This window comes from Grampus griseus (genome assembly GCF_964374135.1).
Source record: "Grampus griseus genome assembly, chromosome: 17".
Taxonomy (NCBI): Eukaryota; Metazoa; Chordata; class Mammalia; order Artiodactyla; family Delphinidae; genus Grampus; species Grampus griseus.
In genome coordinates this window covers 966,765-1,033,329 of record NC_139011.1, presented here as the reverse complement: position 1 = coordinate 1,033,329, position 66,565 = coordinate 966,765, and the positions used below count along the sequence as shown (strand labels likewise).

At 58.6% G+C, this 66,565-nt stretch overlaps 4 protein-coding genes across 9 annotated transcripts; 1 reads left to right on the top strand and 3 right to left on the bottom strand.

Moving 5' to 3' along the window:
- Nucleotides 1–336: 336 nt before the first annotated feature.
- EEF1D (eukaryotic translation elongation factor 1 delta) lies at nt 337–14,824 on the bottom strand (the record flags this gene model as incomplete). Of its 3 annotated transcripts, XM_082674691.1 has the most annotated exons (9): nt 337–432; nt 557–751; nt 894–1,112; nt 1,267–1,367; nt 1,446–1,545; nt 5,085–5,156; nt 5,558–5,678; nt 11,056–11,349; nt 14,734–14,797. In XM_082674691.1, 7 exons carry the CDS (start codon nt 5,672–5,674, stop codon nt 394–396), a joined length of 843 nt encoding a protein of 280 aa, XP_082530817.1. In that variant the 3' UTR covers nt 337–393. The 3 variants fall into 3 exon arrangements, with proteins under 3 accessions (XP_082530817.1, XP_082530816.1, XP_082530818.1); XM_082674690.1 differs by lacking the exon at nt 11,056–11,349 and having other exon boundaries at nt 14,734–14,824; XM_082674692.1 differs by lacking the exons at nt 11,056–11,349; nt 14,734–14,797 and adding an exon at nt 7,562–8,643 and having other exon boundaries at nt 5,558–5,699.
- Nucleotides 14,825–20,415: 5,591 nt separating this feature from the next.
- PYCR3 (pyrroline-5-carboxylate reductase 3) lies at nt 20,416–25,271 on the bottom strand. Its single transcript, XM_082674803.1, has 6 exons — nt 25,148–25,271; nt 23,557–23,621; nt 22,929–23,108; nt 22,392–22,604; nt 21,971–22,063; nt 20,416–21,777 (listed from the first exon to the last, which is right to left on the bottom strand). Exons 1-6 carry the CDS (start codon nt 25,245–25,247, stop codon nt 21,595–21,597), a joined length of 834 nt encoding a protein of 277 aa, XP_082530929.1. The 5' UTR covers nt 25,248–25,271; the 3' UTR covers nt 20,416–21,594.
- A 2,201-nt stretch (nt 25,272–27,472) lies between these two features.
- On the bottom strand, nt 27,473–32,519 carry GFUS (GDP-L-fucose synthase). 4 transcript variants are annotated; one of them, XM_082674753.1, is made up of 11 exons: nt 32,413–32,519; nt 31,239–31,395; nt 30,809–30,923; nt 29,595–29,723; nt 29,448–29,521; nt 29,118–29,251; nt 28,960–29,024; nt 28,531–28,597; nt 28,293–28,372; nt 27,982–28,081; nt 27,473–27,807 (listed from the first exon to the last, which is right to left on the bottom strand). In XM_082674753.1, the coding sequence occupies exons 2-11, from the start codon at nt 31,382–31,384 to the stop codon at nt 27,752–27,754; spliced, it is 966 nt and encodes a 321-aa protein (XP_082530879.1). In that variant the 5' UTR covers nt 31,385–31,395; nt 32,413–32,519; the 3' UTR covers nt 27,473–27,751. The 4 variants fall into 4 exon arrangements, with proteins under 4 accessions (XP_082530879.1, XP_082530881.1, XP_082530880.1 ...); XM_082674755.1 differs by having other exon boundaries at nt 29,676–29,723; XM_082674754.1 differs by having other exon boundaries at nt 32,424–32,497.
- A 15,670-nt stretch (nt 32,520–48,189) lies between these two features.
- On the top strand, nt 48,190–59,844 carry ZNF623 (zinc finger protein 623). Its single transcript, XM_082675119.1, has 2 exons — nt 48,190–48,304; nt 55,723–59,844. Exon 2 carries the CDS (start codon nt 55,809–55,811, stop codon nt 57,291–57,293), a length of 1,485 nt encoding a protein of 494 aa, XP_082531245.1. The 5' UTR covers nt 48,190–48,304; nt 55,723–55,808; the 3' UTR covers nt 57,294–59,844.
- Nucleotides 59,845–66,565: the final 6,721 nt, after the last annotated feature.

Here is a 66,565-nt window from a genome sequence, read left to right as displayed (position 1 = left end):
CATGGGGACGGCTCAGCGAAAGAAGCAGAATGGAGACGGCAGAAGGCTGGGACGCCTCCCACAGTGAGGGAAACAATGTACACTGTTAGAGGTAGACCTGGACGTCCCACTTGCAACTGAGACGTGAGTGAGTCAGGGAACAGGAGGGGCAGAGGGGTGGGCCACACGGCCACAGGAGGGCTGTGGAGAGACCCGGAATGGGGAGAAGGGCAGTGGCCACTGGTGCAGGAGCAGAGCGTGAGATGCCCGCCCAGTGTGAGGCTGGGGGCCTGGCAGAGTGCGGCTCACTGAATGCGCCCCCCCGCAGGGCCCAAACCAGGACAGGAGCCAGAGGGCTGGAATCTCAGTCTTTATTGGCTGCAAGGCTTCCCACGCTCAGGCCAGTGCCGGGGCTCAGATCTTGTTGAAAGCAGCAATGTCAACGCTCTGCACCTGTGGAGAGGGAGGCTGGTGGTCACACGGGGCCCTGCTTCCCAAAGGCCCAAGCGCCCATGTGCCTGGCCAGAGGCTCATTTGGACACCCCAGGCCCCTACCCTGTGTGGGCCCCTCACTCACATGCTCCTCGAACTTGGTGATCTCCTCTTCCAGGAGGTCCGTGCCCACCTTGTCGTCCTCCACCACACACTGGATCTGTAGCTTGTGGATGCCGTAGCCCACGGGCACCAGCTTGGAGCCCCCCCAGGTCAGCCCATCCAGCTGGATGGAGCGCACGCAGGCCTCCAGCTGGGCCATGTCCGTCTCGTCATCCCACTGGGGAGGAGAGGGGAGGAGGGCTGGGTCAGAGCCCGCTCCCGCCGTCAACACAATCTGAGTCTACTCCTGCCCTGCCCGGCACTGATCCCTCCAGGACCACAGGGCACCGCGAGGGGAGGGTCAGAGGCGAGCCACTCACAGGCTTGACGTCCAGGAGGATGGAGGACTTGGCCACCAGGGCAGGCTTTGCGGCCTTCTTCTCGGCGTACTGCCGCAGCCTCTCCTCCCGCAGCCGGGCCGCCTCCCGGTCCTCCTCCTCGTCGCTGCCGAACAGGTCAATGTCGTCGTCCTCGTCGTCCTCTGTGGCGGTGGCCACCTTCCTGGCGGGGGGCTCCACTTGGCGCATGGGAGACACGTGCTGCCACACAGGAGGGGAGACTGGGGCCCGTGCAGCCAGGACACCAGGCCTCCAGCCCTCCACCGCTGCCTGGGCCACAGCCCACATGGGGGCCGCCCGCGGCCTCCCGCTCCTCAGCGCCAGGTGTGGGTCCCTGGCGGGGAAGGGCCCTCACCTGGGTCTGCGGAGCTGTGGCCCGGTGGGCGGGCGAGCTCTTCTCTAGCGCGCTCAGCCGGGCCTCCAGCTGGGAGACAGCCTGCTGCAGATCCTGCACCACTGCGGGGGCAAAGGGGATGCTGGTCAGGCAGCAAGTGCTGGGGTGGGGCCCCCCGCCCGTCAGGCCCAGGGCCTCACCCCCTCGCAGGCTCTGGTTCTCCACTTCCAGGCTGGCAATCCGGATGACCAGCTCACTGTGGTCTCCGCTGGGCCCGCTGGGGGCCCCAGGGCCTGAGCTCTGCAAGGCAGGGGGAGAGGAAGGGCTCATACCCTAGCCTGCTCCTTGGGGTTCCCCCCATTCACAGCCATACTGAAGCAGAGCCCTAAGCTGGATGAGAAGCCCATCAAGCCCCATGGGGTCCGCTGGCCATGCTCCACCCAGGCAAGGGGAGAGGAAGCCCTGCAAGCTGAGGCCACAGTGGCATCCTCAGCCCAGCACGTGACACGAAGCAGGACCCCAGGGTGGCCCTAACGTGGGGGCGGCGCAGAGCTGAGCCATGGCTGCCACTGCCTGGTGGGTGGGAGGAAGCAAAGGACTCAGCTCCAGGGGCAGCCAGACCCAGCAGCTCGGGAGGACCGGGCAACACAGCCTTGAGCTGGACACAGGAGGGGACAGCACTGGGGGCAGCCACCCCGCAGCAGCCAGGGCCACACACCTGCCTGCCTTTGAAAGCTCTGGGTGACCCAGGGACCCTGGCCTGGCCACCAGCCTCCTCTGGCTCCTCCCTGACCGGGAGCCCCCGTCATCTGACCCAGGCGGCACTGCCCAGGGAGCTCAGGCCCGAGTTACACCCCAGGAGCCTGCACGCAGGCCGTTCAGCACTCCTACCCCCCACTGCAGTGGCTCCAAGGGTGGGGTTCAGTGCACCTTGCCCTTGCCAGAGGGCTGCTGGCCCCCTCCAACGTCCAGTCAAGATAAAGGCCTGGGGCCCACCCACCAAGCAGCCACAGGGAAGCCACAGGGGTGGCCTCCTCCCCTGGTCTGCACACCCCCAGGGCACTACCAAGGTGAAGGTCTCCAGAGAGGACAGGCTGACACATGCCTGGCTCCCTGCCCTGGGACCCATGGGCAGTGCTAAGCTGACACCGTCTCCTAGACCCACCAGCTCCCACTACACAGAACTCCCAGCAGAGCTGGCCAAGTGGCACTGCGTGGCTGCAGAAGGAGCACTGACCAGCCCCCAGGACCAGATGGGCTCTGCGCACGCCACCGCCCTCCTCAGACCAACCCAAGTGTCCGCCCCACCTCCTACTCCGGCTAGTAAGTGGCAGCCCTCCGCCCACAGCTGGCCACCCCGCCGAGTCCCAGCCACCACCACCGGCACGCGACCTCCTCTCCAGCCTACTTCCCACGGCTCAGCTCCCGGACCATTCCCACCAAGAAGGTCCCACGGCTTCCGTGGCACAGGGATGAAATCCAGGACCAGCTGTTCCCCACGAAGCCCCGCCAGCCCCCGCCAACCTGCACTCTCAGGCCCCACCCCCTCTCAGCAGGCTTCCCCAAGGCCGTCTCTCCCCGTTGATCTGTGCCCGCTAAGCAAATGAACCAGGTCCCGGTGGCTCAAGGCAGGCTGGAACCTCAAGCCTTTGCCCTGCTGTGCCTGCTGCCTGGCCCCGGGGACCTCCCGACACAGGCCCGGCACCACCACCAAGTGAGGACCAACTGTGGACGGGTCCCGAGGCTGCAGGCTCCGGGCGGGCAAGGCCCCACCTGCTGCAAGGCCAAGACAAAGTGGCAGGGGAGAGACCAGGCTGTTAGGGGCCATGGGGTCACCACCGCTCGGCCCAGAAAGCACCAGGCCACTCCACGGTGTCTAGGCCCTGGGCCCACCCTGCCCACCCGGACTGAGAAGGAAGCCAGGGCGCTCAGTGAGGCAGGCCCAGGCTACCCAGTCCAGTCTGAGCTCCCAACAGCAGGCCGCAGGCAGCCACCTGGTGGCCTCGGGGGCGGTGCCGTACCAAGGTTCCGAATCCAGAAGCCTCCATCCCGGCCTCCAGCCCTGTGCCTGGCACCACGTGCAGTCCCCAGGAACCTCTGGAACCCCAGTGTCTGCTGAGCCCCACTCTACCCAAACCCAAGCATGGGGCTGGGCCACAGCACCCTTCCCGGGGCCGCCGGCAGCTGAATGATGTTCCTCTGAAGTTCACGTGGAAGCCCCTGCCGCCAGGGCCCCAGAGTGGGAGATTATTTGAAAATGGGGTCTTCACACTGGTAATCAGTCACAATGACATTATTAGGGTGGCCCTAATCCAATGACTGGTGTCCTCGTGTGAAAAAATTTGGACAGAGAAAACACAGGAAGAAAACAGCCATCTACCAAAGAGAAACCAACCCCACCCACACCCTGATCCTGGACTTTGAACCTCCTGATCATCAGAAGATAAATTTCTGTTGTTTCGGTCACCTGGTCTGTGCTGCTCCATCATTACAGCAACCTAGGCAGACCAGTCCCCAAGCCCTAACAGCTGCTCAGGTGAATTCCCTGAAGACCGGGACCCCAAAGCTGACCCCAACAGCCAGGGCCCTGAGGCCCGGTGGGGGAAGAGTTCTCACAGCCTAAGAATCTCCAGGGCCGCAGCCCCAGAGCTGCTGAGCCCCTGGCTGCAGCCTTCTGAGCACTGGAGCCCGACGTGCCCGGCCTGGGTGCGAAGACCTTGCGCCACCTCAATCCCGCGGCTGCCTGGCCTGAACTTGCTCCGGCAAGCAGAGGGTGGCAGGTGGGATTTGGGGCTAATGGGCAGAAGGCAAGGCAGGAGCATGTGGGGGCCAAGTATAAAGCAGGGCCTGCTGGGCAGACAGTGGTGGCAACGCTTCCTGGGGGACACCCACCCAGGGCCGCCCAGCTGATGGCCAGGAGCCAGTATATCCGAGCCGGCTGTGGCAGGCAGAAAGTTCCCAAATATGACCCCAACCCTGTAAAAAGATGACCTCACGTGGCCAAAGGGACTTTGCAGATGTGACGAGGCTGAGGATCTGGACGTGGGGAGGTTACCCTGGATGACCCAGGTGGGCCCAGTGTCATTGCAAAGGTCCACATAAGAGAGAAGCAGGAGAGAGAAAGAAACGTGACAGAAATAGATGTCAAAGCTCGTGACGCTGCTGGCTAGAAGCCATAGGCCGAGGGATGTGGGCAGCTTTCTGAAAGGTAGAAAAAGCAAGAAAATGGATTCTCTCCTGGAGTCTCCAGAAGGAACACAGCTCTGCTGACACTTGGCCCTCGAGGCTGGGACACCACTCTGTAGCCCAGACAATCCTCTGAGAAGGAAGGTGGAGCAGCAGGGCTGCCACTCCGAGGGACACACTCCCCGGCCAGGCCAGGGACACACTGGACATGACCGTTTCCCTCTCCTGATCTCACGTGGGACCTTGAGCCCGAGCTGGGCTGCAGGGCCCCTCCTGGGCCTCAAATTCAAGATGGTGGTGACTCTATGCCTTGGGACTCGGCACACCCTGTGAACCCATCTCACAGAGGAGGGCCACGCCTAAGAGGGAAGGGAGGAAGCGCAGCACGCGCCAGCCCCTCACACTCTCGGAGCAGGGAGCGAGCAGGAAGGAGAAGGCCTCAGGCCTGGTACCACAGGAGCAGCCGTGGCAAGGCGCGGAGTCCCGGGTGACCGCCAGCAATCCCAGCAAGGAGCGAGAGGAAGGACGTCTCCTCTGGCCGTGTGGGAACACGGCGCTGCACGCCGCACCCTGACTTTGCTCCAAGGGGCGACGTCATCAGCAGCACCGGGGGAAGCGCCGGGCACGCCGTTTGCCACGAGGGCGGTACTCACCCCGGCCAGGGACTTCTGGATGTTTTCTCTGGCTCTCGCGATGTCACGGAGGATCACGCTGGCGCCGTTCTCCTGCAGATGGTGCAGAAAGAACAACGCTTTCATTTAAAAAAAAAAAAAAAATTAAAAAGGCAGCCTCCTGTGGAGAGAGCAGGAAAGCCCTGCACAAAACAAAAGCTCACGGGCCTGAGGACGGAAGAGGATGGAGTCCTGTGGCCCTGACGACAGGGCCTGAGGCGCACGTGGCCTGCAAGCCCAGCCGGGCCACGTGTCGCAGGTCCTGATGGGCACCTAGAGACGCTGTGAGCGCCCTGCCCACATGTGACACGAGAGCAGCTCCAGCTCCTCGGGAGCCGGCCAGCCGCCCTCCGAAGAACCAACCCCAGCACCTGCAGCAGCGCCACCTGGGCCAACGTGCGTGTCCCGCTGTGCTGGCACAGACACCCCGAGACCCCAAGCGCAGCAGCCCCTACCTGGCGTGAGGAGCCGGCCACGGGCCCGTTCATCTGCTCGTAGAATTTCCTTTCTGCATCGTCATATTTGAACTTGTCAAACCAGATCTTCTCGTGCACTAGAAAGTTTGTGGCCATTTTCCTGTTGAGAGGGGAGGAGAGACTAAGACAGCCTGGCCGGGAGGAGGGGGCACCTCCTCGCAGACCCCAGGGCTGGCTTGCACAAGCGCCCCTTCCAACAGCCCGGACCCCGAGGGTACAGGGCAGGCCGTCCCGGTCCTTGGGTAACAAGGGCTCCAGGGCCCAGGGCAGAGCACCAGAGGGTCTCAGCACGGACCACAGCAAGCCTGCGAGCCCCTCCCCCACACCACGTGGGCTTCCTTCAGTGCTAAGGCGGGTGGCCCCCAGGCCAGTCCCCAAGACCAGTGGCTCTCAAAGCATGGCCAGGAACCTCTGGGGGTCCCCAAGGTCCTCCCCTTTCCAATCACACAACTGTTCAAGGCTGGATTTGTCGGACAATATACACCAACAGATAATGCACAAGCAGGTTTAAGAATCCAGCTGCCTCCTATTAAGCCAGACACAAGACTCGCAAAAATGTAAAACAAGGCCACTTAGTTCACTGACCTTTTTTGTTACAGAAAAGTTATTTCTTGCGTAAACGTCATTAACGTGTAACAAGCTTGTTATTATTTTTCAACAAATAAGTGCTTCTGCATTTAATTACTAATATACGAAAAATTAATAAACAAAACAAAAGCTCTCTTAGCATCACAAGACCAGCAAGTTTGAGAACTGCTGCTGCAGACCAGGGCCTGGCAAACGCCGGCCTGTGAGCCAGATCCCGCCACTGTCCGTTTTTGCAAATCGCTGTATTGGCACGTCTGCAGTCTGCTGCTTTCCCACTACTCGGCAAGGCGGGGGAGCTGCCACGGACCTGGGCCCAGAGCCCGAATTCTCACAGATGACAAAGTCTGCTGACTCAGAACCGCCCTGTCCCTCACCAAGTGCAACAGAAAAGGACCCAACCTCACCAATTCTCTTTGCTGAGGATCCCAGGCCATCACTGGACCTCACCAAGTGTACCCCCGTGACAAGGGAGGTTGAGCCCTGTAACTCTCCTCCACCCCAGCTCGAAGAGGCATCACTGAACAGTTTCAGTTCCACGCCACCCCGCACGCACACGTACTGCCTGATGGGGAACGCCCCCCTCCCCCCGGCGGTGGGCCCCACACCCTGCCCCTCGCACCAAGGCCAGGATCCCGTCAAAGCAGCACATCCAACCCCACCGAGGAGCCGAGGGGCTCCTGCCGGGAGTCTGGGGTCCAGGGAGGCCCCTCCACGCCCCCTCTGGCCTGGCCTGCGGCCCAGGGCCTCTCCCCACTGGGGGGCCCCCAGTCTGCCCTGAGTCCAACGGTCTCTGCCCTCCTGCCTGAGCCCAGTGGGCTAAGGGATCCCTTCCATGGCCAGGCTCTGGCCTCCAGCGACCAGCTGGCACTGCATAAACCGCTCTGGGGGCCAGACCCCTGGGTCCACAGGCTGAAGGCAAGTTGGCCTCATCCAGTGGGTGTCTTCCAGACTCAGGCCGCTGGACCGGCCGCGTGCTAGAGCACCTGAGACGCCCACCTCACCTCAGGTGGTTCTGGACAAGGAGATGGGGGAGACAGCAGGATGGGTCGGCAAGCGGCCCAGTGGGGCTTGGGGGCCGGGAGCCTTCATCGCTCCCCTGTCCCATGAGTCAGGGGAGAAGCTGGAAGTTGCCTGGCCAAAGGGGAAACTTTGCGCAAGACCGATTCAGGCCCAAGTGGACCCCTTCCCTCCACCAACTTGGTGGGGGTGACCCCAGAGGCTGCAATGCCCCAGGGGCAGATAGCTATCCCAGCCCGACCCGAGCCAGCTTCCAACTCAGCCGGTCCAGGAGTCTTGGGAGGAGCCCCGCCAGGGGTGGGGGCAGGGAAGGGAGCACGCCGGCCACCCAGCCCGGCCCGAGGAAGCCCAGGCACCCGCCCGGCACGTTTTCCCTACTTGGGTCTCAGGCTGGACATGGAAGGGCCAGACCGGGCGCTGGGTCGGTGAACCAGGGACGGAGCTTCAAGGCGCCAGGCCATGCGCAGGGCCTCGGCGGCGTGGTGGCGGCACTCTGCGCTGTCGTAGGCCGGCTTGCTGAGCCAGGGGGCCTCGGCATCCTTGTGCAGGAAGTACCGGTAGGGCAGGGCAGAGGAGGCCTCCCCGTCCACCCGCCGCGGCCCGAGCCGCCGGCTTCCCACGGCGTCGCGGCCCCGCCGGTCTCTGCGGCCGCGCCGGGCGCCCTCAGCCTGACCGGCTCGCTCCTGCAAGCGCACCTTCCCAGGGGGGTGGCCGTCAAACAGGGCCTCGTAGAAGACCCTCTCGGCCGCGTCGTAGCGGGGCTTCTCCAGCCACACCTCCCGCACCAGCGCCTGCAGGCTGCCCAGTGGGGGCTGGCCGTTGGCTGGCGGGCTGGGCTGGCGGATGAGGTGCAGGTCGGGGGCGGCCGCCCACTGGCCCGTGTCGGGAGCCCCCTGCCCGCCGCTCCCCTCCGCAGCCAGCAGCAAGGCCTGAGACCACTCCACGAACGCCCGCTCAGCCTGGTCAAAGGAAGACTTGTTGACCCAGACGCCCCAGGTCACGTGGTGGCAGGCCACCTGGCTTCCGAGGGCGCAGAGGGCCCCAGGGGCCAGGGCGGGAGGCCGGGCTGCCTGGGCGGCCGCATCTGCCAGCCTCTGGTGGTACGAGCTCTCCGCCTGGTCGAACAGCGGCTTGTCCAGCCAGACGTGGCCGGCTGAGAGGCCCACGAGGGCCAGGTGCCCCTGGCTGAGCCAGCCCCTCGGGGAGCGCTTCCTCGGCTTCTGCAACGGCGTCCTCCCATTGTGGCTCTTGCCGGGCTCGCTGCTGCCGCTGCCGTTGGGGGCGCCCGCCTCCTCGGCCTCATCCTCCCGGCCCGGCCCGTTCACTGCCAGTGCCTCGGCCGGGAGCTGCTGGGCGGCGGCTCTCATGGCCTCGTGCTCGTAGAAGCGCCGCTCAGCTTCCCCGTACTTCTGCTTGTCTTCCCAGACCGTCTCCAGGGCACAGGAGGCCTTCCCGCTCATCTTCCACGCAGCGTTAAAAAGCAAGCACAAAGGGCAGTTGCAACACCGTGGGCCGTGGGCAGACGGCACCCCCGCCCCTCCCTGCTCGGCCGCCCGGATGGGGTGCCCCAGGGCAGCATGCACGGGGAGCTGGGGAAGCAGTAAACACGCACGAGCACGTAATGCGTGGTGTGGTTGCACGTGTGTATCCTCCTAACCGCAAAACTTGCCTTTTCTCATCCAACATGCACCCAGGCTCTCCAAGGGGGCCCAGAGAACACTTTCCAAACCTCTTTGGCTACAGAAACCTCTTCGGTGAACCCCAAGAACAGCGGCCAAATAAACACAGGACGCGCTCAGCTAATTCAACTTTTACGTCAACAGCAAATGAGTTTTAGAACAAGTGTGTCCCGTGAAACATTAGAGCCTCACTTATTCTGAAAAGTTAGCCGCTGTTCATCTGAAACTTTAACTGGACGTCCTGCGTTTTTGCTAAGCCTGGCCACCTCCCTGAGGCACTCGGGCTTCTGTTTTATAGAAATGCACTTGGTGGTCTCAGAGGACGGCCCCGCTCCTGGCACATTCTGCCTGATCTGAGTCCCCCACCTGCACGGCCACACCGCCATCCTGAGCAGTGCATGTTCCAAGGGAAGCTAGAAGATCTTAGCTAAGGGGCACCTGGGAACAGAGGGTGGAGCACCCACCCCTGCGAGGCCACATCAGGGGAGATGCCAGGGAGTGAGTGTCTAAAAGGGAAGGAAGGCAGTGGCTCTGGCAGTTAAGAATCAGGTTCCTTGGTCAGCGGCCGATGCCTCCTGACCAGGAGACAATCAACTCACACCTGTGGGTGCACCTAAACTAAAGGAACCATGTGGGAACCTCCGAGTCCTGTCCTAGGACGCGAGATCCTCCCTGCACTCCAGCGCCTTTTGGTGTAAGGGGCTCCGCACACCTGCCACTGTGGCTACTGGATAAGCCTCTGTCCAGAAGCCTGAGCTCAGAGTAGCCCTCGTCACCTGCTGCCCCCGTGCAAGACTGAGGGCTGCTGGGCCACAGGGCGTGCGCAAACAGCCTCGAGGTGATGGCCTCGGCCCTGCCGCTGGCACAGGGCCCCCCATTCTGCTCCCGGGCATGGTGCCCCGTAAAGGCTAGCCCCATTGCTGGGCAGCCCAGAATTCTACAGCAGACCCTATTCAGCAGAACCAAGGGGCCTGGGCCACCGCAGCCTCCGGCTAGAAGCAGCTCAAGCCCAGAAGGCCCTGGAGGCCAGTCTGCTCTTAGGGTGCACCTAGGGGTCCCCGAGCTCACACCTGGCTGGCCTGTTCTAGAGGATGGCCTTGACTAGCACAGGGACTCCTCCCCTGAGACCCTACTCTGGACCCTGTGCCCGCCCAGAAGCAGAAGCACCAGGCCGACTGCCTGGGGCTAAGCAGCTTGCTCTCAGGATGGCCCCAGTGTCTCCTGCTGCTGCGAGGTCACCTGGTGAAGCCTAAGTGAGGGCAGACCTGCTGGGCCCTCACCCCAGGGAGGAGGCCCCCTGAGGGGGCAGACTTTCACCCCGGGACAGCAAACCCTTCCTGCCACTCACCGCAGGGTCTACAGCCCCCCGACCAAAACCAAAACCCAATTCCAATCACCCCGGGACGTGTGGGCCAAGTCCCGACCGACCTGGGACTTCAGGGAGACTGCCCTTTGTGCTCTGAGGGGCTCGCCGGGGTCTCTCACAGCACCCGATGCAGGGGCGGAGGCCCAGGCTCAGAGAGGTCCCTGGCCACCCCCTCGAGCCTCCCTCCCCGGGGCCAGCAGCACTTACCAAGGCCAGGCTGACTGCAGAGGCAGTGCTGGGGGGCGGGAGCCCATGCCCAGGAGGCGGGGCACTGTGACATCACTCACTGTAACCGAGGGCTGCAGGCCTACCAGGCTGGGCTTGTCTGCCCTCTGACCTCTCTGGCGGACCCTCACCAAAGCAGCGCAGCGCGGGTCAGGGCTGGTCTGGCCCCTTCAGCCCTGCCCACCAGGCTGACCCCCCAGTGCGGAAGCCCTACGTGAACCTAGTGGCCTAAACGCTGTCCTCGGCTCCTGACATCAAACCAGGCTCTGCTCAGAGCTCTAAGGGTCACAGTTCGGGGGAGGGGAAGCCCCCTCTCAAGATGCCCGTGAGCAAGGGACAGGGCCTGAGACCAGGGGCTGGCTGGGGCGGCGGCACCCTGCCCTGCCCAGAGGTGTGGAAGCTGCCCACCCTACTGCCGGGGCAGGAACTGGCTCAGCCCAGGAAGGTGCTGAGGCCACACCCAACAGGTCCAGACAAGGAAACCGAGGCCGGCAGCCTGGCCCCAGAGGTGTCAGGACTCGCCGGGCGTGGTGAGGGCTGGGCTGGGGGTCCCCTGGCTCGGGTGAAGGGGACACAGGAGCCTGGGACGGGCGAGTACTTACTTCGCTTTGATCTCCTAGGACAGCATGAAGAGAAAGCAGCAGAGTTAGAGGCAGTCAGACAGGGCGGCCCGAGCAGGCTGGGGGGCCTTCTCAGAAGCTGCTCGGTGAGGCGGCGTGGAGGCGAGTTTGCTGGGGAACAAAGGCGAGCACCGGAGCCAAGACCCACCACCAAAATCCCAGGGGGCGGCCGCTGCTCCTTCATCACTCGAAATGCGCAGATGCTGGGCTTCCTGTTAGCCGGAGCCAGGCAGCCCTGGGAGGCCCCATCTGAGCTCCTCGCTGAGCTGAGCCAACCTGGGGAGGCGAGCCAGCACCTCGAGTGCCCCGCTGCCCACGTGGCTCGCCCCAGCCCCGCACCGCCACTGGGTCCAGACCGCTGGACCACGTGTAGGACGACAAGGACCTGGCAGAAGGTCTTGGCGGCCACCCAGCCCCAGTGCCCACGCCGGACAGGCCTCTCCCTCAGCAGGGCCACTATGGGGGCGAGAGGCCAGGTGGGCAGGGTGTGCCGTCCCCGCAGGCCGGCACCGGAGGGTGCACGAGAGGACAGACGGGGTGCCCGGCCCTGAATCCACAAGAGGTGCCACCAAGGGGCTGAGGACCCAGTCAGCCCTGCCACCCAGGCCCCTGGCCTCCCGTCTCCCCCACACCGCGGCCAGCGTGCCAGCATCAAGTCACCCCGGGACAGGGTGCGCGAGGCGTCCTGCGGGGTGAACAGAGAGGCTAGCAGGCAGGAGGCAGGCGTGCACGGAGGTCCCAGGCAGGCTCTCCGCAGACACCCACCATAGGGGCTTCGTGTGGCAAGGCTCTGGCGGGAGGAGGACTCCCCAGAGACACCACACAGGAGCGCTGTCACCTGGGGAGGCGACCACAGACAGCTGAGGGCTGCCTGGTAAAGCCAGTGCCAGGATGGGGCCAAGAGCACCCCCAGGGCTGCTGGAGGATGAGGCCCCAGGACAGCCGGCACAGCCCCCGACGTCAGAGGCAGGGGCCCACCTCTCCCACTAGAAGAACCACTCTGAGCCTGAACACTTTCCCGCGAGAACGCCACCAGGGAAGCACAGAACTCCCGGCTAGGGGCCGGGCGTCCTACAGGAGCAGTCGGGCCTCCACCCCCCCCCCGCCCCCCGCAACACTGGAGCACACAGGGGGCAGAGCCAGGACGCAGAGGAAGCAGTCCCACCCTGTACTCCTCACCTGCAGGGCCAAGAGCAAGCCGCCTGCCACTAAGGACCAGCCCTGGGGCATAAAGCATGTCAAGACCACTCCCATGAGAGGGGGCACTGAGGCGTGGGAGGCCCTGGAGGGATCACGGCCCACCCAGCCACCAGGATCTGGGGCGAAGGCAGCGAGCAGCTCTTCCTCTGCAACTCCCCCAGCCCAGCGTCAGTGCGAATCAGCACTCCTGGCTGTGCTGAGGGACTCTGGGGGCTGCGGAGTCCTTCTCAGCCTCTGCCCAGCTGGGAGGGCAGTTCTTGCAGTGCCAGTACAGGGAACCTGGCAGCACTCCCTGGCCAGGATACTCCTGGCTGGAGGCTCCTGAAGGTGAGGACGTGGCCTGGCAGAGCGGTGCCCACCAATCTGCCAAGAGGTCCCCGTGAGGCTGGGTGAACGGGGAAGGTTTCTGGGAGGGGTGAGGGTTGCCCCCTCCCCCGGCTCCATCCTCCACACCTCGTTCTCATCCTCCAAACGGTCTCAGGTAACCAGGTGCCCATGTGACCCCATCGCAGTCACACACAGGCAGGGGCTCCCAGGTCATCCACCCAGAGGTCACAGCTCTCTGCCCCCCTTCCACAGGAAGTGGGAATCGGTGTGCGGTGTGGGGAGATGGGGCCCCTGGCTGGCGCGGCCTGGACCAGTGCTGCACAACAGAGCTTCCACGCGTGCAGTGTCCAAGAGAACGCGGCGAGCACTCAGCACGCTTCAGCCGATGAGAACGAGCCAGCAGTGGGGCAACTGCACGAGAGGGCTGCCCTCTGATTTTCTTTAGAGGCGAACTCCACAGCCCCCAGTTCCTACTCAGAAGCTTCCCCACCTCTGACTCCTGGACAGTCCGGCCCCACTCAAAAATGCCAACCTGTCCTGCTGGCGTGGAGGGGGGCCCCTGCACCCCAAGACTCAGCACTCACACTGCGGCTGCCCAAGTCACCCCACCTGAGGCCCAGCCAGCTGCATGACATTTGTGCTACAATGCCATGGCCGTCGGTTCTATTTCTATCCCAGTCTGTGGTGCCCTGGTCTATCTACCCTGACCGCCAGGTGCCTGCGCCCCCTTCCCTCGGGCGGCTCCAGCACTGCACGCGCCTCCTCAACCATTCTGAATACACCTGACACCTCACACAGCTGGGAGACGGGAGTGGGGTAAACTGAGGCTCCGGGTCGGCGAGGTGAGAATCTGGGACTCCGTGTCTCATTCTGACGCCTGTCCTTCACACAAATGTCACACTGCCCCCCACTTCAAAGTCACACGTGCCATCTTCAAACAAGGCCACAGGGCCAGGGCTCGTGCCGCCATTTCCTGCCTGCAGCCCTTGAAAAGCTGACACCAGAGCGCGACGCACCGAGGACGTTCTTTGTGGCCGCCTATTTAGGATCACCTTCAAGAAACCTTCATCCACAAAAACACTGGTCAAGCGTGTTTGCCCCCCAGGCTCCTCTAGGGGAAGGCACAGCAGCCGCGCTCCAAGGTGAGGAGATGGAGAGCTGCAGGGCACCCCAGCACTGGCACAGGGCCCAGGCCCGACTGCCCCGCAGAGGCGGCACAGGGCACCTGCTCCTCGGAGTCTGTGCCGAGCTTTCTCAGGGAACCCCTACGTCTGGAGCTAAGCACGGCGGTGGGGCTCAACCCACTTATGGTTGAGGGCTCCCTAGGAGCTAGGGGTGTCAGAGCTGCTTCTGAGGCAACACCGGGTCCTTCCCCGACCCAGGCCAGACCTACTCCCTCACCAGTTACTTGCCAGAGTCAATCTGCTCTCGCGACAAGCAGGGACCACCCCAAAGTCCAGCCACACAAACAGCTCTCTTGCTCCAGGGTGGCCCTTCACTCTGAAAACCCTGTCGTGCTGGTCCCCGCCCCATGCCACCCCCCTGGCTCCAGGACAAGGCTTTCCCTTCTTCGTTCCACTGAAAGTGCCCACTTTTCAGGAAGGTATCCTCCTCCCCTTCAGAGAGTGGCTTCGACATCGCCTCCTGCCCGGATCACCTTATCCAAATCCAGACCCTCCATCCCTCTCAGAGAACGCTGTATTTCAGTCACCCAGCAATCACATCCTTATTCTTCCCCGAGTTCATGAGCTCTCCAGGTTCCACGAAGACTGGGTCCGTGCCTGTCCCTCAAGCCCAGAGCCGACATGAAGGAGGTGCTCCACAAACGTCGACAAAGAAACGGGGGGACTACAGGCCCGGGTCACAGGTGGGCAAACATCCTTGTCACCCACCGGGGCGGAGACCAGCGCGGCCCCGACATTCCCGCAGCCGCCCTCCCGCCGGGGCAGCCGCAGGGGTCCGGCCGGCACGTGGCCCGCGGGCTCCGCCCCTCTGCGCGGCCGCGAGCCCGCATCCGGCCCCGCGCCCCGGAGCCGGCCTGCCGGCGGCTCTCCAACCAAGTCCCTGCCGGCGCAGCGCGGGCCGTCCCTTCCCCGGGCCCCAGGGCCTGGCGGCGCAACCCTAGGTACTCACACGCCAGCCAAGGACGCGGCGACCAACGTTGAGGGATCGGCGGCGCGCGACGGCAAAGAAAAGGGAGGGCCGCGCTGGCCGCGCACGGGAAGTGAAGCAGCGGGCTCTACCACGCGCCGGGACGCGGGGGACGCGGCCCGCGCGCACGGCCCGCTGCGCTGCCTGGGCCTTCCGCGCGACTTTCCCCGCGGGTGGACAGAAGACAGTGGGAGACCCCCGCGAGGCTCGCCCTTTCCCGGAGGAGCTGGAGCAACCCGCCGGGCACAGCGCCGCCGGCTCCCGCCCCCCTCCGCTGCAGCTCCGGTGGACTCGGCGGGCCCGGGCGGAGCAGACCGGCCGGCACGTGCCGGGTGACGTGCAGCGCGGGGTGGGGCCGCGCGGGGCCAACGCGCCTGCGCGCGCCGAGCGGGCGAGACAAAGGGGAGGGCCCGGCCGGTCCCGCCCCCAGCGCCCGCCCAGCGCGGCCGGCCGGGCGGGCGTATGGCCCCGGTTCCCGCGCCCCCGCTGCCGCTGCCGCCGCAGCCGCAGCAGCAACCATGTACCCCGCGGGACTCCCGGCCGGCCCGGCCCCGCGCCGCGGCCGCCGCCCCCCGCCCGGGCGCCCCGCGCAGTCGCCGCGGCCCCCCGCGCCCGCCCCGGTCGCCGCCGCGCGGCCGCCGCCCCCCGCGCCCGGGCCGCGGCCCCGCGTGGCTGTGAAGATGGCCTTCCGCAAGGCCTACTCCATCAAGGACAAGCTGCAGGCCATCGAGCGCGTCAAGGGCGGCGAGCGGCAGGCCAGCGTGTGCCGCGACTTCGGCGTGCCCGGCGGCACGCTGCGCGGCTGGCTCAAGGACGAGCCCAAGCTGCGCTGGTTCCTGGAGCAGCTGGGCGGCGAGGTGGGCACGCAGCGCAAGAAGATGCGGCTAGCCAACGAGGAGGAGATCGACCGCGCCGTCTACTCGTGGTTCCTGGCGCTGCGCCAGCACGGCGTGCCGCTGTCGGGGCCGCTCATCCAAGCGCAGGCCGAGGCCTTCGCGCGCCAGATCTACGGGCCCGAGTGCACCTTCAAGGCCAGCCACGGCTGGTTCTGGCGCTGGCAGAAGCGCCACGGCATCTCCAGCCAGCGCATCTACGGCGAGGCCGAGCCCCCAGCCGCCGGCCCCGCGCCCGGCCTGCCGGTCAAGCAGGAGCCCGCGCAGCTCACCCGCACCGGCCCCCTGCCCGACCGCGCCCTGAATTCCCCTGCCCCCGCCGAGGGCGGCTACGGCGACGAGCAGATCTACAACGCCAACGTCACCGGCCTCTACTGGAAGCTGCTTCCGGAGCAGGCCGCGCCCCTTGGCGCGGGGGGCTGTGGCCGTCGCTGGCGGGGCGACCGGGTGACGGTGCTGCTGGCCGCCAACCTGACCGGCAGCCACAAGCTGAAGCCGCTGGTCATCGGGCAGTTGCCGGACCCACCCAGCCTGCGCCACCACAACCAGGACAAGTTCCCCGCCTCCTACCGCTACAGCCCCGACGCCTGGCTCAGCCGCCCGCTGCTGCGCGGCTGGTTCTTCGAGGAGTTCGTCCCGGGCGTCAGGCGCTACCTGCGCCGCAGCTGCCTGCAGCAGAAGGCTGTGCTGCTGGTCGCCCACCCGCCCTGCCCCAGCCCTGCGGCCAGGATGCCCACGCTGGAGGAGAGCGAGGAGACCCCCAGGAGGTGCCGGCCTGAGCCCCTGGGCCCTCCGGAGGAGCTGCAGACCCCCGACGGGGCGGTGCGGGTGCTGTTCCTGTCCAAGGGCAGCAGCCGGGCACACATCCCGGCCCCACTGGAGCAGGGGGTGGTGGCCGCCTTCAAGCAGCTGTACAAGCGGGAGCTGCTGCGGCTGGCCGTGTCCTGCGCCGGGGGGTCCCCGCTGGACTTCATGCGCAGCTTCATGCTCAAGGACATGCTCTACCTGGCCGGCCTCTCCTGGGACCTGGTGCAGGCAGGCAGCATCGAGCGCTGCTGGCTTTTGGGCTTGCGGGCTGCCTTCGAGCCCCGGCCGGCGGAGGAGTGCGCTGGGCAGCCAGCTGGCCAGGCCGAGGAGGCCGCGGAGCGCAGCAGGGTGCTTAGCGACCTCACGCACCTGGCAGCCCTGGCCTACAAGCGGCTGGCGCCCGAGGAGGTGGCCGAGTGGCTGCACCTGGACGATGACGGGGGGCTGCCCGACGGCTGCAGAGAGGACCCAGGCCCCAGCCGGCCTCCCGTGCTGGTCCCTGGGGCCCCTCCGCCCCCAGCCAGCTTGCCCTCTGTCGCGGCGGGAGGAGAGGAGGAGGAGGAGGCCGCCGTGCCCTCCGCTGGGGAGGCCGTGCGGGGCCTGGAGACAGCTCTGCGATGGCTGGAGAGCCGGGACCCCCGGGAGGTAGGGCCGCTGAAGCTGGTGCAGCTTCGCTCCCTGATCAGCATGGCCCGGAGGCTGGGGGGCATCGGGCCCTCTCCTGCAGTCCCTGATGATGGGGTGTGACCAGGCCAGTCCGAGCAGCCCCCAGTGGCCTTTCTCCTGCGGCACTTGGAGGGGATACACACAGCCTCCCCATCTCTCCTCCCCTCCCCTGGGGTGGCCTCCCCCCCTCGCTCGGGGTTGCAGGGATCCCAGCCCAGCCTGGCTCAGAGGAGCTCTGTTGGTGAAGGGCCGTCCCCTCCACTGGTGCCCGCGTTTCATGTGGGGACAGAACAGAGGCCGCGGGCGCCTGCTTCCCCTCCCTGGGCAGGCGCGCACGTGGGGTCTGCGGTCTTAGCCAGGTGCCCTCTCGTGCAGGCCTGGCACACACACCACAGCACTTATCAGAGAGCAGGTGGCTGTGCTCCCACCCTGGCCCCTGTGGGGCTGAGGCCTCCAGCCATGTTCCTGTCCACACCGCCCAGCACTTGTACCGGACGAGGGCCCGGCGCTCCCATCCCTCCCGACCGCAGCCATGCGGTCGGTCGTCTCAATGGGAAGCACACCACTCGTTTTGTTTTTAGCGCGTTAAGTCTGTCTTTAACAGATACGCTTCAGGGACCCGGGGTGGAGGGCTCCGTGGGCTGGAAGGGAGGATGGTGCCCGGCACGCGGGGCCTCCCAAGGTTCTGGGTGCAGCGAGGGCTGTAGGTTTCTGTTCCACTCAGATTTTTAACTTTCCTTAAGAAAACATTCTGAACAGCTCTCTTGTTCCGTGGGGTTGGCGAGCACTAGACCTGGGCCCTGGTGACAGACCAGTGGCCGGGCCAGCGCCCTGTGCCCCCACCAGCCACAGGCCACTTTGTCCAGCCCCAGAGCCCAGAGCCATCCCGTTTCCCCGGAGCAGCCCTGGGGCACTGACGGCCATGCCAGGACCACCCTCAGTGCCTTAGCTCCCCTCCAAGGCTCCCCTGCCCAGCCTGCCCTCAGGTTTCTCTCCCGTGCCTGGCGCTGCCCAAGGCGTGGCTGAGGGGCTGCTTCCCATGGCCCCATCAACTGGGCTCCTAGATGGCACCGTTTGTAAGGAGAAGGTAAGGGCTCTGTAACTGTCCAGCTCTGGATTCAGGATCCTGCTGGTGGCCTGAGGCCGAGAGATACCCACCCGGCCTCCCAGAGGCTGCCCTGCACAGATACCCAGAGCTCTTGTGAGGGGCAGTGGGGCCGGATTTGAGGTGCTGCCTGCCTCAGCGCTCTGCCCTCATCCTCACCTGCCCCATCCTCCTGGTGGTCTGAGACTGCAGAGGCCCCAGACAGGTGCTGTGTTTGTGGGACGGGAGGGCTGTGCACGGTGGTAGGACGGCTGGGCACCCCCAGAGCAAGGACATAAACTGTTCCTTGGAACCCCCCCCCCAAAAAAAAACCACATATGTATGTGTATGTCAAATCTGAAAGCTGAGGGACAGTATGTAGGATTTGGAAACAAGAGAAGGGAGGCTTGGCTAGCCAGGCCCAGGCAGCAGCCTCCAGCCGCAACTGCTGGGGCCCACCTGGCACCTCCACTTCCATCTGTGTCAAGCCTGCACACCTGCAGGAGCCTCTGGCGGTCTACGCTGGCCCTGGGTCTAACCAAGCAGCTGCACGGGGCTTCAGGATGTCTCGCATGTTACACCACCTGCCTCTCCAGCTGGTGGCGACCCGGGGACCCAGGCCGGGAGCTCCTGGTCACGATGGCCAGCAGGTCCTCTGCCCTGCCCGCCTATAGGGTCCTGTGGAGAGACAGACCTCAGAGCCCAGGTGGGCACCGGGCGAGGGTGGCCTCTGGTAGCATCAGCAGCACTGCCCCTCTTGCCAAGTTTCCTGTCTCAGCCTTTAATCCTCTTGTACCCCGGAGCCTGGGCAGGGAGACTGCAGTTGGCATTGAGAACCGGCTAGCAGGACAGGACCTCCCACCTCCTCTCATGTGGCTCCAGCCTCGTCCCCTCTGGAGAACCAAGGCTGCACCCCAGGAGGTGGCTCTGCCCGGTCTCCAAGGCCGGAGATGGGCAGAGCCCATGGGATGGGCTGGATGGGCAGCGTGGAAACGAGGCCCAGCGCGGGCTGGCCCGGGGCCTTGAGGAGTTAGGGGCCCATCAAGGGTGGGTGTGGGAGCCGCTTCGCTTTGCTGGGCTGGGGACTACCTCGCCCAAGGACCTCCGAAGGTGTCCTCTCTAGAACGGGGGCACTGGTGCCACCGGGCCCTGCACACGAAGAGGGTGGCTCTGGCCCCAAACGCAGCCCCAGCAATGATCCTTGTGACCCCGGGCCCCATCGCAGCTCTGGCACGAGGTCACCCACCTCCCTGGGCTCACCTCACTGTGAACCACAGGGCAGAGTCTTCCTGTGGGAGACGCCAGCTTTTCTCTGCAGAATGGGTGAAATGGCCTCACTGCCGACACCTGCTGGGCCCGGGGCATCTAAGCCGCTCCCCGGTTTGTGCTGAGGGTAAGGCGGTTGATGGCAGAGGGAGGGGTCTTAGTTGCTGCCTGAACTCCTTCAGCAGCCCTACCTGCAGAGTGCTGGGCACCATGCTGGAGACTGGGTTTCTTGCCCTCAAGGATTACACGTCTCTTGTGAGGGTGTGGGACCCCTGTGGCCTGGGAGGTGCTCAGGGACACAGCCACCATGCTCTCCCCATCCTGTTCACAGCCCTCTGACAAATCCTCAAGGCGGTAAAGATCACTGATTCCAAAAAGCAGCCCCTGGTCAGTCACTGTCAGGGCTGGCCCCGTGGGCTTGGTGGTAGGCACAGCGGGAAAGCACTGCGGGTGGAAAGGGGAGCTTGTGGCTTCTGCTGAAGCCAGCCCAGCTGGGGGCTGGGAGGGCAAGACCAGGCTGCAGCATCAGAGGGAACCCGCGTGAGGCCAAGCTTGCCCGAGGGGCCTCACGCTTGGGAATGAGCCCCCAGGTGACAGCTGGACCGAAGCTGGAGCACGGGAGCGCGGGGTGAGAGGAATGGGGCACCCTCCAGCAGGGGCTCGGGCCTCCTGGGACCCCCAGCCTGCTGGCCCAAGAGCCCCGGGGGCAAGGGTGCTTGCCCTGTCGAGGGACCCTTTCACAGCCAACCTCACTGACAGCAGAGGTCGCCGGCCAGATAGGCCCAGCACGCTTTCTAATAAAGGCTGGATGCGCCAGCGTCACATGATCCCTGTTCTAGTCTTATTTGTGTAACTGTCTAGTGCTTGGATCCAGAACACCTGATTTGAAAAAGTGGGGAGGGTACAGGAAAGGGACAACGTTGATGAAAAAAGTTCACATCCAGCAGCTTCTGAGAAAAGTAATTTTAGCTTCGCAGTATAAGGTGAAGGGACTTGGCCGGCCAGTGACTGGGCTGCAACCCTGCCCGCCCCCGCCCCAAGCTGCCGTTCTTGGGTCAGGCCCTCTTCAACTGGCATTTCCTGTCACGGGCCATCACCAGCTGGGCTCACCGGGCACCTCACATTCAGGAGGTGACCGCCTAAGGGCAGGGCTGGGCAGAGGTGCATCTTCCACTCCCCAAGCCGAGCCCTGCCTGGTCCTCAGGGATTCTGTTGGAAGATACGTGGCAGGGACCCATGGACGTACAGCTGAGGGTGAGGTTGGAGGGCTGGGCGGGGGCAGGGGGAGCCTACCCTTGCAGAGCTCTCGCGTGATGGGAAGCCCTGTGCCCAGACCACCTACACCCACAGCTCCGAGTCTGGGCCAGTATCCTGGGCCTTGCCTGAGACGCGCTTCCAGGCACTTGGCATTGGGTTTGACCAGCCTCCAGTTAAATATTGCTTGCTCTGTGCTAGAGGACAGCCACGGTTCAAAAGTGAAAGAAAAGGCGCCGAAATGGACTCAGGCTGAGCCTTCTAGCAGGTGGAAGGGCCAGGGTCAGACGGACAGTCGCTGGCTGAGGGCCAGCCGCCCATGAAGGCTGGAGTGGTGGGGGCTCAGCGCTGTGCGGGCAGTGAGGGGCAGGCTGCCGTGTAAGCCCTGTTCACAGCCCGGGGATCACTCTGCCGCGAGCCTCACAGCTGGCGGGTGGAAGGAAGGGGCTCCAGCACTAGGGCCCATGTGGGGTGGGGAGGCCCCTGTGAGCCTTGGGCTGCAGGTAGTCTGCCCCGCACCCAGAGGCGCCTCGTCCTTGCTTAGGGCCCTAAGTTGCTGGCTTTCCTGGCCTGTTGGTCCTTTCACAGACATGCTAAGAACCAAATCCTGCAGTCAGAGGCCAGGCCGTGGGACCCTCCAGGACCCTTGACCCAAGGAAGGGTCATCAGGACCAGCTCCACCTGCCGCTGGCCGCGAGCTCAGGGTCTGGAGAGGGGCCCACAGCCCGCTGTGATCCCCGCTGGCCAGGACCTGTTCTCCACCCAGCCTCCCACACCTCAAGCAGCTCCCCCACTGGCCTGCAGGCTGGAGAGAACCCGAGTCCTCGGGAAGGGGCTGGGGGGTGGCCACGGCCTGCACCCAGTGCCTGCGCCCTACTTCCTGCTGAGTTCCCGGGCCCGGCAGGTGGCAGCCTCCACAGCGCTCATGGCCGCCGCCCGCAGCGCGCCCTGCTCCAGCGCGTGGAGCCCATAGATAGTTGTGCCGCCGGGCGTGCACACGTCAGTCCGCAGCTGAGCCGGGTGCTGCCCCTTCTGCAGAAGCATCTTGGCCGTGCCCTGGGGAAAGTGGCATTGGGGTGACTCGGGGGAGGCCAGCAGCCCCTCCTCGGCTCAGCCCCACCCCCACCCCCGCCGCCCCGTCTCAGCCCAGGCTGCTCAGGCCTGCCCTCTCCCTTCCCACAGCTCCCAGGAGGCGTGCTGCCCCCTCCCCTTCCACACGCTCCCCCAGGACCGGGCAGCAGGGTCTCACCAGCAGGGTCTGGGCGGCAATGCGGTGGGCCAGGCCACTGGGCATGCCCATCTTGATGGCTCCTTCGGCCAAGGCCTCCGAGAAGGCACACACCTGTAGCAGCGGGGGGCGGGGACAAAGCCAGCACTCCCTTGGACACAGAACCCAGCCTGGAAAAGGCTGGGGACCCTCAGGAACAAGGTCCTGCACACCAGCCACCAGAGCCGAGGCCAGAGCCCAGGGGTCTGCCAAGGGGCCGGCCTCAAAGGCCCAGGAAGGCACAGATAACAGGGATTGGGTGGCGCACACGGGGAGCTGCGGACCCAGCCGGGGAGCCATGGGGCCAGGGGCTGTCGGGGGGGCTCCACAAGGCCCCACTTTGCCGAGGGAGGGCCGGCCTGTGAGGGCAGGGGTTGGGGTGCGGGGACCAGACGACACTCACAAAGGCCACACCGCTGCCGCTGAGGCCAGTGTGGACGTCCACCTGGGCCTCGGGCACCTCCTCGCACTGCCCGCAGGCCTCCAGCAGGGTCCGCAGGAGCCTGGCCTCGCCACTGCCAGCATGGCGGCCCCGTGCCATCACCATGGCCCCCTCCTGGACCACGCAGGGCAGGTTGGGCGAGACCCGCAGCACTCGCGCCATCGGGGGCAGCAGCTGGCAGGAGAGAGGCTACGATCAGGGCGGCTGTGGGATCAGGCTGCCGGGCAGGCACACGCCGGGCCAGAGCAGGCTCCCCGCTACTTCCCGGGCGTGGTGCCCTAACCCCAGGTGGGAGGAGCCCTAACCCCAGCCCCCTAGCCACCTGGCCGCCTGTGCAGGCCGGCTGAGAGGCTGTCTGCCCCCCAACCCACCCATCCTGGTTTCTGGAAGGGCTGGACCCAGGCTGCAGCCGGGCTGGGATGGCAGGGGTGGGAGGCCAGCAGAGCCCACCCTGGGGTCAGAGCCTCAGCCCCCACTGCACCCCGACAGGCCACTCACCTCCTCCAGGGTGCTCAGGGAGACCCCAGCAGCCACAGACACCAAGATGTGCTCAGCGGTGACCACAGGAGCCACCTCCACCAGGACAGCTGGCAGGATGTGGGGCTTGGTGGCAAAGAAGACGAGTGAGCAGCTCTGCAGCACCTCCCGGTTGGAGTGGCTGGTCTGGCAGCCCAGGGCCTGCAGCAGGGTTGCCGGGACCAGGCCCACGTCAGCGGGCATCCTCCCAGACCACGGCCCTCCCTGCCGGAGCCCACCCTGCAATCCCACGGGCCCCCCATTGCAAACGGCCCTAAACTAATGCCCATGACGCGCCCAGACCACCCGTTCTCGCTCAGGATCCAACCTCAGATGGCCCTGGTGTCAGCACCTCCTCGAGCTCTCTGATGCCAGTGAGTGCCCGTGACATTCCCGCCCGTCCAGCATGCACACGCACACGCACACCCCTTTACCCCACCCGGGCCCCCCACAACCTTGACTTTCCTTCTGGCCTTTGACCTCCCCTTCCCCAGCCCAGCCCGGCCCGTCTCAAAACTTTAGCTAAGTAAGCAGCACTTCCCTGGCCCCAAGGAGCCAAGAGCCATCTGAGCCCTGGGAAGCCTCCACTCAGAGGAGCTGCCCGGCTCACCCGGAAGCGGCAGAGGTTCCTGTCCGTCGGTGCGCTGGCCAGCACGTGCTGAGCTTCCACTTTTCCTGGAAGGAAAGGCAAAGGCGGGTAGGGGGTGTCAGTGAGGATGTGGCGCGGGGAGAAGCCAGCCTGGCAGGCCCCTTACAGCAGGTCTCAGCCACACCTGGGCCACGCGGAGCCTCTCCAAGAAGCCAGGTGCTTGGCGGGGCCGCTCCACTCGGCTGGGACCAGGCAACCAGCTTCACTTGATTCTACTCAGCAGTCATCGCCGCCCACCTGCTGCTGCTGCTGAGGCCAGACGCCCTGCCGGACACAGGGGCCGGGAGCTTGCCTTGTCTCGTGAGGACACAGATCCCAGGGACCCCTGCCTCCGGGAACGGTTAGGCTGGGGAGGGGGCATGGTGGGCAGGGAGGCTGGGGTGGGGGATGAGCCTCCTCCGGAGGGGGGGGTGCATCTGTACGGGGACATCCAAGCAGAGGCTCAGTGCCCGTTCGGTAGAAATCGTCTACAGATGAGATTTCTGTAAAGTCCAGCAGGAAGGCAGAAGTGCACCCCACGGCCTCCAGAGACGGTGGCAGCACTGTGGGACTCCGTGCAGCAGGGGAGGCAGGTGATACTCCAGGTTTTACAGGTTTAAAACACCTGAGACTTGCAGTAAACTGTTTTCTGATGATTTTGACCTTTCTAGACCTTGACATATGGCTGAAGGCAGAAAACCAGTCCATATCTACATATAAAGGTTTCTAAATACTGCGGCACCTCCATCCCTGCTATAAGTGGTGCTCGACCGAGGATGATTTTGCCCCCCCCCCGGGGACATTGACAGTGTCTGCAGACATTTTGGCTGTCACAACTGGGGGTGTCACTAACACCTAGTGGGGAGAAGCCAGGCAAGGGGCTGAAGAGCCTATGTGAAGAATGGAGAATGATGTGGCCCCAAATGCGCACAGTGCCGGACACCAGGGGTGCAGCCGGCGAGCAAACAGAAAGAAGAGTCGGAGGCTCAGAGCGGTCAGGCAGCTCGACCGAGGCACGAGGTTAGGACGTCGGCAGGTCCCGCGCTCTAAGCTAGGGCTGTCCAAGAGAAGCATCGCTCGAGCCACACACGTAACTACACATTTTCCAGTAGTCTGATTAAACAAGTAGGAGGAAACGGGTGAATTGCAGTACATTTTATTTAACTCAAGGTAGCCAAAATGTCACTCTTCCAACACCTAATCAATATTAAAAGTTACTAAGATACGTTACTTTTTGTTTGGATGATAAATCTTCCAAATTCGGCGTATATTTTATTCTGTGCACTCACAGCACATCTCAACTCGGACGTGGGGACGGCCGGCGCTGAGCCTCTCCACCACATCCCCTCCAGCCGCGCTCCCAGAGGAAGCAGAGACCGGAGGCACAGGGTCCGCGCGCGGCCCTGGCCCACGCCCGCCGGCCAGCCCCACCCTGGGGCCCCTGCGCGGAGGGCCCCGTGCCGCCCGGGGCTCCGCGGGGCAGGTGAGCTACGGAGAGGTAAGCCCGTCCCTCCCACACAGGCCGGTGTCGGACGCCCTCTAGCCCGCGGGCCCGGGACCCCACGCGCCCCACCTGCTTGGATGAGGCCCTGCGCGATGGCCTCCGCCATGCGGCCGGCGCCCACGAAGCCCACGCGCCTCGAGCCAGACTCCGCCGCAACCGCCGCCGCCATCTCGCCACCGCCCCGCGCCGCGCCCCGCCCGCGCCCTCAGCGCCGCCAATGGGCTACACCGCCCAGCACCTGCCCTCGTCCATTGGCTGCCGAGACCTCACGCTCCGCCCCCTCCCGCGGGCTCCACGCTCTATCGCTCGCTAGCAATTGGGCTCACCCCTTCGCAGCTCATTGGCCGGAGAGATGTAGGGCGAGGAGGGGTGGGCCGCGGCGCGGCGGCCACGATACTGTGTTGGCTTCTGTCCCGATGTGTGAAATTTCCCAAAGGGCAACTTGAGCTGGTCACTTAAAGGCGAAGGGCAGGAAAGGGTGGGGGCTCCCCTGGTCTTGTCCCAGAGGTGGGCGCCTCAGGCCGCTCGGAGCCTGCCAGTGGACCTGGGTGTGGCGGACAGGGTGGCCTGGTCAGGGCCTGTGGTCAGCTCTTCCCCAAGCCGCAGTGGGTCTGGGTGACAGCATAAAATTGGCACAGCCAGTGAAACGTGGGAGCAGGGGTCTGCTTTTCTGTTAAAGGAGGTCCTCAGGCCAGCCTGGATTCTGGTTTCTGAGGGCCTCTCAGGGAGCTGCAGGGGAGACCTTCATGAGGCCTAGGTCCCCAGCGGAGACCTGGCCCCTCTTGCTGGTTCTGTGGGAGATGGAGTGCTTCGCCAGGGCCAGGGCCCACCTTAGAGACTGAGAGGGGGAGGGTGGGTGTGGGTGTGGGCTGTGCTTGTAATTTTTGATTGACATGGGAAAAACAAGGTTGAAGAACTAAGATTGCAGTTTTTAAGACTGAATTTTAAAGATGTTATTTTCTTTAAACTCTACTTTGACACGTTCAGAGCTCTTCAACAATGAGATCCCTTCATTCCTTCAACGCTGCCCCTTCAGCGTGGGGGCCCTGCTCTGGGCTGGGAACGAAGGGCACACAGCAGTGGAGTGCACAAACCCGCACCCCGCAGACTTGCATTCTGGCTGGAGAGACAGCCCCTCTACGATAGACACACACCCCATAACCCAAGGGACAAGTCAGGACACACAACCACTACTTGAGGCCAGGCACGTCCAGACCTCTCTGCCCCGCGCAGGGCCTCCTTCCCCCCATTCTCACTTGGCTGATCCGAGCTCCCACTCAGGGACCACCCCTCCCCCTCTCCCTGAACGCCCACAGGGGCAGACCCTTCAGATTCACAAAGGGCTGGCACCCAGGGGATACAGCATGAAGGGCCGACCAGGTCCTGGAGCTCCAAGCCCTGGGGGGTGGGGGAGGGGAGGTGTTTCCAGAGAAGCAAGCAGGTGGGGTGGGCCTCAGTCAGCAGAGACCTAAGAGGTGGGGAGGCACTGATGTGACAGGGGCAGGACTGGCCCCTGGAGAGGCCCGTGGGCCGGGGTGGTGGTAACAAACGCAGTGAGGGATCAGCTGGACACGGGACGGAGGGTGGGGCTTGCGTGGCTGGCACAGGGAAGGCAGCCCATAGCGCCTGAATGAACAAAGCAAGTAAGGAACGTGGCAGGCACACCTGGGGCCAGAAGAGAGCTGGGAGTCACTGGTGTGAAGACAGCAAAGGGTACCCCAGGGGAGGTGGGCCCCGGAGCCAGGGAAGGTGCCTGGGTCCTGGGGGAAGCACACCCGGCACTGACTGGCTAGGCGGGGGCCAGTGGGTCAACCGGTCCAGACTTTCCTGTTGAGGATGGGAGGCCCGTGCCGCTCACCGCCGTGCCCGCCAGGCCCACTCTTGCGTGACACCTATTGCTGCCCATGGGAGAAGGGCAGGCCAAGCCCCAGCACCCAAGCTGCTACCTGAGGGCTAGGGAGATGAGGGGCCAGGCCTGACCTGGCCAATCGCCACTGCTCTCCTCAGATCCATCTGTGTGCCTGCTCAGCCTGTCCAAATCCAGACCCAGCCTCTTTCCCCAAAGTCCTGGGGATGGGGGGGGGTAAGCCCGGGGAGTGCAGGTTACCCAGGCCTGCACCTGGCTGTGCGTGGAGAGGCTCGGCTCTCCCCGCAGCCGGTGGGGACTGCCGCAGGTGCCTGCCCTTTGTCCCCGCCGGCTGACAGTCCAGCCTCTCCTGCCACCTGCCCACACACCGACCTCTCCGTGTCTCCGGCCACTGCTGCCCTTCTACCCCAGGGACAGTTGGCCACCGTGGCCCAGCAGCTCTTGGGGGCTGGCCAGGCTCAGGAGGCAGTGCTGGGGCGGGGGAGATGGGGGGCTGATACAGAGCTGCCGGGGCCAGGCCTGTGGAAACGCACTTTATTGGCTCCCAGGGATCAGAAGTGTACATGCTCTGCGACTGGCGTCGGGGAGCAGGGTGCTGGGCCTGGCCAGGCCTTGGCTTCCCTGAGGACGGTGTGAACGGTGGCCTCACCGGAGAGTCAGCCAGGTCTGCCCCGGCAGAGGGCGTGGGGCAGGGGCCGGCCGCCACGAGGGCAGTGCCCTCAGCCCCGGCAGGTTCTGAGTGGCTGCCGCTGGGCTCTGCTGGCTGAGCGCCGGGGAGAGGGCGGCACCCGCTCCCGCCGCACACTTCACTTCCGGGCCTGCTCGTAGTTGTCAGTGAACCAGGCACAGGTCTCCTGCACGGCTGCAGAGGCGGGCGGGTGAGGCCCAGGGACGTAGGGCAGTCACCCCGTGTCCTGCCTCCACGGTGAGGGTGTGGAGGCCAAAGCTGCAGGGCGTCCACCCCCAACTGGCAGTAGGGAAGCTGAGGCCTGGGGAGGGGCCGGGCGGTCCTGAGGGATGGGGTGGGAGGGCTCACCCTGCTTGAAGGGCGTGAACCGGAAGTCGGGCAGGTAGGCCCGCAGCTTGCCATTACTCGCCGTCTTCTTAAACTGCCCATCCGACTTGGTTGTATCAAACTAGGCACCTGGTCAAGGGCACAGCAGAAGGGGCAGCCCACCCTTCCACCAGCCTGCCCTTGAAGCTTGTCTAGCCTTCCCAGGGGGAGCCTCCAGGAGAAAGCAGCAGACACCCGCCCCCCCCGGCTGCCAGGGTGAGTGCCATGGGTGCGTCACACCCACGGCCTCCTGCAGGGAGGCCCACGGTCTCCCGCCTAGAACCAAAGGATACGGTGACCTCCCCATGGAAGTCCATGGCCTCCACCACGGCCTCAGCCACCTCCTGGATGGACACCTCATCCTCCTCACCCACTGTGGGGACCGAGGGGCCAGTGGCCAGGTCAGGCCTCCTCTGCCTGGACCCGCTGCCGCCCAGCCCCACAGACGTTCCCGCTGCCCTGCTCAGCGGCTCTCAGGACAGATGGGTGTCCTGCCCCACTGCAATGGGGGTGGGACTGCAGGGCACCCACCTGACAGGATGATGGGCTCCACCTCATCGTACTCCCGCAGGACCCAGATAAAGAGCCGGGCCAGGTCCTGGAGATCAGACAGCCAGGGTCAAAGGCCACGAATTACGGCCAAACGGGCCCAGGTCACCTCTCCCAAGTGCTCCTGCTTGGCGGGGTGCAGCCCAGGCTTGGCTGGGGCCCGGGGTACCCGCTTTGGGCAGTGCTTGGCCAGCTCAGCCCCAAGTCCTTTCTCCTGATGAGCTCAGAGCTGTGCCCAGCAACGTCCCTGGGGAATGGAACGCACACGGACCCGGCAAGAACCAGTGACTGCTCCCCTGGGGGCTCAGCCGGGACACCGGCCCTTCCTAGGCTCCCCCATGCCTCCCCACAGCCAGCACGGCAGCTCCAGGAGACGTGCTGGGTAACAGCTGTGCCCCTCGCGGCACCAACCAGTGAGTACATGAACTGCCTCCGAGGCCTCCCTGTGCCCCACACTGTCAAGGCTGAGCCGCGACCTGCAGGGTGGGAAGGGCAGGGGTCAGAGGGGACGTGCCAGCACCGCCCCATCAAGCAAGCACACAGCTGTGCCATGGGTGGCGGCCACTCACTCTTGGCCAGATGCACCTTGTGGATGAGGCCAGGCAGCACGTGGCCGTCCTCGATGCTGAAGTTGTCATGGGGCCCGAAGACATTGGTGGGGATGACAGCGGTGAAGGTGCAGCCGTGCTGCTGGAAGTAGGCCCTGCGGGGCACAGCATCCCCTCTGGCCCTCATCCTCGGATCACGGGCGAGCCCCACCCCAGCCGAGGCTAGCAAGGAGGGGAGCCGAGATCTGAGCGCCCTGCCAGGCGGCCCCCTGGGCCCACCCACCACAGGGCGTCTGGGGCCCCCTTCCCCGTTCTTGGCTGGCTTCAGCCTGGCACGCGCGGGAAGAGGACCTGTTCTGCACGTCGATCATCCTCTTGGCGTAAGAGTAGCCAAAATTGCTGCTGTGCGGGGGTCCGTTGTGAATCTGGGGGAGCAGAGGAGCCGCTGCTTCTCAGCCCTGCCCCCAGGCCAGGCACCGCCCCAGCCCCGCCCCTCACCATGGTCTCATCGATAGGGTAGCTGGTCTTGTCGGGGAAGATGCAGGTAGACAGGCAGGAGACCACCTTTCGCGCCCCCACCTCGAAGGCCGAGTGCAGCACGTTGTCGTTGATGTGTATGTTTTTCCGCTGAGGGGGCAGGGGCAGGGCAGGGTTCAGGCCCCAGGCAGGATGCCAGCCCTTACCTGCCCCTCCAGGGACAGAAGTGCGGACACACCTGGCAGGCAGTACCTGGGCCAGCGGTTCTACCAGCTCCCAGGACCCACTGTCCAGAAACCATGGCCCCCTCCCAGCCTGTTAGTCCCACCCCCAGGGCTGTAGGAGGGTCCAGGCCTGCCTACTCTGAGGCTGGGGGAGGGCCCTGAGGAGAGGGCCACACCCCTAAGCTCAGGGCTGAGCCTGCCCACAGGGGCTGCTGCAGGCTAGGCAGGTGAGGTGCGAGCCAGGAGCCCAGGGGGCTCCACTCCCACACCCCCAGGAGCTCACCCTGCTCTACTGCTCAGTAGCAGTGAAGCCTTGGCTGGCCACACCCCTCCTCCAGCCCCTTCCGGGGACTTCAGCTGGCTAGGGCATTTGGGTGGTCTGGGGAGAGGTGGTGGCCGGGCAGCCTGCTGCGAAGGCTGTCACTGAGACGAGGAGGGCCCTGTGGCGACAGGGGCCCCCAGGGAAAATCTGGTCTAAGCTTCTGCCATCCCAGGCCCGATGCAGGGCCAAACCAGGCCAAGGCCAATTTTAGAGATGATGGGCCAGCCCTCAGAGGCCCAGCCAGGCAGGGGCAGGGCTGTGGGCGAGCCCAGCTCTCCTCCTGCCCCTGCCCCACACGTGCAACCCCTCAGGGCACATGCTGCAGGCCCAGAGCCCAGCTCACGCACCTCTGCACCCCTGAGCGCACTGTGGGCCTGGCTCAGTGCAGCTGGACCTCCTGGAACCAGGAGGGTCTGAAGGCCCAGGGGGCAGGAACCAGCCGGGGGTCACAAGGCAAACACTGGCTTGTCTCAGCTCCTCCAACCCCCAGGTTAGCTCTGAGGCTTTTCCTATTCGGCCAAATGCCCCCAGGCCCACCTGCGTGCCCCTCTACCTACAAATCAAGTGTGGGTCACTGGGGGCCCCTCAGGGACTTCCCTGGGCCGGAACAGGAGCTTGGGAAGTTGGCCAGGAAGTTCCCAGAATCTGGGGTCCTGGCTCCCAGTGCTCACTGGGGCCCCCTCACTTACCCAGAAGTCCAAATTGTATTTGATGTTCCGGAACAGGCCCCCCACCATTGCAGCAAGATGGATGACATGTGTGGGCCGGACTTTTTCAAACAGCGCTCGGGTCTGTGCAGCATCCCTGAGGGGGAGCCGGGCCATCAGGGGCTGCTTGGAGGCCCAAGGGAACTAGCACCCTGGCTGAAAGCACTGGGGGCAGGAGGCAGGCGGGGCCGAAGGTGGGAGGGTCAGGCCCTGGCTGGCATGAGGGTGTGGGCTTCCAGGAAGAGATGGGAGGAAGTTTGCCCAGAAGCAAAACTGCACACACCCAGGCCAGGCCAGCCACCTGGCAGGGACGGGCCTGACCTGAGGCTACCAGGCCCAGGAACAGGCCTGGCCCGGAGCTCTCAGTCTGGAGAGGGCATGGTGGGGCTGCTCCAGGGATGAGCCCACTCACGTAAGATCAGCATCCTTGGAAGAAACAAACACCCAGTCCTCTCCGGGCAGCCTGGCCCCATCTGCTACCACCTTCTGGATGGCTCTGCCCACCAGCCCAGAGCCCCCAGTCACTAGGATCCGCATGGAATCCTGGGGCTCACCCATGTTGGCTGCACCTGCAGGGCCAAATGGTGTGAGGCTGAGGCCATCCCGCTCCCCCGCAACAGAACCCCACTCCCCTGAGATGCCCCAGCCTAGGGTCACTGCCCTTAGCACTGGGCCCCACTGTGATTTCCAAGGGCTGGCCTGGGGCAACGGGCACAGTATAAGGTCAGCAGCGCAGGGAGACTGCCCACTGGGGACCAGACAGACCCATCTAGCCTGAGTCATCCCCTCCTCTCAGCCCTGCTCCCCAGGAAGTCCTCTGTCTAGAGCTGCACAGGGGCCCTAGGACTACCACCCAGCTGGGAGAGCCAGGCTCTGCCCGGCAGGCCCAACCCTGACCCCCACTGGGCCAAGAAAGGGAACATTCAGCTCCCCTCTGTCTGACAAGAGGGGAGGCAGCCAACCTTGGGGCTGGGGGCTCCTGGCCCAGGTCGTTTGGGCTGCTCCCAGCCAAAGTCCATATGCTACAGACGGGGAAGGGGCGGCGCCTGTGTATGCAACCCGGTGCCCACCAGCGGCCAGCTGGTCCCAGCTAGCCTTCGAGAGCCTGGCTCCTTCTGGGCAGGTTGCGCTTCTGGCTAAGAAATGGACAGGCCTCGGGGCGCCACCACCTCTGAGGACCCTTCCTGGGGGCTGGAAATCTGCTCGGGCCGCTACAGGACGACTCTGACCCCGCTGCAGGGCCCCACGGGCAGCCCGGACAGGAGGGGACGCTGCCCAGAAATTCCGCTGCTCTCGAGAGCGCGCGCAGCGCGGCAGCAGGCCTTGGGGTAGACCCCACCACGGCCGGGCCCCTCCACGTCCCTCAGGCGCTTCCCACGCCCCCGGGTCCCCTTCCTGGCCCCACCTCCGAACCCACCGCATCTTGCAGCTGGGCCCCCTCCCACGCTTCCAGGCCCCTCCTACGCCCCCAGTTCCTGGTACCCCTCAGGCCCCTCTGGCTGTCACGGGGCACCCACGGCCCAGGCCCCGGCTCGCCACACCACGCCCCCCGTCCCAGGGTCCCCTCGTGCCCCGCGCTGTCTCACCTGCGTCTTACCTGACCTGCCCGGAGAGCGGCTTCAGGCGCCGGCTGAGAGTCCTGCCACGCGTTGGGGTTAGGTGGAGGGAGCGGGATCAGGTCGGGCCCTCCCGCGGAACTCTGGGAAATGGAGTCCTGGCGGGGCGCCCCGGGCGTTGCTGGGAAATGGAGTCCGGAACCGCGCAGCAGCCTGGGAAATGTAGTTCTTCCGGCTCCTCCTCCCCTGGGCGGACCCCGACCCGCCCTTAACCCAGCCTGGCGCTGGGCGCGAGCCCTTGCTGGAGAGCGTGGGGGCGTGGGAGAGGAGGAGAGGCAGCGCGTCTCCGAAAGCCCGCAAGCTGTGGACCGAGGAGAGGCGGCAGAACCAAACACCGTTCTAAAAATGGAGAAGCTGCAACTCCTCAGTGCTTTCCTAGGGCAAACACTGCATTTGTGAGAAACAACTGCAACTCTGTTACTATATTCGGGACACTGAGGGGGCAGTATATAAAATATACTTTAATAAATACATTAAAAAGACAAATACGTTTCAGGAGATTATTAAAAGCAGGAGACCACTTAGCGGCCACTGCTGTAGTTCAGGTAATGAGGACTCAAAAGAAGTTTACTGCCTTAAGCAACATCGAGGTGGTAGGATTAACGGGACTCATGCTTCACCAGCCACGCAAGTCATGGGAGCAAGTTAGGAACGATGCCTGGTGTGACGGCTGGTGTTAGGTGTCAACTTGGCCAGGCTGTAGCACCCAGTGATTCAATCAAACACAAATCTAGGTGTTGCCAGTGAAGAGATTTTGTAGATGGTAACATCTTCAATCAGGTGACTTTAAGAAAACGAGACTTTCAGGCTTCCCTGGTGGCGCAGTGGTTGACAATCTTCCTGCTAATGCAGGGAACACGGGTTCGAGCCCTGGTCTGGGAGGATCCCACGTGCCGCGGAGCAGCTAGGCCCGTGAGCCACAACTACTGAGCCTGCACTCTAGAGCCCATGAGCCACAACTGCTGAGCCCACGTGCCACAACTACTGAAGCCCGTGCACCTAGAGCCCATGCTCTGCAAGAGGAGAAGCCACCGCAATGAGAAGCCCGCGCACCACAACGAAGAGTAGTCCCCGCTCGCCGCAACCAGAGAAAAGCCCGCGTGCAGCAACAAAGGCCCAATGCAGCCAAAAAATTTTAAAATAAATAATAATAAAAAAATAAAATAAAACGCCTGTAATTGTTTTAAAAAAAGACAAAGAAAAAAACTACATGATCATCTCAGCTGATGTAGATAAAGCATTTGACAAAATCACACCCTTTCATGATAAGATCACGCAACAAACCAGGAACAGAAGAGGACTTCCTCAACTTAATAAAGGGCATTTATGAAAAACCCACAGCTAACATCATACTCTATGAATGAAAGACTGAAAGCTTTCCCTCTAAGGTAAGAAATTAGACAAGGATATCCATTTTTGCCACTCCTGTTAAACATTGTACTGGAATTTCTCGCCAGAGTAACTGGGCAAGAAAAAGAAAAGGCATCCAAATTGGAAAGAAGTAAATCTATCACTATTCACAGATGACATGAGATATATACACACCTTTTCCTTCAGTGATGGACTGGAGGGGAGGGTCTGATTGCCTTAGCTTCCTCCTGGGTTGACCAGTGGCCACAGGAGGAGGTGCACCCAGACTGAGACCACCACTGTGACTTCCTACAACAGATCCTAGGAAGTGCTGCAAACCAAAGGTGAGGTGCTCTTACAAAAAGAAAGAAGGAGGGGATAGATGTGGGATGGGCTGAAACAAGAGCTGTTCATTACAATCCACTCCTTGAAAACCTGATATCCACATAAGCACATTTTCTCAAAAAGCAATTTCAAAACTTCCTCTCAAACCATTCCAACATAATGCAATTATTACATAGCTCTAAAACTAGGATTTCAAAGGCGTTTAGAACCCACCTATGATGCAAATGGAGACAAAGACCTACGTTTTAAGTTTCAAAAATAAAATCTGGATGCACTTGAAAATAGCGACTTTCAAACCATCAACTTGCCCAAGAAGTACCACAGCCACGCGGAATCCAGCTGCCGGGCGGCGCCCGCCGGGGCGGGCAGGCCTGGGCCACCCCCGTCGTGGGAAGGACCCGAAATGCACAGGCTGATCGCGGGTGGAGAACAATCCGGTCCCTCGTGCTGCTCTCGCTCTGGCACTGCTCCACGTGCCCGGGGACATCCTTCCGGGGCGCTCCTTGGAGTAGCAGCGAGTCCCAAGCTCTCCCCTCCAGCGGCTGCTTCCAGAGCTTAGCTTACAGAGGTCCACGCTGCCTCGGTGTGATTTCTGGTGGTTCCGAAAGCTGGACTTCCAGATGAAGCTCTTCCCGCACCTCGCGCACCGGAACGGCCTCTCTCGGGTGTGGATCCGCTGGTGCTGGGCGAGGAGGGTGCTGTAACTGAAGGGCTTCCCGCACCACTGGCACCCGAAGGGCTTCTCGCCGCTGTGGACACGTGGCCGCACTGTCCGCAGGTGTGCGGCTTCTGGCCCGCGTGCGCGCTGCGGCGCTGCGCCAGGTGCGAGCGCTGGCTGAACGCGCGGCCGCACTCCCGCACGCGTGCGACTTCTCGCCGCTGTGCGTGGCCCGGTGTCTCACAGGCGCGAGAGGTACCGGAAGCTCTTGGCGCACGTTTCACACGTGCGGGCTCGCTGCCGTTTCATGTTTCTCTCACGGGCCGCAGGGCGCGGGCTGCGGAGAAGTTCGGGTCCCCATTTACCGCCTTTCTGGGCACCTTCTGCTTTGGAGATGGTCCAGTAGGTTCTGTGTGGTTGTCTCTCCCGGAAAAGGAAGTTCTCAAGGCTCCCTAGCCTGCCCTCGTGCCCGGCGGCTTCTCTGCAGACCAGTGTTGGAGGCCCACCCCCTGAGAACCTTCCAGATGCTTCTGGAGGCTCTGAGGCTTGAGTCATTTTCACCCTCGCCATCACCTGCTTACGCAAAGACCCCCGGCTGGAATCTGCAACGAAGAGAAAGGGCCTGTGTGTTACTCTGTTTGAGAAGGTCCACCTGGGGCCCCCTCCGTGCCCGGGAGCACGGACTCCACACGCCAGCCCTCTCCGTGGGGTGTCTCACAGGTGACACCAGGTTCACTGGCTGTGCTCATGTGCTCACCTCCTCCACGGACCTTCCCCTCCTATGTCCCGTTTCCTCCCCACCTTTTTTTTTTTTTTTGCGGTACGCGGGCCTCTCACTGCTGTGGCCTCTCCCTTTGCGGAGCACAGGCTCCAGACGCGCAGGCTCAGCGGCCATGGCTCACGGGCCCAGCCGCTCCGCAGCATGTGGGATCTTCTCGGACCGGGGCACGAACCCGTGTCCCCCGCATCGGCAGGCGGACTCTCAACCACCGCGCCACCAGGGAAGCCCTCCCCACATTTTCTGAGTGGAAGCTCATAGCTGACGCTGCCAGCACACTATGCCAGGCCCCCTGCCTCTCTCGGATTCCGGCCTGCTTGCTGCAGCAGACAGCTCTGCAGAGCTCTGACTGCCCGCATCCTCTGGGGTACAGGTGCACCTCAACCCCTCCAGAGCTCCATGCTGCCAGCCCATGCTGCGTGACAGGTACCACCCCGGGGTTGGGAATAGAGGACAAGTATCGCATCTCCCTCGCTCTGATGGACAATCCCAGACGCCTCCTGCAGCCTCTCAGCGGTCACGGTCCTGGAGCTGTCGTGCCCCGCACACTTGCAGTGGCAACTCTATACTGACTTTGCTCTCCTGTCTCCCTGCTCCCTCTCGCCTGCTTCCAAAATTGCTGCCTTCCAGATACACCGTCTGTACCCCAAACTCTCAGCCTCTGTGCTCAGGGGGGCCCAAACTGCGGTGACTGGTACTGGACGGGGGGACTGCGACCAGGCCCACAAGCCTCTAGTGCAGGGCTGGGGTGAGAGAACTGGCGCAGCATCAGGAGGCAGGGCCTTTGCGGCGGTAGCTGGAGACGGGGCAGCAGGAGGGGAGCCAGGGTTACGTGGTCGTTCTTGCCCTCTAGCCATGTGGGGCAGTGGTCTTCGGGAGGCCCGTGGGGTCGCCTGTCCTTTGTAAATGTCCTGGACGGCACTGAGGAGAAGGACAGGCTCAGGGCAGCCACCCCCAGGGGAGGCCAAGAGCCAGAGGCCTCCGTAGCTGTTCTAGAGCTTCAGCTCCCCACTGTGGCTGTGCTGACTGTGGGGCACACGCTTAGCCATAAAGCCAAACACCAAGGCTTCTGAAGACACAGGCTGGCCCATCGCCTTGGTGGAGATTAAGGCCCGGAGAGGGGAGGAGCAGGGGGCCCTGGGGCACGGGGTGGGGATGCTTGGCGATGGGTAATCGATCTCGGTGCGCCAGACAGTGAGCAGCTGGCCAGGCTGCTGCTTGACTTGTAGAACCAGGAAAGGCCAAGAGATGGGGAGGGGAAGGCTAAGATGAGCCGCCATGCTGGAGAGCCCAATCCCTCACCCAGATCTGGGCAGTTCTCAGACTGGGGCCCGCTGACGAAGGGGAGGCTGGGTCCCCTTGAGACAAACCTCCTGCAAGTTAGCACAGCAGATACTCTCCTTCCCACAGAGCTGACCACTGGGAAAAGAGGGATGCCCACACCTGGCAGGCTGCTGGATGCAGCATTTGAGCCGACACTGAAAATAGGGCCCCAAAATGCCGTTAGAGTTGGGCATATGGAGGCTGGGTGACAAAAGGGCTGGGGAACCAAGTCACGGACCCACTTGCAGGGCCTCGTCGGGATGGATGCACTTGGCAGCGGGGGGAACCCTCTCATCAGTCTCCGGACCTGAGGGGTAAGAGCCATTACGTTGGGAAGGGCCAAGTGGAAGCCCCAGTGTAGTGGAGTAACTGAGGACATGGAAAGGAGACGTGACCCATGAGACCACCACCCCGCCCCCCAGCAAACTGGGGGCTGGCGAATAAGCCAGAACTGCAAACAGTCCTGGTTGCTTTGAGCCCCCCCCCGCTCCCCCCCCCCCCCCCCCGGCAAACCAGGGGCCTGCGAATAAGCACTGAGTGCTTTGGGCACTGATCCATGAGATGTCCTCAGTGTAATCAGAATGGTGGGAACGCAAGGCAACGTCCTTGTGCTGCTTTTGCGCTCAGGGACGAAGCACGGCATGTCTTCAGGGAAGCCCCTTGTTGCCTGTATAATCAATAAAAGCATATGTTGCTGCTCTGGCATTTCTGGAACGTTAAGAAAACAAGTCTTAACATGTAAACCTAGATAATGCTTTAATAAAGCCACCACGGCAGGACAGACGGCGCCGTTCTGCCCGAGCGGGCGGCAGCCCTCTGCTGCTGCGCTTCGGCACAGTTCATCTCGTGGGACGACCTTGCTTTCGGCCCTGTCGTAAGATAAGCTGCAACACCCCAGAAACTGCCCCCAGCCCCGGCCAAGGTCCTCGACCAGCAGCGGTGCTGTGCGCACACGGCCACCTCAGAGCAGAGGGATGCAGGGACGGCGGCTCCACCACAGCCCCGTTCGGTCCACCTGTGTGGCCCACGAACCACCGGATGGCTCACGCCTGCGGCTGGGAACCACTGGGAGCTTGCCCAAGCGTAGGCTTGGCTTCAGCTGCTGGGCCAGACGCGGCGCCTGTGATGGGCAGAGCAGCAGCCCCTTGCACTCGGGAAGGGACGCTCAATTTGGCAAATGTGTTCATCCACAGCGGGCCGGCGGGCACTGTGTTGATGACCTCATGCCAACTGGATGCAGTGAACGAACTGAAGTGTTACATGCTCCAGATACCCTAGAGAGACGCCTGCACGGCAGAGGGCGGGGCAGAACCTACAAAGGGCCAGGGCCACGTCGAGTCTATGGCGAGAGGCCCAGGTGACCTCGCCCTCCTCGCTCCGGGAGACATGCCACACGGGGGAGACTGCTCCCACCTGTCGCTGAGTGACCCAGAGGCTGCCAGTGTCGAGCAGGGCCTGGAAGAAAGCCAGGGCTCTGCCTCAGGTCCCGGCTGCGAGGGGACAGGAGCCACGGGACCCTGCGTGGAGTCCCTGGCCAGCTGTGCCACGCAGAGCCCTTAGATGCTGGGCAAGGACACACTTGCCATTTCAAAAGTGGTGTGTGATGTGCCGCTGGCCTCTGCAGAGACCGGACAAGGGACAGAAAATGACCACGTGGTCAGAGCGGCCACCAGCAGACAGGTTACAGGCACATGCATCTAAACAGGCCTGGCAGGTCCAGAAGACATGATTAGTCATGGGAGTGAGGGCCCAGGTCCTCACGTCACTCATCTCTTTGACACTAGCAGCTGTCTCAGCTTGTCCCCGGGGCCTCCCTGGGACCCCAACAACCAGGTGGTCCAGGGCCCACTACCTGCCTGGGTGGGCTCCAAACCTGGCCAGGGATGGGGCCACCTCCCAGGGGCAGAGCTCGGGGCAGGGTGCCTGCTCGCCAGCTCCGAGGTGAGGATGCAGGTGAATCCCAGGGCAAGGTCACACCTGGGGAGAGGCGTGCGATGGACGGTGTACAGATCCATTGTGGGGAAGGCACTCAGGGACCAGGGGACAGGACGGCCTGTCCTGTGCATATCAGCTAGCCTCTGTCCTTGGTCACCAGAGCTTGAACAGGTGAGCCCATGGGAAGAGGAACCCCAGTGCAGGGAGGGGACATACATAGCTCCCTCTTGTGGAAACCCCTCTAGCTGCTGTCCCCACTGAACGGGTGGCCTGTCAGCAAAGGCTGACTCCTCAGTGTGAAGCCTGCAGGAGACTGACCGGTGCTTGTGGGCAAGTTACTCACACAGGACCTTCCATCCTGGAGGAGACAGTGGCTGGTCCCGACCAACACTGACACCTACTCCAGACACAGGTCTGCCGGAAGCACCTTTGCCAGCACCCTGCTTCTAGGGCCCACCCCGGGTTTCTGAACGTCGAAGCCACAGGTCACAGCTTTAGATCAAGGGATCCATTTTGTGGCAAAGGAGATAAAACAGGAGGTACAGGGCCTCCAGAAACACTGGTCCTCCCATACATGCATCAGTAGAGGCAGCAGCCTGACGCAACCTGGCAAGGTTCTGCTGAGGAACGAGCTGTGGCCCTCCCTGGGGTGCACAGGCACTCAACCAACGGCAGGTGTACGAGGAGCCGGGGCCATCCGCCCTGGGACACACATGCAGCATTTTTGCTTCCGCTTACTAGAACCTTTGGCTCTGCGACAGAGACTGCGTGGCCTGCAAAACCTGAAACACTTTCTGTCCTAGCCCCAGACCTCCAAGGAGGGGAGAAGGGCTAGTGACCGGGTTCAGTCCCCAGTGGCCAATGATTTGATCAATCACACACATGCAGTGGAGCCTCCACAACCACGCAAAGGGGTTCGGAGAGCTTCTGGCTTGGTGACCACGTGGAGGTGCTGGGGAGTGAGCGCGCCTCGAGAGGGTGTGGGAGCTCTGCACCCCTTCCCCAGACCTTGCCCTGTGCCGCTCTTCCACTGGGCTGTTCCTGAGTTGTGTCCTTTATAATAAACCGGTAACTCACCAGTAACTGTTAAGTACAGTGTTTCCTTGAGTTCTGAGCTGTTCTAGCGTATTACTCAAGCCCAAGGGTGGGGTCGTGGGAACCTCCAATCCACAGCTGGTCGAGCAGCACAGGTGCCAGCCTGGCCTTGTGATTGGCACCTGAGGTGGGGGCGGTCTCGTGGGACTGAGCCCTTCACGGGCAGGGTCTGCGCTAACTCCGGGTGGTCAGTGTCAGAACTAAATTGTAGGACACCCAGTTGATGTGCAGAGAGGTGGAGACTGGTTGGTGTGAGGAACCGCCCTACATTTGGTGTTGGAAGCGTTGCTGTGAGAAATAGAGAACAGAAGTTTCTGTTTAACAGCAGGTGGACAGACATGTCCTGATGGTGCGATGGTCACCAGCGGGCCACTACCACACATGGCCAGCAGCCGTTCTTGGAGGCTGGATGTCTGACCCAACCAACGTTAAATATTCTGGCTTTCACCCCTGTGCCAACGGCATCATTCGGAGCCTGAGACCCACAGTGCAGAGAACCAACCCCACCCCCAACTTTCAGGACTTGAGCCAAGAGCCTCCCCACAACTTTGGCCGGTTGGGTTGGGTTTTCGGTTCCTTGCAATTGAGGGTTCTGACTGATAGCTCGTCCCACGGGGACGACCGTGTGACTGTCCTGTCTGACCGTTCATGACACTGGCTGTGTGTACTAAGCATATATACTGAACAATCTGAGGCCCGCGGCACCCCTCATTCACCTGTGCTGGGGTCTCCCACGGTCTCTCCTTCCTGGGCCCCCAGCAGGTCCGAGCCCCAGGGCTCCTTTCCTTGCTCCAGCTGGGAGATCAGATCTGGTTTGGATCCTGGAACTCCTGCCCGAGGGGAAATGGGTGAACTGAAGCGCTACGGCACCCTTGGCTTCCCGCCCCAGGGGTAGCGTGGGACTGGGGTTTAGCTGGACCCAGGATGCAGGCTTAGAAACAGGGGGTCTCCCCAGGAGGCTGAGGGGGACAGCAAGCAGGGAAGGGATGTGGGTGCAGCCGAGGTCCACAGCTGTGGGAGAAGTGGGCACTCTAGTCACCCAGCAGCAAAGTGCTGGGAAAGGCCCTGCCCCGGGGATGGGTCCAGAAACCCCACCTGTCCCCTGGGCCTGGGAGCAGAATGTCCTGGCTCTGGTCCTGGAGTCACAGCCAGCCTGACCCCTCTGGGATCCCACCTGTGCTCTGAGTGTGGGCTGGGAGTGGGGAAGAGGGAAGGCGTGGGGCTGAGACACCTCACCCAGGGAGGCCAGGTTCCTCTAAGTCTCCAGCATCACGTCTCTATACAGGGCCCTCTGCCCCGGGTCCAGACGTGCCCCTCCTTCCTGTGTGAAGTGCACAGCCATGTCCCTAAAGGTCAGCAGGCGCTGAAACAACACTGGTGCTGCCCGTGGGGTCACCACCTCAGGACGGGGTGGGGGAATTCAAGGTGGGGGAGGCAGAAGGCTCACTAGCAGGCGTGTGGGACCCCTGGATCCCGTCCCAGGTACCCTGCCTGCCAGGGGACCCCTAATGACAACCCTCAACCCAACATGTCCAGCTGGCCCTACTTCTCTCCACCCTCCATCCCCCAACCTGCTCCCTACAGTCTTCCTTGGTGAGTGTCCCTCCCCAGCCGCAGGGAGGCCCCGGGAGAAAAAAGGGGAGGGACGAGGGACGCCCCAGTGAGTTCCCTCCTCCTGGAGAGGACCTGGGACTCAGGTTCCCAGGTGCGGCGGGCTCCGCGGAAAGATCTTCCGGGTCGCAAGGAGCCCAGGTCCGGGGGGCAGGCGCCCTCACCTGGGGCCCGGCGGCCGGGGAGCTGCCCACCAAGCCGGCTTCCGGTCCCTCCGAGGCGAGGGCAGAGGGCTGCGGAGAGGAGAGCCGGCAGGGGAGGGCGGCGGGCCCGGGGGGTCCGGACCGAGCCCCGGCCCTTCCGCGGCGTCAGCTACGAGGCCGGCCGGGACAGGTGCCTCCCGGGGACGCCGACGCTCTGCGTTGACGTGAGGACCCGGGCGCGCGGGTCAATCCATAATAAAGCAGGGAGCTGGATGGGCGCCGCGCGGGCAAGCGGGATAAGCCCACCCACCACCACTCCACCCGGCCTGCCTGGGGCGAGGCTACAGCTCCCGGGCTCCGCGGTTCAGCGGGGTCGGAGCGGCGCCGCGCCGGACTCACCGCCGAAGCCCAAAGCCCGAATCGGGCCGCCCCAGCCCGCGCACGGTGAGCGGGCCGGCTCCCGCCCGGCTCCTCCCCCTCTTTGTCTCTGCAGGCCCGCCCCGCCCCGCCCTCGGACGGGTTCTCAGGCCCCGCCTCCTCCAGGCCCCTTTCCTCCTCCCGGGTTGCTCCACAGGCACCATTCCCTGCAGCCCCTCCGCGCGTGCGCGCCCAGGCCCCGCCTCCTTCGGTTACTTGCTCTGGCTCACCTGGGACGCTTGCAGAAGGCACAGGTTTCGGGCCTTTGCCGAGGGAGTTCTGGTTCCGTGGATCTGAATGAACTTGGGAATCAACTTGAGACTCTTTCTAAGGCAGACTTAGGAACCTGTTCCGGACCCTCCTGTTCCTAGGACAGTCCGCATCCCCTCCACCGCCTGGCGGGTGCCGCCCTGGGCTGCGACCTCGGAGGGCCTGATAGTCACACACAGGCACCTCTGTCTCCCAGGATCTGGGCTTGGCATTGACACAGCTCTGTGTGTTTTGTTTTTTTTTTAATTAATTTATTTATTTATTTTTGGCTGCATTGGGTCTTCGTTGCTGCACACGGGCTTTCTCTAGTTGCGGAGAGCGGGGGCTACTCTTCGTTTCGGTGCGGGGACTTCTCATGGCGGTGGCTTCTCTTTCCTGCCCAGCATGGGCTCTAGGTGCGCGGGCTTCAGTTATTGTGGCTAGCGGGCTCAGTAGTTGTGGCTTGCGGGCTATAAAGCACAGGCTCAGTAAGTTGTAGCGCACGGGCTTAGTTGTTCTGCAGCATGTGAACCCGTGTCCCCTGCATTGGTAGACGGATTCTTAACCACTGCGCCACCAGGGAAGTCCCACAACTCTGTCTTTAAAAAAAAAAAAAGCGATTGGTCCAGATACCAGGAAGGTTTGTGGTTGTGACCAACTGGTGTTGGAAAAGTACTGCTTCCAGGTACAAGGAGGATTGGAGCAGTGGAGGTGCTGCTTAGGTGAGAGGAAATACAAATGAGTTACTTAGATCCTTGGCGCGCAACTGATCCAGCATAAGGAAGCGACAGTTGGTAGTAGTGAGGACCATCCCTACTCTTGCTTCTCTTCTGTAGCAATCACGCTGCGGGGACAGAATAGACCCCACAAAAAAATTGGTTGTGATGTGGACTTATGATGCCACACACCAAGAAGGTATGAAAAGATTTACTACTTACATAAGGAGGCTTTTCTGGGGACAGCAGGGCAGCCCTCCGAAAATGGCTTGAGAAAGCAAGCAAAGAAGACTAGATAATGAGAGCAGTGTTTGTGTCTTTAGGATTCGGGGGGCATCGGCTGGGCAGAGCCTTGAGGGAATTTTCTGGGGCGATGGTGATGCTCCTTACGTACATCGGGGTTTGAGTGACACAAGGGTCTGCATATGTCAAAGTTCACGCAAGGGTACACATAAGACGTGCATTTCACTGTATAAATTTTACCTAAAAATGTCTCCTCTAACTATATTGAACTCTAGTTAGTTAGTGATCTGCATGCTGAACTATTTAGGAGTGAATTTTACTAATGTCTGCAACTTACTTTGAAATGCACCAAAAAATAAGATGAGTGGGTAGACAGAATAGGTAGGCAGATGAATAGAATAAATGCATGATAAAGAAATATAGCAAGGCAGTAACAGTAGAAACGGGATGCGGGGTACATGAGTGGTCACTGTACAATTTTTTAAAATAGTTATAATTAAATATGGACATTTTTCACTTATATAATTTTTACAATTTATTTATTTTATTTTTGGCTGAGTTGGGTCTTTGTTGCTGCGTGCGGGCTTTCTCTAGTTGCGGTGAGCGGGGGCTACTCTTCGTTGCAGTGCGTGGGCTTCTCATTGCAGTGGCTTCTCTTGTTGCAGAGCATGGGCTCTAGTAGGCACGCGGGCTTCAGAGGTTGTGGCGCACAGGCTCAGTAGTTGTGGCGCATGGGCTTAGTTGCTCCATGGCATGTGGGATCTTCGCGGACCAGGGATCGAACCTGTGTCCCCTGCATTGGCAGGTGGATACTTAACCACTGCACCACCAGGGAAGCCCTATATAATTTTTTATTGTACATCTTTATACTCATTAAGTATAACTTATGGGTCTTTTTGTTTGTTTTGGGTTTTTTTGTTTGTTTTTGTTTTTGTTTGCGGTACGCGGACCTCTCACTGTTGTGGCGTCTGCCGTTGCGGAGCACAGGCTCCGGACGCACAGGCTCAGCGGCCATGGCTCACGGGCCCAGCCGCTCCGCAGCGTGTGGGATCTTCCCAGACCGGGGCACGAACCCGTGTCCCCTGCATCGGCAGGTGCTCTCAACCACTGCGCCACCAGTGAAGCCCTATGTTTTGTTTTTTTAACTTCAACTTTTTATTTTGAAATAATTTTAGACTCACAAGAATTTGCAAAGTACTACAGAGAGGTCCCATGTTCTTTTCATTCAGCTTTTCCAAAAAACAACCATCTTACATTGTCAAAACCAGGAAACTGAGGATGGTATTAACTCATGTACAGACCTTAACCGGTTTCATCAGTTTTGCACGCACTCTTTATTTGGGGAGGGGGTGTGTAGTTTTTTGAAATTTTGTCACATGTATGGTTTCTTGTAACCACCACCATAATCAGGACACAGCCCTGCTCCATCACCACAAAGAAACGCCCTTACGGTGCTTCTGCATAGTCACACCTCCCCACAACTCTAACTCCTGGGAACCAGCCTGGTTCTACGATGTCATCACCGCACGAGTGTCGTATAACTGGAACCATACAGTATGCAGCGTTTTGAGACTGGCTTTTGCACTCAGTATAATGCCCTGTAATCCGCCCACGTTGCATCAAAAGTTTGTTCCTTTTGGTTGCAGAGTTGTTTCCCACGGTGTGGATGGACCTGGGTTTGTTTGTTCATTCACCTGTTGAAAGACAGTTGGCAGCTGTGAATAAAGCTGCTATGAACATTCAGGTGCAGGCTTTTGTGTGAACATACCTTTTTTTATTTTTGTAGGATAAATACCCAATAAATGCAATTGCTGGGTCATGTGGCAAGTATATGATTAACTTCACAATAAACTGCCTAACTCTTTTCTAGAATTCTTTTTTATGTTCCCACCAGCAACGTAGGAGTGATCCACTCCCTTACCAGCATTTAGTGTTGTCACTATTTGTATTTAATTTTAGCCATTCTGAGAGATGTGTTCTGATAGATATTTCATTATGGGTTTAACTTGCATTTCCCTTTATGGCTAATGATGTTGAGTATCTTTTAATGTGCTTATTTGCCATCTGTATATATATATTTTGGTGAACTGTGTGTTCAAATCTTTTATCCATTTTCTGATTGAATTATTTGTTTTCTTACTATTTAGAGAATTCTTCATATATTCCAGATACAAATACATTGTCAGATATGTGATTTGCAAATATTTTCTCCCAGTCTGCAGTTTGCCTTTTCATCCCCTTAAGAGAATTTTAAAAATATATATTTATTTATTTATTTTGGCTGTGCCGGGTCTTAGCTGCGGCATGTGTGATCTTTAGTTGCGGCATGTGGACTTCTTAGTTGTGGCAATGCAGGATTGAACCTGGGCCCCCTGCGTTAGGAGCGTGGAGTCTTACCCACTGGACCACCAAGGAAGTCCCCTCTTAAGAGAATTTTTTGAAGACCACAAAGATCTGTGGGTTGTGCAGGGGAAGTTGAGCAGTGGAGGCACTTAGCTATGAAAAAAGATAAATTAACTAATGGGTCAGATCTTTCTTGCTGTTCTTCCCGTTCCAATCTATGATTCCAGCAGTACTCAGGAATTAGTGCAGTACTTGCAATAGTGGCTGAGAAATATTTTGTAATATTAATTCACACTTCTCTTGAATTCGCATATAGGTTGGTCTAGATGAAACACTCATTTAACTTAAGGAAAGGACTGAAAAAAAGAAACTTACCATTTTAGGCATTGATTTAAAAAATTACCGAGGGCAAGTAGGTGCTACTGGCACTGACATAGTTAGAGACGGTAAAGCTGTGTAGAAGTCAGGCTTTTGGCAAAAAATCTAGAAGCATTTTTTTCTGTTATGTGTCATGTCACTGGGAGACCTGACCTCAGTTGTGCTGATCATGATAACATTCTCTGGAACAATCAAAAGATTATATGCAAGATTTTCTGGATTCGCCCAAAGATGAAACATCTTGGAAAAACATGTCACATATGACCTTGTAGCTGCCCTTGGACATGTGATGGGAATGCTAAGTGCTTTAAAGAAAGTAGATTTAATTTAGATTCTAGAAGAACCTAAAATGTTAAGCAAAACAACGTAACGTTCTCAAAGAGCAAATCTTGGTCTTGAGTAGAAAATGAAATTTCTCTTGACTTTGCGCCACCCACAGGTATTTGAGAGGGACTGCTGCTTATTAATAATGCTGACAAAAGTTTAACAACAAAAAAATACAAGTTTGGCTGTTTTACTTTACTTTTCTTTTTTTAAACAATTGATGAGCTGACATTGATACGTTATTATTAATTGAAGTCTCCATTGAATTGCTTTTGTACCTTTGTCAAAAGTCCTCTGGGCATATCTGTGTGGGATATGTGCCTGGTTCTTTATTCTGATCCATAGACCTAGGTGTCTATCCCCCCACCAATGCCACACTGTCCTGATTACAGCAGCAATACTGTAGGTCTTAATATCAGGTGGTGGTCCTTCCATTTTATTCTTCTTTTTCAAGAATTTTTAAGCTGTTCTAGGGCCTGTCCTGTCCATATACATGTTAGAATAAGCTTATCTGTGTCTACTAAAATTCTTTCTGTAATTTCGATAGGAATTGCATTAAACCTTTAGATTAATTCGGGGAAAATTAACAGTTTTACTATGTTGAGTCTTCCAGTCCATGAATACGATGATGTCTCCATTTATTTAGTTCTTCTTTGATCTCTTTCATCAGCATCTTTTTTTTTTTTTGGCTGTACGCGGGCCTCACTGTTGTGGCCTCTTCCGTTGCGGAGCACAGGCTCCGGACGCCCAGGCTCAGCGGCCATGGCTCACGGGCCCAGCCGCTCCGCGGCACGTGGGATCCTCCCGGACCGGGGCATGAACCCGCGTCCCCTGCATCGGCAGGCGGACTCCCAACCACTGCGCCACCAGGGAAGCCCTCATCATCATCTTTTAATTTGCAGCATACAGATCTTGTCCATGTTTTGTTAGGAGACATCCTTCTCCCTCTCAGGCCTCCTCCTCCAAGAAGCTTTCCCTGCTGTGCAGAGAGGTGTGTGTGTACTCCCGGTGGCGGCCAGGAGCACTTCCTCAGGGCCCAGGGCCCCTCTTTGGCACTGCTTATTGTAATGACCCCCTTGCTTGCTCCTTGCATCTCACCCCCTGACAGAGCTGGTGCTTGTGAATACTGCCCTTCCCCAGGTCCAGCTGGATTGTGTTTTGCTCGGCTTTGGGTTTGGAAATTGGAGGCATGCTCTTCCACCCGGGGGTGGGGGGCGGGAATCAGCGGGATTTCCCGCGACTGTCCCCAGCGGCCATTCCTGCTCCCGCAGGACCAAACGCACGGCCGGGGCAGGAGCGTGGCCCTCGAGGCGGTCGGCCTGGCCACCCACTAGCTGTGTGACCTCGAGGAAGTGACCTGGCTTCTCCAGCTTCAGTCCCTGGTCCGTAGAAGGAAGATGTTGGAGGACATTCCTCGTGGGCTTGGAGTGAGCCTCTGCGCGAAGGCTCGGGAAGCGCTGCCCGCCACGGGAAGGAGGCGGAAACCCTCGGCGGCCCGCGCCACACCAGGCCTCGCCTCTGTGAGGAGCGGCCCCCGGCCCGTGCCCGAAGGTGCCCTGGGGCCCGGGGCCGCTGGGCGCCGGGAGCTCCGCCTGGTTCTCAACGCCAGCATTTACAGCTCCCGGGAGACACAACCCCTGTCAGCCATTCACACTTGGCGGGCAGGCGGCGCTCAAGGCTGCGGGGCCGCGAGAGATGCCGTCCTGCTCTGCCCCTGCCCGGCTCCCTGCCGGGCTCCCTGCAGCCCGCGGCCGGCCGGAGGTCCGTACCACCGAGAGACCGGCTGGTCTCTGCGCGGCTAGAGCGGCACCGGAAGCTCCCCGGGCGGGGCCTCGGGCCGATTTCCGGCCGCACCGTGCGGGCGGCCGTGCGGGCTTTGTCAGCAGGCCAGCGGGGCGGGCGGCCAGCGGTCCGCGTGCGGGGCGCGCGCCGTCCTCTCGCCGCTGGGCGCCGGGTGAGTGGCGCGTTCCGGGCCGCGGGCGGGGGCGGGGGCGGCAGGGTCCTCCGATCGGGCGGACGGGCGGGCTGAGCGCGGTCGGCCCGCACGGGGGTCCCGGAGCCTGGGCCACGGTGAGCCCGGCTCCTGGCAGCCGTCACGGCCGCCCCCGCTGGGCTGCAGTCCGGCCCGGGGCCCGCAGCTTCTCTCCCTAAGGAACGTCGTGTGGGTGAATACCCGGTTCCACTCTCTTGGTTCCTTTCTCTGGCTCCAGGGGTCACACACCCAAGCCGTAGAGCCTCCAGCTTCAGCGTCTGTGTCGCAGTTCTCAAGCCCACCAGCCCTTCCGAGGTGGCCTGGCGCGGGGTGGGGGGCACAGGTGCGGCTAGTACTACTGTTTTGCTCTAAGCCTGCCTCCTCTCCCAGGAGTCCAAGGGAGCTCTCCAAATGATGCTGGGGAGGTGGCCGGGGCCTCGAGCCTCTTTGTGCTGGAGGAGATGCAGAGCCGGCACCTCTGCCCTGGCGGGGGTAGAAGTGATGAACAGGATCCCCTCCAGCCCTGGTCCCGAAGGAGAACTCCCAGGTGGGGAGAGGTGATGGGCTGCGCTGTCCCAGCTCTCCCCTGAAGGCTCCCTTTCTAGAGTCGTATCTGAACCCGGTGGCCGTCTCTGCTGATGTCCTGGACGTCTTACCCCCTCATGCAGTGGCTGCATGGTGGTCATGGGATCTTCAGGGCCTGAGTAGCATGCCTGTGGTTTCCCAGGAATGTTAGCTGGAGGCCAGTTTGAACTCAGGCAGTTTGTCTGTAGAGCTCATCACGCTGCAGTAGCCTCTCTGCAGCACATCCTTTCCCCGAGTTCCAGCCCCAGTGAATGATAGAAATGTCTTTTGCCCACCTAGGGTCTGAGAGATGCCAATCTAACCGAGTCTTCAGGCGATACCTTGCTCCTGTCCACAGAGGTGGGACTTTTTGTAGATGTAACATTGTAACGGTATCTGAATAATGGTGATAACTGCAGCATCCCTCTTTTGGAGAATACAAAGAGAAATGAGTGGGGAGGGGGTCTCTGTACTTTCACAAGCCAACTTGGTGGCTCCAGCCCTTCCTGGAGTGATGGTGATGGATTCCTGACTCTCCTGGAAAGGTCCTGGGGACGATGCAAGGCTGAGCTGAGAAGGCCCAGACCACATTCACAAGCCAGTGATGGAAGGGGTGCTCAGGGAAGCAGCTGACCCAGAAACAGGGCGAGGCCTTGAACCAGGTCAAGGAGCTGTCAGGCATGTCCAGTGCTGCCTCGGGTTGTGGAAGATGACTGTTGAAAGGGCATTGAACTGGTCAGGAAAGGAGACCATTGGCATCGTTGGGCAGAGCCTTGGGAGCAAAAACCAAATGGCCATGGGGTGTGGTGGGAGGAGGAGATAGCAGCTAGCAGCTGGCTCAGCCTTAAACGAGTCACCTCCCTAAACCTCATGGATGGTTGTGAGGAAAGAAGAAAAGCACACGCCAGGCACTCGGTCCCCAACACGGCTGCAGTGGCAGAAGCTCGGGTTGATGACAGTGGCGGCTGCAGGGCAGCACAGAGGTGCAGATTCTCCTGGAGCTCTAGTCCGTGTCTTCCTCGTGTGTCTTTTTACTCTTTTTCCCATTATTCCCAAGGGTGAAGCTTTGCAAACCTTCCTGCTTCCTTTCTTTAGGCTGTAAGCAGCAGACAGCGACCTTGGCCAGCTTGTAAGCCCAAGGCTGTAACGCCCTTCCACCAGTGCAGACAGCTTCTAGTGCCTGCAGCGGGCACTGCCCCCTCACCATCTCTGAGCCCCTCTGGGCTGCTCACAGGCTCCACTCCCAGGCTAAGCTTCCACTTCATTCGCAGCACTGAGGCTTGCCCCATCTCTCAGCATCAACTGTGTATTTAGACAGTTTCATGTTATATTTTGTCCAGCAAATTTTATATGTTATAACAGAAGAGTGGGCCACGTTAGCCTTGGATGTTACGGAACCGATGTCTGGCGTATTTTTACTTCCTTTGTTCATTTCATTCAGGTTTCTTTAAATGAAAGACTATCAATTTAATTTTGCTTGAATTCACAGAAGAAAAAGGAGCTAAGCAGAAACTGAAAGATTGCTGAATTTAAGATAAATGTTTATTCAAAGCAAGGTATATTTAATTTTTAAAACTTCCTCTAAAGTTAAAAAAAGTTATGAAAATCATGAAAAGGCATACATTTTTAAAGCTATATTCTTGTAAGTATATGCAAGCCTGTTTTCAGATGGTATAACAGTCATTTTGAACAAAAAAATCAGAAAATATCACCTCCAAAACAAAAAACCAAGTCTTCCCCCTCCCCCCCCCCCTTTTTTTTTTTTTTGCAGTACACGGGCCTCTCACTGTTGTGGCCTCTCCCGTTGCGGAGCACAGGCTCCGGATGCACAGGCTCAGCAGCCATGGCTCACGGGCCCAGCCGCTCCGCGGCACGTGGGATCTTCCCAGACCGGGGCACGAACCCGTGTCCCCTACATCGGCAGGCAGACTCTCAACCACTGAGCCTCCAGGGAAGCCCTAAGCTTACTTTTATAATACTAATCCCAGCTGATCTAAGCAAAATATCCTGTAAAAGTGACATCATAGTTGGGAAGGGAAAAAAATCTTCAACAGCGGGAAATGGGCAGTGGAGGTAGACAGGCCTGGCTCTGAACCTGAGCTCTGCCGCTTCACAGCCTTGGGTAACTGACTTTCTCAGCCTCTGTGAAGTAGAGTAAAGAATAGAGGTAACAGCTGCCTCACAAGGTTTGGAGGTGTCCCTGAGACCATGCAGGCCCGTTCAGCACTGCCTGGTTGGGGTTTGAGGGGCCCTCGTCAGTAGCACCCCTCCTGCCCTCCCAGGTCTGCGCCAGTGAGGCCCATGAAGAGCGAGAGGTCACCTCACTGTTGGTCGAAGCCTAGGTTGGAGTGACATTGGACTTCTCAGGCGAGTGCTGGTTAGACACTGTCCTGCCTGCTGGACACCTTGTCCAAGAGGTTGGGTGCTGCATGCCTAGTTATTCTCTCAAACCTTTCATTTGGCTAACTCCTTCCACCTGTCTGGGGAAGAGAAGCGGGCAGAATATGTCAGGGAGCATCCTTCCTCGTGACACCAGAGGCACAGGGATGGGCTGCCTGCGGCGCCTGATGTGTACTAGGGCCTCTGAGCGCCTGTGCTGGCGACGCTGCTGCTCAGAACGCCAGGTGCCTCTGTGTGAATGAACTTGAAGAGTGCCAGAAAGTGTTGCAGGTGGATGGGTATAGTGTGATCCCATGTTTGTATCTGAAAATCTTGTGTACCTAAGTAAATGTATTATTGTTTTTGTTTAATCAGAGGTCTGGATGAATGTGTATAAACTGAACAGCTAACAGTGGTTCTCTGTTGGATTGCTGGGGGTTATCATAGTCTATATTTTATGTTTACCCCTTGAAATATTTTTACAATGTGTATCTTATGTTTTTAATCGCTGAGAATTAACAAGATATAAAAGTGAAGTAAAACAGGATATGAGACTGAGGAGTGTGGTCCTGATTTCATAATACATTGGTGCAGAAAAGCACTAGAGGAAAAATGTCCCTGTGTAATCTGAGTGGTGGGGTTAAGGGTAATTTTATTGTTATTTTTTAAGTTTTTCTTGAATAGCATAGTTTACCTTCATACCTTGAAAAAATAACTAGTTAAAAGTAATTTTTATAAGCAGAAAATATTTTAAACCAAGTTAGTGGGCCTTTAACTCGGAAGAACATTCTCAGCGAACGTCGCCAGGCAGTGGTCGTAAATGCTGTGTCACAGGGCACCCCGAGAGGGCTGCTGCTCCCGGAAGCTGTGTTGCAAATCTCACACAGAGAGGAATGCCTCGCGTAGACTTGTGCTCAGCTTCTCATCCTCATTGCCAGCTCTTGGTGTGCGGGTTCAGTTTCTCTATCATCACAGGGAACGTTGCATCTGAATAGTCACGTTGTCTAATAGCCGTATTTAAGCATGGGTTCATTTTGCTGTAACAGAGATTCAAAAATAGTGTTTCCAACAGGAAACTTGGTTTCTCGTGTTCCATCTCACAGGCAGGTGGGTGGCTCTGCCCCTCCAGCGCCGTGGAGCCTACCATACGTCACTTCAGGTGGGCGAGAGGGTGGGAGACGGGTGGCATGCGCACATCCCTTCCATTCCTGTCTCACAGCTGGAATCAGTCACAGGGTCACACCTCACTTCAGGGAACTTCAGGAAATGAAGTCATTCACTGCTGTGTGTCCACTAAAATTTCTGGAGGGGTTTCAATCACTCAGAGGAAGCAGGGACGCCGGGCAGTGTGTCTCTGCCACAGTTTACCCCATCGGCCACCCTGGGTCCCACACCGGGTCATGCTCAGTTACTGCTTCCCGCCCAGAGCCAGGATCTCTGTGTGTGGCCTTCTCCCGGCACCAGGGCCTCTTCACGTGGTCACAGTCTAAACTCAGACAAGTCCCGGCCTCCCCAAATGCTGTCTCCTCACCCACCACATAGATGCCCCCACTCAGGAAGGGGAAGAACCCCAAACCCACAGCAGTCGCTGGTCCACAGCGGCTGCAGTTCCCAGTGGAGTCTGCAAGGGCGGCCTGAACTGGTGGCCACTGAAGCGAAGGAGTCCCAGGACCCAGCGGAAATGAGCACCTCTGTCGACCAGAAGACAAGCACAGGACCAGTTATGGCAGCTCTGTCCCCAAGCCCGAGCTGCCAGCCCCTCGGTGTTGGTGGATAGGAGAGAGGAAGGCGCGCGGCGGTGTGTTCACGCAGTGGAGGCCGCACACCGTGAGGTCTGTGCCACACAAGTGGCCTCCCCAGTGCGGCGCTCAGCGTCAGCAGACACATGGTGGGGGCATGACAGCGCCCGGGAGGTAATTAGATAGTGTGGAACGTTCTAAAACCTTAGGGGTATTCTAAAAAGCACTGAATTGTGCACTTTAAAATGGTGAATTTTATGGTGTGTGAATTCTGTCTCCATAAAAAGTGGGTACATGTTGAATAAAAAGCAGACACAAAACATAACTGTATGATTCCATTTAATTGAAATAGAAAACATGCAGAATTCATCTATAATAATAGAGATGGTTCCCCTTGGAGGGGGAACCTCTGGGCTATGGAAGTGTTGGTGGTTAGGCAGGTGTACGCCAGGAGTTCATCGAGATGTGTGCACTTGATGCGAGCTGCCCCTCGCGAAGAAAAAAGAACAGCCTGTTGGGAAGAAGCCCTGCGGCCCTAGAGCTCGTGTTACCTGGTTACACCGCTTTCCTGCCCCCGGGCTGCTCCCCTCTGCTTGGCTGTGCCCTCAGGGGCACGTCCTTATCCTTGGCAGCCACGTTGGAAATGGGTTTTGGAGGGCATCGCTTTGTGGGGCTGCATAGCAACTGGTCTGCTTCCCACTGGTGCAGATTTGGGGTGAGAGGTGATCATGCAGGGTCGTCTTGGACGGAGCTCCTGGGAAGTGGGCGCAGCTGGGGGGCACGATCGGGGATGCACCTGTGAGGAAGGAGGGATCGGGCAGTGGGTTTGAAACAGGCCCAGGCACATCCCAGTGGAGCTTTGGGGCTGGGTGACCCTTCCGAGTTGCCCCAGGTGGAGACTGGGGTGCTCTGCGCTCTGTCGTGGGCTGGGCCCCAGCTGGGGTGTGGCAGGCAGGGTCCTGAGATGGCCCCGACTGTGCACCCCTCCCGGCTGCCAGGGAGGGCTCTGGCGGTCAGTTGACATAAGGTAGTCGGGAAGCCCTCGGAAAGCAGGCTTTCTGCAGCTGGTCACAGAGGAGAATCAGAGAGGGCGTCTGAGCTGCTCCTGCCTGGAAGGTGCGGGTGCTCCCGAGGGGCCACCAGCTGGTGATCGGGGACAGTTCCACAAGCGCAGGGGACCACCTTCTGCCAACAACCTGAGCGTGTGGAAATACGTTTTCCCAGAGCTTCCAGAAGAGATCTCAGCCTGGCTGACACCTTGTGCGACCCTTCTCAGGGGCCCCAGTCGTACCAGGCTGGGCTTCCGACCTACGGCCCTGTGAGATGGGAGCTGGGTCCCTTTTCTGTTGGAAGTCTGAGGTGAACTGTTACATAGTGATGGATGGCTCGCCACGGAGAGGGCGTGACTGCAACGGAGCTCAGCTCCGGGTGCGGGTGCGAGAATTCCAGAGCTGGAGAAGGGAGCTGGGCACAGCGTCCCAGAGACCATGGGAGGTTAAATAAGCACAGGCTTTTCCAAAGCAAACACACCTGTGGAGCGAGGCCCACGTGCAGGTCACCAGAACCCTGAGGCCTCCCTGCACCCCGTGCCAACCACGGTCTTCTCCCTAGAGACCATCGTTGACTCGAGTCTCCCACCACGGTTGGTTTTGTGTGGTTCTGAACTTTGTGTGAATAGGATCATACGCTATGAACTCTGGCTCACCGTTACATCCGTGAGGTTCACCTGCGCTTTTGTGGGGGGCAGGTCTTTTCATTGCTATGCATTCCTCCCTTGTTGGAGGACTCCTCAGTTTACCCTTTCTTCTGTTGATGGATATTTTGGTGATATGAACAGGGCTGTGGTGAACATTCCAACCCCAGACTTCTGCAGGGCGGGGCCGGGGGTGCACAGGTGGACGTCTTTACCTTGGATTCGATCAAAGACATTTAACCCTGGAAGGAGGGAGGGTGTGGTGTGGGCGCAAACACAGGTAGGTTGGTAAATGTGGGAGAAAGTGGGCATTCTCGTCTCATTGCTTCTGTTTGCTCACTGAAGGAAGATGCAAGGTCGTCGTCCCTGAGAGGAAGGACGGCGTGTTGGACATTTGAGAGGAGAGGAGAAACCAGGAGATGATCTTACAGGGGAGTTGGCCGAGTGTAGAAATTGCCGGCAGCTCTCAGGGTCCGTTAGGCAACTGGTTATAAATGTAGAGAGAACTGAGTCGGCAGGGGTGCAGACACCGATCAGGAAGGAAGCTGAATTTTACTCAAGTTGGGGTTTTCCCGCACAAGTATGATAGAGGAGGGGAAGGGCAGGGGAGTTAGGATTAATATGCAAGAGAATGAGTGTAATATATACCCCAAATGAATATAATCCCATCGACCATCTAGGCTGGGGAAGGAGGGGCAGCGCAGAGGTGGTTAAGAGCAATCCATCTGTGTTTCTTTGGAATATGTCTTGATTTTTGAGTGGAGTCCAAGCCACATCCCTGCCCATCTGCCATCGGCCAGTCTGTCCCCTGGAGTTGGTGTTAGCGGTGGGGCCCAAAGAGGCCTTCGCCAGCGGAGAGGCCAGCGGGGTGAGCCGAGCACGGTGCTGGGCCGGGAGTGTGGGCAGAGGGAACGTTTTCCTCTCTCCCACTCCTTGGATATGCGTTTTGCTACCCGCCCGCCCGCTCCAGCAGATTCCCGTCTGTTAAGAAAGGGGAAAGATAACCGTACTCTCTTTGATTGCAGACTGACGGGTGACTAGAAGGTGACTCCAGAGCCTGCATTTCTGAGCATGGAGATCTGCAGAGGCCAGTGTCCGAAGCCTCACAGTGATGGAGGTCGCTGCCCCTGCGCCTGGCGGGGGCCCTGAACCCAGATTAGGGGGGCTGTTGGGAAACCTGGACGGGCAGAGCCTGCGGAGCTGCCCCTCCCAGGAGGGAGGTTTCCAGCAGGTGACAGTTACCCACTGGAAGATCCAAACAGGAGAGGCAGCGCAGGTGGGCAGTCAGTCAGGAGGAAGCCCCGTCCTGAGCTCAAACCTCCTCCTGCTTCAGAGAGAGCTGATCGAAGGGGAGGCCCACCAGCGCGAGGCTTGCGGAAGCTTCCCATTTAATTCGGACCTGGTCAGACATCAGGTTTCTCAGGCTGGGGAGAAGTCTCACAGACGTGACGAGTGTGGGAGGGGCTTCGGCCAGAGCTCCCACCTCGTGGAGCATCCACGCGCTCACGGCGGAGACAGACTCTACGTGTGTAACGCGTGTGGGAAAGACTTCGTTCTCTACGCGGATCTTGTGGAGCATCAGAAAGCGCACGCGGGAGAAAGGCCCTTCAAGTGCGCTCAGTGTGGGAAGGCGTTCTGTCACAGCTCAGACCTGATCCGCCACCAGCGCGTGCACACCCGGGAGCGACCTTTCGAGTGCAAGGAATGCGGGAAAGGCTTCAGTCAGAGCTCGCTGCTCATCCGGCACCAGAGGATCCACACTGGGGAGAGGCCCTACGAGTGCAACGAGTGCGGCAAGGCCTTCATCCGGAGCTCCAGCCTCATCCGGCATTACCAGGTCCACACGGAGGTGAGGCAGTACGAGTGTGAGGAGTGCAGGAAGGCCTTCCGCCACCGCTCGGACCTCATCGAGCACCAGAGGATCCACACCGGGGAGAGGCCCTACGAGTGCAACGAGTGCGGCAAGGCCTTCATCCGGAGCTCGAAGCTCATCCAGCACCAGAGGATCCACACTGGAGAGAGGCCTTACGTGTGCAACGAGTGCGGGAAGCGTTTCAGCCAGACGTCGAACTTCACTCAGCATCAGAGGATCCACACTGGAGAGAAGCTCTATGAATGTAACGAGTGCGGGAAAGCGTTCTTTCTGAGTTCGTACCTTATTCGACACCAGAAGATCCACACTGGAGAGAGGGTGTATGAGTGTAAGGAATGTGGGAAAGCTTTTCTCCAGAAAGCCCATCTCACTGAGCATCAGAAGATCCACACTGGGGACAGGCCCTTTGCGTGTAAGGACTGTGGGAAAGCCTTCATTCAGAGCTCCAAGCTCCTCCTACACCAGGTGATTCACACTGGAGAGAAGCCCTATGTATGTAGTTACTGTGGGAAAGGCTTTATTCAGAGGTCAAACTTCCTTCAGCACCAGAAAATTCATGCTGAAGACAAACTCTATGAATGTAGTCAGTATAGGACAGAGTTCACCTCAACTCCAAACTTTAAAGGCAGCCAAGAGGTTCACCAAGAGGGACTCCCCTTGAGTCAGACCCCCATACATTTGGGTGAGAAGTATGTAGGTCAGGGGGAGCACACAGACTTGTAACTGTTCTCCAACTCACTGAGTGATAGTCGAAGCGAGTGGTGTGAGCCCTAAGTCATGCGGCTTTGGACGTGTCACCATTTCCCAGAGTCACCGGCAGGGCCGCCTCTGGAGTGGGCTGCCACCTCCCACTTGGCTGCCCAGCCGGCCCGCTGTCTTCCTCCTCCGTTGGGAGCACGTGCCCGCGGGAGAGCCACGTGACTGGACAGCTGACTTGGAGCTGGACCAGCCTGGGGGGAGGAGCTCGGCCTCGGGAGAAGGTTCTTCTGTTTCATTGCACAATTACAATTCACCCCAGAGTTAAATCCCTTCTAAAGTAGAATTATGTACCTAATCGTATCACTTTAAAAGAGTATTCCTTAGCATTTTTTTCTTTTTTTCTTTTTTTTTTTTGCGGTATGCGGGCCTCTCACTGTTGTGACCTCTCCCTGTTGCGGAGCACAGGCTCCGGACACGCAGGCTCGGCGGCCATGGCTCACGGGCCCAGCCGCTCCGCGGCATGTGGGATCCTCCCGGACCGGGGCACGAGGCCGCGTCCCCTGCATCGGCAGGCGGACTCTCAACCACTGCGCCACCAGGGAAGCCCCTCCTTAGCATATTTTGATCTGTCAGAAAGGCAAGTTGGAGAAACATCCTTTCTTATCTAAAACCACAAATTGGTTCCCTGTCGTCCTTAGGATAAGTTCCAATCTCCCCATCCTGCATCCGAAGGCCTTTTGCTTCCTGCGGCCTCTTCTCCCGCCGGTTAACTCCCTGCCGCACCGTTGGCACTGCGGCAGCACTAACTGCTGGACGTCCCCACTTACCCAGGCCGCTCCTGCCTCCTTGCCTCTGTCCTGGTTGGAATGCCCCCTCTCCTCACCCGGCTGACTCGGCTCAGCCCGCTACCCCTCTGCTTCCGTTCCTCGGTGGTCCTTCACCTCTGTTGCTGCGCTTACTCTGATACGTCAAAATCGTGTTTCAGATCCTCTCTCTTTCCTTGTTACAGTGTTAACTCGTGGAGCACAGTGAGTGTATCTGATAGATTTATGTGTCCCTGGCGTCTAGAGCAAGGCAGTACAAAGCACACCCCCGTCCTTGTGTACTTGGCTTGTCCTCTCTATACTGCTCTTTAAAATGTTTTCGGATGCTCTTTTTGCTGTTGCTGTTTTGTGTAATCTGCTGGTCTGTCGGAAATACCTCCTCTCGGCCCTGCTGGCGTCTTCGGCTCATACTGCGTTCAGCACTTGCAGGCAGGAGCCAGAGTGAGATGGTGCCCCTTGTGTTTTTGCCTTCACGGCTTGTCCATGACTGTCCACTTGCTCTGGGGGAGGCTTGTCCTCAGTCAGTCATCCGTGTATCTTTCTGATTCATTCAAAGGGCACACAGTCCTGGTGCACTACATGACTTTTCCCGTCTCAGCCATTCCATGATTGAGCCAACGTCTTCTCCTTTCCCTGCTCTCTGACTCACTTTGTCATTGATTTGAAAATGTAATTATCTAAAAGGACCAGTGCTAAATACTGGGAAACCGAGAAGAATGAGACACTATCTGTCCTGAAGTCGTCCAGTGTCTGATGGCGGAGGCAGGAAGGTCATGGTATGCTGAGTTAAGTGTTGAAAGAGAAGTGTGTTCCCAGTTGTGCAGGAGCATAGGTAAGGAGGTGACTAATTTGGCATGGGGCAACTGGGACGGCTTCACAGAGGAGGTGACAGCAAACTGGTCCACAGAGATAAGTAGACATTTTGTCAGCTAGAGCAGAGGATGATCTGGGAGGGAATCTGGGGAAACGGCAGGACTGGTGGATCCCTCTCTGGGTACGGCTGTTCGAAAGCAGGCCAGTTTTATTACACAGCAGAACTGTTAGTTGTTCCCTCTGAATTGCTTTTATCTGAACATTAACAAAACCAGTTTTGAAATGCTGTGATAATGGATTGCCCATGAGGGTATATCTTGAGTTCTTAAACTCCAGCAACCCTAGAAGCCTTGAGGGGGTAAATAATTCAAAAAGAGCATACAGTGCTCCATCTTTTGGAAAACTCACCATGACTGGAGATGTTTCAAATGGTATAGAAGCAGATATTACCAGCCCATTTTAACCAACTTTGTTTGGTTGAGGTCCAGTTGCCATACAGTAAAACACCTATTTTAAGTGTACAGAATTCTGACAAATCCATACGCCTGTGTAACCATCATCATGATCAAGGATAACATTTCTGTCACCCCAAAATGTTCCCTTTTGTCCTTTCCCAGTTAATCCCACCTCAGGCCCAAGTAACCACTTCCTGTTAGTGTGGATTCGTTACGCCTGTTCCGGGACTTCCTGTTAGTGTGGATTCGTTATGCCTGGTCCAGGACTTCATGTAAATGGATTCATATGGCATGTAATCCTGTGTAATCCAAACGTCTTTCACTTCGGCATGTTTTAAAGACTCAGCTGGGTAGTTCTGTGTTTCCATAGCTCTTTTTCTTTGTGAGTAGTGTTCCATTGTATGCGTAAGCATCATTTATTATTCATTCATCTGTTGATGGAAATTTGGGTTTCCAGCTTTGGCTGTTATGAATAAAACTGCTATGAGCATTTCCGTAAAAGTATTTATTTGGACGTGCCTCTTTATTTCACTTGGGTAAATGCCTAGGAATTTAATTGCTGGATTATAAGATACGTGAATTTTCACTTCATGAGAAATTGCCGAAAAGTTCTTCATCGTGATTGTAGACTTTTACACTCCTGCCCTGCCAGGGTTCCACTGGTCCACATCCTTACCAACGTGTGGTGTTGTCACGGTTCCAAACCCTCATCCGCTCCAGTGGCACAGAGCGATGCCTCTTTATGCTTCTAATTTATATTCGCCTGCTGAATGATGATGCTGAGCGTCTGTATCATTTTTTGTGATGTGTCTGTTCACATCTTTTGCCCATTTTAAAATTGGGTGGTTTGTCTTATTTACTTATGAGAGTCTTTTTTATATTCTAGGTCAAAGTCTCTTCCCAAACATGTATTTATTTATTTAGCTATGGCCGCACCCCACAGCTTGTGGGATCTTAGTTCCCCGACCAGGGATTGAACCCGGGCCCTCAGCAGTGAAAGCGCTGAGTCCTAACCACTGGACCGCCAGGGAATTCCCCCAAACATATATTTATTATGAATACTTCCTTTTTTTTTTTTTTTTTTTTTTGCGGTACGCGGGCCTCTCACCGTCGTGGCCTCTCCCGTTGCGGAGCACAGGCTCCGGACGCGCAGGCTCAGCGGCCATGGCTCACGGGCCCAGCCACTCCGCGGCATGTGGGATCTTCCCAGACCGGGGCACGACCCGTGTCCCCTGCATCGGCAGGCAGACTCTCAACCACTGTGCCACCAGGGAAGCCCATAAATACTTCCTTTTAGTCTTGGGCTTACCTATTTTTTTTTTTTTGACTTAAGAGACTTAAAATGATTTGGAGTGATTTATAGCATATAAAGTGGTATTTAGTCTTTAGTGGAGAAAGTTGCTAGTCACCTGTAAGAAAAAGAAGCATTGTGGGCATTCCTAAGACAAATGAAATAAAATCTCATCAATTTGGGCTATAACCAGGCTTCTCACCAATAACTGTATTAATTTTTCCAGTATTCAGACATACCCTAAAATATAAAAGAGGATGTCTGCTTCTAAATCACATCCAGTGTGAACTTGCATAAATGCAAAGCATACATAGAGTTCTTATAACTCCACAGGCACCTGAAAGTTTTAACCAGCCTTTGTGCTCACTTCATATTACATGAAGAATAATGGAAATACAGGGAACACTTCAAATATAAATATTTTACAAATCCTTACTATGTGGTCGTCTTAGTCTTGTAATACTCCACTCTGGTGGCCTTCGTTTTTGCTTGTAAAATTAAGTTTAAGTAGCACATTAACCTTTCCCCTCAAATATGCCTTTTGATGTTCATTAGTACACCAAAAAGAAAGAAATTAACAACCAAATAACAGATTAAGATGCTGCAAGGGAAGAGATAAATGAGTTACAATTCCTTAGGTGTAAAAATATGTTGTTTCAAATTCAGAATAATTTAATAACTTTGTTATTTCATATGTGTCTGGAAATGGGACAGATACATGTCCTGATCCTGTCACATGAGGTAGAGTTCCAGCCAGCATTCGGTACAACGTTCCAAGATAGGGTTAAAGTGACATTCCTGTTTCCCTTGAGACCATTTCCGTCGTCAAAGAAAAAATATTTTTTTTTCATATCTTTCAAAAACGTGACGTCTTCTACGTTTTTCAGCGTGATGCGCGAGACTTGCTCTGGTCTTTGAAGGCGGCGGTGATGAAGCAGCCGAAGGCCGGCAGCGAGTTCCTGGCTTACCTTTTAATTTTCTTAATGATGTCTTTTGAAGATCAGATTAAAATTTTTTTGATTAAGTCTAATTTACCAAAAATTTTTATATTTTACGCTTTTTGATTTCCGTCTTGGTTTTTTTTTTTATTTTTATTTATTTTATTTTTATTTATTTTTTATTTTTTTTTCCGTCTTGGTTTCTTAAAAGACTTTTCCAGTTGTCATTGCCAGTGTGTAGAAATACATTTGATTTTTGTTAATTGACCTTGTATCCAGCAACCTAGATGAATTCACTTATTGGTTCCAGTAGCTTTTTTCTAGATTCTTCAGCATTTTCTATGTAGATAATCAAAGAATTTTACTTCTGCCTTTCTAGTTTGTATAGACTTTGCTCCTTTTTCTTGCTTTATTGCTGGGCATCTTATACAATTTTCTTTAGAAGTGAGAGGACGTCTTGTCTTCTTTTGATATCATGGTAGCATTGCTCTCAAAGAGTTGTGAATTAGTCTCCCCACATCTATTTTCTGAAGTTGTTTGTGTAACGACATTATTTCTTCCTTAGACCTTTGATACATTTCACCAGTGAAACCCTGGGGAGTTCTTTGTGGGAAAATTACAACTTCAATTTCTGTAATAGATAAAGCACTACTCAGATTTTTCTATTTCTTCTTGTGCCAATTTGGTAACTTGTATCTTTCAAGGAATTACTTATTTCATCTAACATAACTGAGGCGTTGGCATAGGTTGTTGAAACATTTCATTGCTTTTGTGCACTGTACTTTACATTCTATCTTAATGAGTTGTATTTAAAATATCTCCGCTTTTCTTCCTGGTATTGGTGGTTTGTGTCTTCCTTCTGCTTTTCTGATCAGTCTAGCTACAGATTTACCAAGGTTATTAGTCCTTTCAAAGGAGCAGCTTTCGTTTTCCTTGATTTTCTCTATAGTTTGTTTTCTATTTCACTGAAATAGAACCATTTTATTTCTTTCCTTCTACTTTGAGCTAGATTCCCTTCCCTTTTCTAGTTTATTAAAGTGGAAGTCTGGTTCTTAGTTTTAGACCTTACTTCTTTTCTGATGTAAACATTTAAAGCCAGTAATTTTCCTCTAAACATTGCTTTAGCTGCATTCCACAGACTGACGTATTGTGTTTTCATTATTATTCCTGCGGCCCGGGAGTGGCCCCGTCGCCCTCCACCACCGAGACGAACTCCTAGAGGGGCGGAAGCCCAGCTTCCGGCGGCTGGAGAAGCACTTCCGCTGGGAAGTTTCCTTCTCGCTCGCGGGCCGCGGCTCTTCCAGATCCCGTCCTCGCGGAGGTCTGGTTAGGCTTACCTATAGGGGCCCACCTGTCGGTCAGCGTGCGCGCGCCCGCCCGCCTCAGGTCCCTCCCGGCGCGTCCTCCGCCTCGGGCCCGTTTCCTCTTCCAGCTGCGCCCTCCCCGGGCGGCCCCGTCCGTGGTCGTGGGCGCCCTCCACGTTTGCGAGTCCAGCCTGGACCGCTCCGGTGGGAGCCAGACACTGTGCCCAGCTGCCGGCTTAGTATGAAAAACACCCCGCTCGGGGCTCCTCCGCAGGTGGGAGCCGCGTCCTCCAGCCCCAGACCATCACGCAAAGTGACTGGCGTTCTAGCTCCGTGGTGACCTTGAGTCTTTCCCGCCTGTCTCCGTTCCCACCCTCCACGTCTACCTCCCGGCCCCTTTCATCTCGCCCCTCGACCTCCTAAGTGGTCGGTGGTCGTCTCCCTGTCTCCCCGACCCGGTCTTGTCCTGCCGCCTTCTGATTGGCTCACCGCAGTGTGTGTGGGGGGGTCTTTCTGAAGTGCACGGGTCACAGAGGTGTGGTATTAGACCGTCCCTGCCCTTTCATGTATAGCCATGGCCCAGGGTGCCTTGGGTACTCCAGCCCTTGCCCACTTCTCTGGCCGTATTGAAACGTTATACAAGCCCCTGTGTCCTTCTCTTTTGAAGTGAAAGGCTGGCTCAAGAGTTAATGATTGGGAAATGTGAAAATGTAGAAACAAAGAACAGCTGTTGGGCTGGGGCGCTGGTGACAACTTAGACTATAAATCTGCCACATAGCAGAATCGCCGAACTCCCAGTTCCCTGAAAGATAGCGATAAAGGCCTGACGCGCGTTCCTAAGTTGTATTCACAGGAAGCCAACCCACCAGATGAAAACTGCTGATTGCAAGAACAGACCCTAGACTGCTTGAAACCAGAAGGTTGATGATGCTTGAAACTTCACCTTGATGCCAACCAATCCAAGAATTATGCACGAGCTGATCACACACCCTGCAGCCCCTCTCTCACACTGCTCTTAAGACCCCTTCCCTGAGAACCATCAGAGAGTTCAGGTCTTTTGAGCATGAGCTGCCCATTCTCATTGCTTGGTGCCTGCAGTAAGTGCTGTACTTTCCTTCCCCACAGCCCAGTGTCAGTAGATTGGCTTTACTGTGCACAGGCGAACCGACCCAAGTCTGGTTCGGTAGCAGTATCTCATAGAGTTCTCCCCCTTACTGTCTGCTTTCCAGCCGGCCAACTCCAGCCCATTTATAGTCCATAGTGGATGCCCAGTGCAGGGAGCTCTTCTTATTTATCGCTGTGATCATTATTAGTGGGTGGAGGAGCTCAGGCTCTCATGCTAAGCACTGCCCATGGCACCTGTGCCCAGTGCACCTGTTCATGTGTTTATAGGCCATGTATATCTTTTTTTTTTTTTTTTCTTTTTGCGGTACGCGGGCCTCTCCCGTTGCGGAGCACAGGCTCCGGACGCGCAGGCTCAGCGGCCATGGCTCACGGGCCCAGCCGCTCCGCGGCATGTGGAATCTTCCCGGACCAGGGCACGAACCCGTCTCCCCTGCATCGGCAGGCGGACTCTCAACCACTGCACCACCAGGGAAGCCCGGCCATGTATACCTTTTGGTGGAAGAGTCCAAATATTCTTTCCTATTTTGAGTTTCATTTTTCTTTTTCTTACTGGTTTGTGAGAGTTCTAGTTCTGGATACGAGTCTTTTGTCAGATATATATATATTGGAAATATTTTCTCCCAGTCCGTGGCTTGCCTTTTTATTTCTTAACTGTCTTTTGATAAGCAGAGACTTTTAATTTTGAAAAAGTCCAATTTATGAATTAAAAAATTTTAAGGTGAGTGCTTTTGGGGTCCCACCAATGAAATCTCTGCTACCCCAAGGTTATGAAAATATTCTTCAATTTTTTTCTTCTAGAAACTTTATAGTTTCAGCGTTCACATTTAGGCCCAAGATCGACCTTGAATTAGTTTGGGGTATGGTGTTAGGGAGGGTGTGTTAAGGTTAATTTTTCCCCTTATTGTTCTGGCACCATTAATTGAAAAAAAATAACAACTTTTACCCTTTGAATTACATTGATGCCCTTGTCATAAAACACTTAACTGTATGTGTGGGTCTGTTTCTGCAGTCTCTGCTGTTCCATTGATCTATATCTATGCTTTTGCCAGTACTACACTGCCTTAATTACTGTAGTTAGTCTTAGAATCAAGGAGTGTAAGTCTTCCAACTTTGTTCTTCAAGGTGGGTGATTTGAGGTCATTTGCTTTTCCATATAACTTTTATTATCACCCTGTCTGTTTCTACAAACAAAACCCCAAAACAACTGCTGTGATTTTGCTTGGAGTGGTGTTGAATTTCTAGATCAGTTTAGGGAGAATTGACAACTTAATACCCATAAACAGGGGATATCGCTCAATTTATTTCCAACTTAATTTGCTCAGCATTGTTTTGTAATTCTGAGAGTAGAAGACTTGTACATCCTTTGTTAAATATATTCCTAGGTCGGATGTGTGGTTTTTTCCCACACCACCAAGCAGCTAACTGAATTATGACCGTCTCCACCTGGAGGTAATATCAGATCCCACAAGTTAAGGGCTCAGTCCAACAGGACTGCCCCTCTCCCCACACTTCAGACACCAGTCTCAAGTCCAGGCTGCCACCAGTGATTCTGACTGACTGGCTATAGATCTGCAGGTTCCCACAGCCTCTGCCTTGGGTTTGACCTGTTTGCTAGAGCAGTTCACAGAACTCAGAGAAACATTTTACTTACTGGATCACTGGTTCATGATAAAAGAATAAGGCTCAGGAACAGCAGGGGGAAGTTGCTTAGGAAAAGTATGGGGAAAGGGCCCGGAGCTTCCAAGGCCTCTCTAAACACTGCTCTCTTCTCACATCTCCACGTGTTCACCAACCTGGAAGCTCTCTGAATCTTTCCAGCCCTGGAGTCCCTCACTCCCGGGAATGGAGAGCAAACCAACCTTGTGTTTTGGGCATAAACTTGGTCATGACACAGAGCTCTTTCAGTAAATTGCTGTACTGGGCTTCCTAATGTTTTGTTAAGCATTTCTGTGTCTGCTTATGAGAGACACTGGCCTGTAAGCTTCTTGTCTTATGATGTCTTTCTCAGGTTTTTGTGTCGAGGCTTTGCTGGCTTCATGACACAGGCTGGAAAAGGTTTGCTCTTTGTCATTCTACAGACTTCTGAGGTTGGTATAGGCTTCTTTAAGGATTTGGTAGGGTTGACTAGTGAATCAGCTGGGTCTGGTGTTTTCTCTGTGACAGGGGTTTTTTCTGTTTTTTGTAAGTTTCATAACTTTGTGTTTATAAGGGAATTTGTCCATTTCATCTCAGTTGCAGAACTTGTTGGCATAGGGTTGGTCATAGTGGAAGTAACGGTACTTTTCACATCTGTAGGATCTATAGTGTGACCTTGTTCTTTCATCCCTGATGTGGGGAACTAGGCATCTTCATCCAGCTGGCCCCTTTCTCTGGGCGTCTTGGGAACTGTCCTCTTCTGCATCTCGGGGCTCTGCACTTCACCCAGGAAAGACACAGGCACTCACTGTGGCCGGAGACTTTGGGATCCTGAGGAGGGTGGTTCTGAACAAACCTGGGGGCAGAAGTAGGGTCTGAGCAGACCACGTCGGCACGGTTTAGGGGAGCTT

What these genes read in the sequence shown, in the direction of transcription:
- ZNF623 (XM_082675119.1), top strand. Translation starts at nt 55,809, where the DNA reads ATGGAGGTCGCTGCCCCTGCGCCTGGCGGGGGCCCTGAACCCAGATTA.
- GFUS (XM_082674753.1), bottom strand. Translation starts at nt 31,384, where the DNA reads ATGGGTGAGCCCCAGGATTCCATGCGGATCCTAGTGACTGGGGGCTCT. An exon ending in ACCCTATCGATGAGACCATG is followed by an intron (nt 29,522 to 29,594) that starts GTGAGGGGCGGG and finishes CTGCTCCCCCAG; the next exon opens with ATTCACAACGGACCCCCGCA. An exon ending in ATGATCGACGTGCAGAACAG is followed by an intron (nt 29,252 to 29,447) that starts GTCCTCTTCCCG and finishes TGTGCCCCGCAG; the next exon opens with GGCCTACTTCCAGCAGCACG.
- PYCR3 (XM_082674803.1), bottom strand. Translation starts at nt 25,247, where the DNA reads ATGGCGGCGGCGGTTGCGGCGGAGTCTGGCTCGAGGCGCGTGGGCTTC. An exon ending in GCGGCAGCGGTGTGGCCTTT is followed by an intron (nt 22,064 to 22,391) that starts GTGAGTGTCGTC and finishes CCGCTGCTACAG; the next exon opens with GTGTGTGCCTTCTCGGAGGC. An exon ending in TTGCCGCCCAGACCCTGCTG is followed by an intron (nt 21,778 to 21,970) that starts GTGAGACCCTGC and finishes CACTTTCCCCAG; the next exon opens with GGCACGGCCAAGATGCTTCT.